At 35.8% G+C, this 72,089-nt stretch overlaps 2 protein-coding genes across 4 annotated transcripts; one reads left to right on the forward strand and one right to left on the reverse strand.

Moving 5' to 3' along the window:
• The first annotated feature begins 32,897 nt into the window (after positions 1-32,897).
• On the forward strand, positions 32,898-34,815 carry LOC120091365 (cytochrome c oxidase copper chaperone 1-like). Of its 3 annotated transcripts, none has more exons than XM_039049363.2 (2): positions 32,898-33,032; positions 34,291-34,815. In XM_039049363.2, the coding sequence occupies exon 2, from the start codon at positions 34,346-34,348 to the stop codon at positions 34,586-34,588; it is 243 nt and encodes an 80-aa protein (XP_038905291.1). In that variant the 5' UTR covers positions 32,898-33,032; positions 34,291-34,345; the 3' UTR covers positions 34,589-34,815. The 3 variants fall into 3 exon arrangements, with proteins under 3 accessions (XP_038905291.1, XP_038905292.1, XP_038905293.1); XM_039049364.2 differs by lacking the exon at positions 32,898-33,032 and adding an exon at positions 33,642-33,782; XM_039049365.2 differs by lacking the exon at positions 32,898-33,032 and adding an exon at positions 34,038-34,177.
• A 3,050-nt stretch (positions 34,816-37,865) lies between these two features.
• Positions 37,866-38,972, reverse strand: MT3 (metallothionein 3). The gene is made up of 3 exons (XM_090307113.1): positions 38,852-38,972; positions 38,309-38,356; positions 37,866-38,174 (listed from the first exon to the last, which is right to left on the reverse strand). The coding sequence occupies exons 1-3, from the start codon at positions 38,896-38,898 to the stop codon at positions 38,075-38,077; spliced, it is 195 nt and encodes a 64-aa protein (XP_090163239.1). The 5' UTR covers positions 38,899-38,972; the 3' UTR covers positions 37,866-38,074.
• Positions 38,973-72,089: the final 33,117 nt, after the last annotated feature.

Here is a 72,089-nt window from a genome sequence, read left to right on the forward strand (position 1 = left end):
CAGCTATTGTTGTAGGCAGGCTTAAGTTATTTTTGGACAAGAAACGTTATCTGTTACTAGATAATGTTTATGTAGTTCCTCATATCAAGAGGAAATTAATTTTAGTTTCTTGTTTGATTGAACAAGGTTATTTCATCTCTTTTTCTGAGAATAAAGTGTTTATTTTTAAGAATGGTATGGAGATTGGTTTTGGTTCAATGGAAAATAACTTGTATGTACTAAGGTTGTTAGTCATAAAAGCCTTACTTAATACTGAATTGTTCAAAACAGCAATAACGACAAAAAGACTAAGGGTTTCTCCTAAGGAAAACGGCCATCTTTGGCATCTAAGGTTGGGTCACATCAATCTCAATGGGATTGAGAAGTTGGTGAAATGTGGACTTCTAAATGATTTAGAAGAAAACTCTTTGCCAGTATCTGAATCTTGCCTTGAAAGCAAGATGACCAAATGACCTTTTACTAGAAAAGGTTATAGAGCCAAGGAAACCTTGGAGCTTATACATTCATACCTTTGTGGTCTGATGAGTGTTAGAGCACGAGGTGGGTATGAATATTTCATCTCTTTCATAGATGATTATTCAAGATACTCGTATCTATACCTAGTGCAACATAAGTCTGATGCTCTTGAAAAGTTCAAGGAGTATATAAGACTGAAGTTAAAAACTTGTTAGGTAAAAAGATAAAAACACTACGATCTGATCGTGGTGGAGAGTATATGGACTTAGAATTCCAGAATTATATGATAGAACATGAATCACGTCCCAACTCTCAGTCCCAAGTACACCTTAGCAGAATGGTGTATCAAAAAGGAGAAACAGAACCCTGTTGAACAATGTTCATGATGAGTTATGCTCATCTTCCAGAGTCATTTTGAGGATTTGCAGTGGAGACTGCAGTCTATATTTTGAACAGTGTTCCCCCAAAATGTGTTTCTGAAACACCTTTTGAGTTATGAAGAGGCCGTAAAGGTAGTTTACGCCACTTCAGGATTTGGGGATGTTCGGGCCACGTGCTTGTGCTAACCCTAAAAAGTTGGAACCTTGTTCAAAACTTTGCCTATTTGTAGGTTATCCCAAAGAAACGAGGGGTGGATAATTATGTGATCCAAGTGAGAACAAAGTGTTTGTGTCGAAAAATACTATCTTATTGGAAGAAGACCATATAAGGGATCATAAACCACGAAGTACGCTTGTTTTAATTGAGATTTCTAATGAGACTACTGAGAGTTCAATAAAAGTTGTTGAACAGGCTGATAGATCAACAAGAGTTGTTGATGTCGGTTCATCTAGTCAACCACCTCAAAAGTTGAGGCTGCCTCGATGTAGTGGGAGGGTTGTGAACCCACCGGAATGCTACATGGGTTTGATTGAAGCCCAAAACATCATATTTGATGATGGAGTTGAGGATCCATTGTCTTATAAGCAAGAAATAGAGGATGTTGACAAAAATGAGTGGATTAAAGCCACGAATCAAGAAATGGAGTCTATGTACTTCAATTCCATCCGAGAACTTGTGGATCAGCCTGATAGGATAAAACCTATAGGGTGTAAGTGGATCTACATGAGGAAAAGAGATATGGATGGAAAGGTGCAGACCTTTAAGGCTAGACTTATAGCAAAGGGTTATACCTAGGTCGAGGTAGTGAACTATGAAGAAACTTTCTCACCTGTTGTCATGTTAAAGTCTATCAGGATTCTCCTATCCATAGCCACATTTTATGATTGTAAGATATGGAAAATGGACGTCAAGACTGTCTTTTTTAATGGTAATCTTGAGTAGACCATCTACATGGCTCAACTAGAGGGGTTCATTGATCCAAATCAGGAGCAAAAGGTTTGCAAGCTTAATAGGTCCATTTATGGGTTGAAACAAGCATCTAGATCTTGGAACATTCGATTTGATAGTGCGATCAAATAATTTGGCTTTGATCAGAATGTTGATGAACCTTGGGTTTACAAGAAAATCATCAACAACTGAGTAGCTTTCCTTGTTATGTATGTGGATGATATCCTACGCATTGGAAATGAGGTAGGTTTTCTAACTGACATTAAGAAGTGGCTAGCCGTCCAATTCCAAATGAAAGATTTGGGAGAGCCGTAGTTTATTCTAGGGATCCAAATCATAAGGGATCGTAAGAACAAAAGGTTAGTTTTGTCTCAGGCATCGTACATTGACAAGCTGTTGATCGGGTACTCGATGCAGAATTCCAAGAAAGGTTTATTACATTTCAGGCATGGAATTATTTTGTCTAAGGAATGGTGTCCTAAGACATCTCAAGAGGTTGAGGAAATGAGACAGATTCCCTATGCATCGGTTGTTGGTAGCCTTATATATGCAATGTTATTTACTAGACCTAAAATTTGCTATGTAATAGGGATTGTCGGTCGTTATCAATCAATCTAGGATTAGATCACTGGATGATGGTCAAAATGATCCTCAAGTATCTTCGAAGAACAAGGGATTATATGCTCGTGTATGGAGATAAGAATTTGATCCTTACAGGATACACAGACTCTGACTTTTAGACTGATAGAGATTCTCGAAAATCGACATCAGGGTCAGTGTTCACTCTGAATGGAGGGCTTGTAGTTTGGCGAAGCATTAAGCAGGGATGCATCACGGAATCCACTATGGAAGCCGAATACGTAACCACTTGTGAAGTTGCTAAAGAGTCTGTTTGGCTTAGGAAGTTCCTTACCGATTTGGAAATTGTTCCAAATATGACTTTGTCAATCACACTTTATTGTGATAACAGCAGGGCTGTGGAAAATTCTAAGGAACCTCAGAGTCACCGAAGAGGAAAGCATATTGAACAGAAGTATCATTTGATCAGGGAGATTGTGTATCGCGGTGATGTGATAGTTACAAAGATTGCGTCGGGGCACAACGTTGCTGGTCCATTTACAAAGGTCATCTGGAGAGTCTAGGTCTATGGGACATGCAGCACCTTATCTAAGGCAAGTGGAAGATGATACTAGGGTATAGAGTATGCCCTAGTTTATTGTATATTGTACTGTTTTATGTATTATACATTAGTCTCCCAAGGCTTTAGGACAAGTGGGAGATTGTTGGGATTGGTGTCATAATTCTTCTGGGAGTCACATATTGTTATTAATAAAATAAGTGTCCTTTTATAGGCATTTACTCAATCTAATAAACTAAGATTCATGGTTATTTTATGTAACTTAAGCATGTATGTGGAGATATATAAGTGGATCATACCTTAAGTAATAACCTAAATGGTCTGTAGTATAAGGATTAAGGAGAGCGTGAAGCCACTCCTAGTAACAGTCGACGAAAGTACCCATGATCCGAGGAGAGCGTGCATGGATCCTGCAATCTTTTATTCATGAGGAAACCCCTAACCTAGATTGAGTGCTAACTCTTGGACGTCGCATAATTGAGGGTCAGGTCCGCTGGAGCATTGTGATAAAAGTCCCTGGAGAATTCGGCTTCGTCGACTGTTACTAGGAGTGGCTTGAGGTTGTAGTAGGTCGAAATGAACGATTCCTTCGTGACATTAATTTGCTTGACACAGTGATGGTCTTCTTGTACATATATGATCGCAATGGTGACATAGTTCGAGCTTTCTATGAAGCCTGGTGCCCTTTAACCAACACTCTTCATACTACGACGGGCGAAGCGTCAATTTCCTTATGGGACCTCTGGTTGTTCGGGGGCCTTCTGATCAAAGGAAACTTTTACGAAGAAGTGATTCCCTCCCTCAAAGAGCTAACTGGTCACCGTGTTCAAAGAGAAGTACTTGTCGAAAACGTGCGAACACCTTTTTTGGGAATATTTTTTTATAGTGTGCTCGTAGAGAGAAAATCGCATGACTCCCATAAAACATGATTCCTTAGTGTTTATGAGCTCATGGATCTCTTTTTGGTTCCTGGGGGCTTGCAAATATGACAAGCCCGTTAGAAGCAAAAAAAAGCCTCTCAGTCCCGGTCCACGCAAAATCCTGATGGTACGCAGATCGTGTTTCGAGATTGGTTGAGCAGAGAGAACATGCTATTCGTGGAGCTAGAGGTAGGAGACAAGTTGAAGGACAAGACCTATCTGGTCGTCTTTCTATCCTACTGGTTATGTCTTTTTGTATTTCCCCAGAAGGGAGGTTATCTTTGCCCTGAGGTCTTTAGAATGGCTTGCTTGATGGCTCATGGAACTGTTTATAGTCTCGTTGTTCCAGTCTTGGCCAACATCTATCATGGCCTTGGGTTGATAGCAGAGGCTTTGAACCCCATCAGGCATATGGACTTTCACTTCCCCATGCATTATGTCCATGGTTGGCTAGCCCATTTCTTCGAAACACATTACCTCATTCATGCAGATGTTCAAGGTTCCAAGATGGCCCACTTTTCTTGCGAAGGTGGCTCGATTTACTTCGACGAGTACGAGGCACGGGAATTGATCCATAGCAGCGCAAGTATTTAGTGGCATGCAAGCATTCACAACAGGAGCAGGCATGAACGTCTAACTAATAGTAGAGACCAACCTCTCCCAAAGTCCAGTTATTTTCCAGAATGCGGTCAGGTTACTTATCCTCCCAGTGTGGGGATGTCCGAATTATAGATTCGTATAGTCCCTTTCGCTTTGGTCAACAATTTGGCTTCCATCAAGACATTCTGAATGATATAGGGGGAATACCTCCCGCCCTTACGCCAAAAAATGTTTTATATTACTGGAGAGTGTGTATGAGACACAAGCCCTCGTCTCAGGTATTCCTGTCGGCCCGTACATTGAATTCCCACACCCATGTTACCCCGCGATTCAAGGATTGGTGGTTAACGAAGCATGAGAACTACTTCGAAGAGAATCGTCATCGACTACCCAAAGGTAAAGGAACCAACCATGAAGGGAAGCAGCTTCGCCTGACTGAAGGGGCAGTAGCAATCGCACAAAAAGACGCTTCCAAACTGATTGAGAAGGACAGTCGAAGTAGTACCGACGACCACTATTGGAAGCGATGCTACAAAAAACACATGCCAATATTTTTGAGCGAGCTCAGAATGATCTGATGGCTTCTAACACTCTCAACTCACTGGTATGTCGTTTTATTATTATTATTATTATATTTTTTTGTACGGTTTACATTCAGTCTCCCCCTTTTTTTTGTAATCGTCTCTGAACCTCTCTTTACAAGGACTTGAAGCATCACGAAGCGAAGAATCTTTAATGGGCCCTTTTGTCGTTGACTCAGTCATTGAGGGAGTTGGTACCTCTGAAGCGCTGCCAGTGGATCTTGTGCCTAAGTCCTGTCAAGCGTGTGCTATCCCCAGAGACGTCCCTCGTGCCAATGAGGCGGTGGTTATCGTGAACATTGAAATGTCAGATTTAGTAGCCAAGGAAACTAGTTGCCTCTTAGCACCTATGGCAGGAAGGGTTCTCCAACCCGGAGAAGTGTCGAGGGTCTTGGCAAGTCCAAGCGATAGTGAGCTCCCAAGGCGAGCAAATAGGACACCACCTCCGACCGTTCCCAAGATTTCCAAATTCTGTGCTGCCACCATGGTTTCTGACGTCCGACGCCACACAACCTTGGCCATGTGGGAGACTATGCACAAGAAGATCATGCGTACTCCTTTTGAGAAGGTTATTAATTTGGAGAAAGAAACGCATGAGATATTCTGAGCCATTTTCAAAACGTGGAGAATCAGTTCCAATTATCCTATTCCTCTCAGTTGACTCAGACAAGTAAAGAGCAACGTTTGGAGGAGGCCAAGTCTGATCTTGAGAAGATACTGTACGATGAGAGTAGTGCTTTTGCTAAATGAAAGGCACTCCTTGAACGCGACTCTCGAGCCTTACAAGAATAAGAGAAACTTTTAGCCAAGTTGGAGGCCATCAGGGCTGAACGGCACAAATATCGCGGCTGATTTTCGAGAGCGAAGGCCTTTTGACTCGGCATAAGCTTAAGGCCTCAGAGATGCAAGGGGTGATAAACAAGCTCGAGACCACCCCAATCCTTTCTGACAAGGATGTCAAAGCTTTGGATGCCCTATGTCATGTGTTAAAAGCCATGCAGTAGGAGCTAGGGAGCTACAACTGGGTACCCTGACTTGACGTTGTTTTTCCTATTAGACTAGGCATTCCTCAGTAAGCAGTGGCCTTGGAGTTTTTTTTTTTTTTTTTAAACTACTGGAGTCGACTATTGTAGCACCAAGTCTCTTATATGAAAGTTTTTGTTTTTGTTATTTCCGCCTTTAAATTTCTGCTTCTCCTATTTGCTTATCTCTCATTGGACTCATGTACATGCACATATATATATATATTTTTTATCATGTGACTGAACTTAAATTTCTTTAAGCTGCCTACGTACCCTTTATAATGGCAGGGATCAAGTCATAACGTAGTTCAAACAAAGGTTTTTCCTTTTTTTTATGCGCGACTGAACTTAAATTTCTTTAAGTTGCCTACGTACCCTTTATAATGACAAGGATCAAGTCGTAACATAGTTCGTAAAATTATTATTATTATTATTATTATTATTTACATTTGTTAAGTATAAAACTTCTTGAGAAACTTGCTGTTGATTGAAAAACTTCTTTTGCGCTAATGCAGCTCCCATCGTATACTCTCTTGCATTGCACATGAGTTCGAATGGGAGTGTCCAATCCGGCGCAATCAAGACGGGTGAGGTAATCAGTGCATCTTTTAAAATTTTAAATTCTTTGAGGCAATTGTTGTCAAATTCAAACTTTTTGTCTGCCTCTAACAACGCACTTAGTGGTCTTGCTATTTTAGAAAAGTCCTTAATGAATCGTCTATAGAATCCGACATGCCCCAAGAAGCTTCGCACAGCCTTCATGTTGGTTGGAGGTGGAAGCTTTTCAATTACGTCAATCTTTGCTTTTTCCACCTCCAACCCTTCTCGGGAGACCTTGTGTCCCAACACTAATCCCTCATTCACCATGAAGTGACATTTTTCCAATTGAGCACTAGGTTCGTCTTTTCACATCTTTTAAGAATTTTCTCCAAATTGGCCAGGCAGACTTCATAAGTGTTCCCATAAACGGAGAAGTCATCCATAAATATTTCTACTGAGTCCTCGAGATAATCTGAAAAGATCGCCATCATGCACCTCTGGAAATACTTGGCGCATTGCAGAGGCCAAACGACATGCGGCGAAAAGCAAATGTCTATATGGGCAGGTGAATGTGGTCTTGTCTTGGTCTTCAAGAGCCATCATGATTTGATTATACCCGACATATCCATCCAAGAATCAATAAAAATCTTTCCTTGCTAATCTGTCCAGCATTTGATCGATGAATGGCAAAGTGAAGTGATCTTTCTTTGTGGCCGCATTCAATTTGCGGTAGTCCATGCAGATGCGCCATTCAGTGATGGTCTTTTGTGGTATTAATTCATTGTTCTCATTTCGGACTACCGTCATTCCTCCCTTCTTCGACACACATTGCACGGGGCTGACCCATGTGCTATCTGCAATGAGATAGATAATGCCCACATCCAGCCACTTGATAATCTTCTTTTTGACGACCTCCTTCATCGCAGGGTTACATCTGCGTTGATTTTCAATGGTTGCTTTGTGGTCATCCTCAAGACGAATGTGGTGCATGCAGTACGACGGGCTAATTTCTCTGATATCAGCGAGCGTCCAGCCAATTGCTCGCACATGCTTCTTGAGAATGCTCATCAACGCATTCTCTTGATCTGCATTAAGTGTGGAGGAAATGTGTTGGTAGGGTTTTCAATTCAAGTGTTGGTAGTTCCATGAGAGAAGGTTGCATTATTTTTCTTTCTTCTTTCAGCTCTTCTTCTTGCGGTGCAATCAATCCTTCTTCTTTGTTTGTTTTTGCTACGATCGCATTGCAGGTAGCTACGAATGCGTTGGCATCCTCTTCTTCACACTCTTCATTAGACTTTTATTCTTCAATCAAATTCAGGTTATCTTCAGAATCGACAAGTCTTCCTCATCAGGAAATTTCATGGTACAAATTATGTTAAATTTAAGCTTCTGTCTGTTTATGCTCAAAGTGATTTCTCTCTTGTGCACATCAATTTGCACATGGCCCGTTGATAGGAAAGGTCGCCCCAAAATGATGGGCACATCTTTATCGGCCTCATAATCCAGGATGATGAAGTCAGTTGATAAAATAAATTTATCAATCGTGATCAGCACGTCCTTCACCTTAGCTTCTAGATGAACCAGAGATCTGTCGACCAATTGGAGAGTCACGGATGTGGGCACAAGTTGTCCCATATTTAATTGTCGAAAGATTGACAGCGACATCAAATTTATGCTGACCCCCAAATCACACAGGGCTTGCCCAATATAGAGTCCTCCTATGGAGCAAGGAATAGTGAATCTCCCAAGATCGCTCATCTTCGGTGGGATAATAGATTTGGAACTTTGCGTTAGTGCCACCGTGGCAAATTTTCCAGTGCCTCTCTTCTTAGTTACCATGTCCTTCAGAAACTTGGCATAGGCAGGCATTTCCTCAATCGTTTCACTGAAAGGAATATTAACGTGTAATTGTTTTAGCATAGACAGGAAGCGTTGGTACTGTACCTCTTCGTTTTTCTTCTTCCTTAGCCTCTAAAGGAAAAGTGGTAACTGAACTTTCACGGTTCCCGTTTCATTTGACTTTGAGGTTGACGCAACCTCAGGTTCTACTGCTTCATTTTCCTTTTCTTCTTTTTGCGTTTATGCAATCTCGGGCTTAGCTGCAATGGAAGTTCTTCTACTCTAGTCCTTTCTTTCTCCCTCGACGGTCTTTCCACTGCGCAATGTCACAACCTGACATTGCTCCTTACTTGATCCCCCTGCATTATGTGGAAGCTTGATTGAACTTGGCAACGACCCTTGTGGTCTACTTTTGAGCTCATTCGCAGTTTAGCCCATTTGCAATTCAAGGTTGTGGATGAACGTAGCCTGATTTTGAAGCACTGTCTCGGTTTTCTCTATGTATTGCTTCAATAGGCTTTCTAGAGAAGAAGATTGCGGTGGTTGTTGTGAGTTACTTACTTGGTTGCTCTGTTGATCGTTACTGCGTTGAAAGAATCCTTGTGGCCATTCTTTTTGCACCACAGATTGAAAATTTTGTGGTTGATTCTTCTAAGCAAAATTGGCCAAGCAAAATTTGCAATTCAAAATTTTTCTTACATGAATCAAACACAAAATTGGGGTGGTTTTTCCACCCGGGGTTGTAGGTGTTTGAAAAGAGGTTATTCTTTACAAAATATACAGACTGTGGATTTTGCGGGTAATCTTCCATTGCATGCCCATCACTGCAATTCGCACACCTTGCGGTGTTTTGACTTATTGCGTTAATCTGCCCACCTCGCAGTGTTGGGCTGTTGATCGTCATTCCTTGAATCAAATTCATCATTGTGATAATTTGGTTTTGCAATGAGACAATAGCACCGTTATTTGCATCAGAATTCTTGAGTCTTAATCTCTGGTCACTCTTCCTCTAGTCTTCATGATTCTTGGAGATGCAGTCTAGGATATTCTTCGCCTCATCATAAGTCTTGTCAAGCAGATCACCAGCTATTGTCGCATTGGCAGCGGTCTGAGAAGTAGGATTCAAATCGTGGTTGAAAATTTCCATTTGCAGGCAATCTGGTATCCAATTATGCGAACAATCTCGGACCAACCTTTTAAACCTTGCCCAAGCATCGTTGAGCGATTCGTCCATATCTTGTTCAAAATTAGTAATAAGCTTTCTTCGTCTCGCGTTTTCAGTAGGTGGGAAATATTTCTTCATAAACTTTTCTACCACCTGCTCCCAAGAAGTGATCTCTCCTGGTTTAAGCGAATAAGCCCATTTCCTAGCCTGATCACAGAGAGAAAATGGGAATAACGTTAGTCGAACTTCTTCAGCAGAGATGTTCGGGAACACAAAATTATTTCAAATTTCAATAAAACTTCGGAGATGGGCATGCAGATCCTCGCCACACCTTCCTCCGAATTGACCTGCAGCCTGGATCATCTGCAGCATCACCAGTTTCATTTCAAATCTACTTCCGTCTAAGGCAGGCCTCATGATTCTCGGAGAGAAATCATAGAGGTTTGGCGATGCATAGTCCCTAATGGGCCTAGTGCGATCGTTTGCCAACAGAATCGAATTTGCCATGACATTGTTGTTGTTTGGTGCTTCATTCCTAGGCTGCTCCGCCATCTCTTCTTTATCGGATTGTGGTTGCTGTTGTTGGTCTCTTAGTCTCCTTTGAAATGTTCTCTCAATATCTGGGTTGTAGTTCACCAGAGATTGAGAGTTCTGCAAAGAAATCACAAAAATTACCGTTAACAACTATTTTGCCGAAGTCCCCGGTAACGGCGCCAAAAACTTGATGCTTGAATTTTATGAAGTGGAAATTATGGATGATATGTGTTGGTGGATTGCATTGTGCACTCAAGTTTCCCCAGAGGAATCCATGTGTAAATTCCTCTAAGTTTCCTGGTAAGTCCAGGGTCGAACACAGGGACTTGTGAAAATAGTTGAGTTGAAGATTTTTATAAAAACTAGCGGTAACTACTTGAATAAATAAGTGTTGGGTTGTTTTTGCGTTAATCAAAATAATAACGAATGCGGAAGAGTTTGAAAAGAGTTGGTAAATGGGAAATACAATGAATATGCGGTGAATGGGTTGAGAAGGGTTTTGGCTAACACTCCCTAGGATACGTTCATGCCTTGCGATCATGCAACATGCATACAATAGTAAACCACCTCTCGGTGTTAATGCCATAGCCTGTAAGGCTAGAACGCATGCGATAAATATGCGATAAGTCTACAGGGTTTACACATAAACCTCAATCTCTATTTATGCGATAACAACATGACATTTACACAAATATGCGACCACATAATATCATTCCTATTCCTAGGATGCATGCGATGCAAGTTGACAAACAGAGCTTATCTCTAAGTCCCTATATCTTGTTTATGCAAGCCTAATCTTGAACTTTCGAGTCCAGATTCTAACTTAGCTCTCTCGAGACATTAGGTTCTTTCTTTAGATTCTCTCTCGAGTAACTCTGAAGGGGTGTTTTGCACAACATAAAACAAGACAATCGCAAGCAATGAACTTCCTAGATCATGTTAGCTTAGTTCCTCTAAACCCATTCAACTAGTTTAGCTACTCATGCGTATTAAGAGAGTGGGTAGATGTAGAAATAGAACTTCCATTGAATAGATATAAGATGAAGTACAGAATAACAATGCAAGTATAGTAAAGAGCCTGGAGAAATTTCTTACTGCCAGGCGTTACACTATTTCTACTTGTGCTCTAAAGATATTCTCGCTTTCACGAGAGAGCACGCTCTCTGCTCTTACGCCCCAAGTGTAAACCTCGAACTTAGGTTCCCTAGATAAGCATGTTTAGCCAAAGGGATGTTATATTACATATTTATTAAGTAGAAATTCATGTTGTTTACAGGGATTATGAAGGAAGGGAAGGAAAATATATTAAATGAAGAAACTCAATCATTAGTCTAGCTAGAGGCACTAAGTGTGGGGTGATGTGGCAATCTACTCTTTGAACTCAGGAAGCGATAGAAAGATTAAAAGGGAAGTGAAAATTCAAAAGCATGGTTTCAGCAATTGAAAAGAGCAAATTTAGCGAATTCGGTGCCATTTGAAAGCTGGAAGAATCTAGTTTTCAAGGTTGTTCTACTGGAGAAAGATTGCGAGAGGAGAAGAACAAAAGTGGAGAATTTGCAGAAGAAACAGAACCTCGGATTAATCAGGGCCTGAGGTGAAGTTTGGAAAGTCCAAATCCAACTATAAGGAATTCTAGGCTGAAATTTTAAGGTAGGGAAGTTAACTCAAATCTAAACAAGTTTGTAGAAGGAAGTTTCTTGAAAAGAGCTTTAGATTTTGAGTTATAAATTTTTGAAGTTATAACAGGGAATTGGTACATAAGCAGATAGCTGCTTGTGAAGAACAAGCAAGCAGTTCATCCTGGAGGATTATAGCGAGATTTGGGCATGAGAATCTCGCTTATAAAGGAAATCTCGCTGATTTTGTAAGGAGGATCTCGCTTTAAGGGGAAATCTCGCTAGGAATTGAAGTGAGTATCGCTAAGATGAAAATTTGACAGGAAAAGCTTGATCTCGCTAGCATCGCTCTAGAGGATCTCGCTAGCATCGTTAAGGGGGATCTTGCTGACCTCGCTAGGGGGATCTCGCTAGTAAAGCTGTTTGTGTTGATGGAAGTTCCTTTAATAAATGAATTATTTAAGGTATTTTACTAGGAATTCTAAGTTGTTTAATCGGGAATTATATCTTTTCAGGCCAAGAAGAGCTAAGGGAAGTATAAACCAATAAGAGTCTGACGAACGGTGAGTGACTAAGTAAACTTAAGGTTTCCAATACTCATGCATATATGATCAAGTAAAGCATAGTGACATAAATGATGAATTTATACTTCCTCAAGCAACAAATGGTTGGAGAATAACTTAATGCATGTTTTCCGGCTTGAATGCGTGTAACCCAGGCCAAGGTATGTCATATAACCATTAGAAAAGCTATGTTTCTGATTTTGATATATGCTTCCTAGAGGAAGGCTATGAGAGAATGAGTTCTTGGGTAAATACTAGGCAATGGAACTTAATTTGATGTTACAAAATACACATTTGATACCGAAGGACGTTGAGAAGGTATCTAACCAATTTGGTACCGAAGGACATTTGAGAAGGTACCTGACCAATTTGATACCGAAGGACATATGAGAATGTATCATAGTAGCTCGATACTGAAGGACAAATTTGAGAATGTATCTGAGCAGAAGTACTTAAAATATGATGGTACTTAGTGTGGCCACGTGCACGTAGGCAGTTATGAATGAGAGACCGAATTATGAGTATCTTGGTTGGTAATAAACGTTTGGAAGCTAGAGCGTTTAGGCTCGTTCTCAACTAGGGAATAATAATGTTTAATGATGTCTGAGAATGGTTTAAAGCTACATTTAGAGACATTTGCTTGAGTTTACTCATTGGTATATTTACATGTTTATAGTGATGCTACGCTTGCCGCTTTACGATTCTATAGTCATTCACTGAGCTTTTAGCTCACAAAATTTATGTGTTTTCCCTTCAGGTAGCGGTCAGTTTCCTCAAGGTTGATTGCCACTGCTTGCCATCGAAAGACTCGGCTTATTAAAAGACTTAGGTTGATGATCTGTTTATGTACACATGTCTTGAGAGGGACTAGGGCTTTTGTAGGAATGTTTGGGCCACCTGTGAATATTTTTCTATAAAAGTAATGTCTTAGTTGTATGTATATATTTATGTAATCTTTGTAGAATTTTAAGGGAGGTTAGATGTTTGCGTATATTACTAATGAGATGAATACGTTGGTATTTTAATTATAAGGTTTGGGTGGTGAGTGCTGGTAGTAAGGCTAGTAACTACCACGGTCATATCCTCTTCCAGAATAAAAGGGTAATTTATGAGGGGGTGTGACACCAAGGTTCTCTCTCGAGCTGCCTTGGACAATCTCCGGCGTCACCACTATTCTCTTGCTCCGCCGTAAAATGGAAAAGAAAACTATGAACAGAGGTATGAACTTGTAATGGTGATGAGGTAATCGACTACTTAAGCCCTTCTCTGAAGAATGCACTTGGTATTTATAGGGATCAAAGGTAAAAGGCGGCTTCTTTCTCCCGGCTGTACTGATGGGACAGCTTTAATTCCTGACTGATGCGCCAGATAATTGTCACCGATAAAGCTGGATGTACTTTGTGACCGTTATCGACTGTCAACTTAATTTGGATCCGACTGCCTTCAGCTTTCTGTCCCATCGATCAATGTATTCCATTGTGTTAACACATTATTCTGCATAAAAATATAAAGATCAACTGCTCTAATGCATTAGATGCATGCGACTGCAATATTATAGAATTTATGCTTAATGGACGTAATTTAACATATTTCATTAACACAATCCAACATTGTTTAAGGATTTAACACTATGATAACGCGTATTTTTGCCCTTTATCAGAACCCCAAATTTAAACAATGTTTGTCCTCAAGCATAAGCTAAAGATTTCTTTAGCAAGTTAGCCGCAAAGTTTAGGTACATAAGGTTCAACTAAAGGTAAAGAAGACGTACTTACTTCGGGAGTCAATGGTGATGCCTCAGATTTTGCTTCATTTTTCTCATTTTGTTTGACTTTCTCTTTGGACTTACCAGCTGGTGAAGGAATGGCAACCAGTAGGGTCAAGGCATCTAAGGAGGGTGTCAGAAATGGAAGCTCCTTCCCACTCCTAAGTGTGATGAAACTCATATTAGCATGGTTTGATTAAGCAGGTAGCTTTCCCGAACTCTTACCTTCTAAACAACCCACTACTGTGGCTAATTGAGTAACTTGAGTTCCCAATTTTGCTAACCCCAACCTGATCTCATGTTATAATGCCTTGATGTCTTGCGATAACTAGATGGAGTCCTTTTGCAATTGATGAATGTTCTGTTGAAATTTTAAAGAATGGTCAGCCAAAGATTTAACAATGTCCTCTAATGACATACTTGAAGAAGATGGTGATGGTTGATTAGAATGGTTTGAACTATGATGTCCTTGCCTTTGACCTCCCCATTTGAGGTTGGGGTGATCTCGCCATCCTGGGTTGTATACAGGAGCATGAGGGTCATACTTTCTCTAGTAACCCTCAATTGAATTTACTTGGGCTTGAGGATATGATTCAGAAGAGTGTCCTGGTGCTTCACAAGCTCCACAACTCTTCACTTGGACTACTCCTCCTTGTGCCATTTGCATAACAAGAGCAGTCAAGTTGGAAAGTTGTGATCTCAATTATTTTACCTAAGAAGATGAAGGTGGATCAAACTCAATAACCCTAGTCTCAAAATTTTGATCATTCTCAGCCATTCGCTAGATTAATTCGTGGGCCTCCTTAAGAGTCTTATCAGCAGGTGCTCCACCAGCCACAGAACCAATGGAACTAGATGAGAAGAATTAGCACACAAATGTTTATACCTCTCCCAGTATTCAGAAAATGTTTCTCCAATATTCTATTTAATTCCATAAATTTCCTTTCTAATTGAATTGGCTCTAGAAGCTGAAATTTTATTTTCAAGAAATTTCTTTTTCAATTCATTCCAAGTAGTTGACTCGGGGCTAAGTAGTACAACCAATCTTTAGCACCATCCTGTTACGAGAAAGGAAAGGTTCTAAGGTTTAATTGTTCTTCTGTAACCCCATGGGGTCGTATACTTACGCACACCATGTGGAAGTCTTTGAGATGTTTGTGAGGGTTCTCTCCTGAAATTCCCCTGAAGATTGGCAGTAGATTAATCAAACCAGGCTTGAGCTCGAACAACACAGTGGTTGGAGGAAAGACGATGCACAAGAGTTGTTGATCCATGTCTGGTTCAGCTAGCTTCTATAGAGTTTTCTCTCGAACCTCTTTTACCATGATTTCTATTGGATAGTCAACAACTTCATGATCTTCTTCTTCCAGTGTCTCTCTTCTCTATTCCCTTTAGATTCACCTTTCCTCTTGAGCAATATCTGCAAAAAAGGTAAGCTCTACACTCATAGAGGAGCGAGTCATAAACCAAAGGAAAATAATAACATAATTTCTCTTTTCTTTTCTTTTTTCTTATTAAGAACTCTAAAATTTCCCCAGGCTAGTTACCAAGTCTCCTTGACAACAACGCCAATTTGTTCATCGTCAGATTTAATAGAAACATTGTCCCATACAATCACTTACTCAAACAAAAGAAATATGTTCACTGATCCTAAGACCTATACCAAAAACGTAGAAAAAGTAGTAAGAACAGGGTCGAATCCAAAGGGAAACTATTGACTAGCTAGATTGATTAAAGAATTCCATGTGACAAGAGGATTTTGCTTCGTTTTTGTGAAAGAAACGGAATAAAAAGTACACATGCAAAGAAAAGAAGTTTGAATGAGAATGAGCACACAATTGACTTGGAGTAAATCAATAAAAGGGGTCTTGGGAATAGTTTATATGTCTGATTTCAATCATTAGATGTAATTAATTACACTGAATCCATGAACTCTGCAACCTATTAGAGATACTAATAGCCCAATTAGCCAAATTGAATATTAAATCAAATTGGCCCTAAATTAATTTTAAACACGTCTTTCTCAGTAAAATCCAAGTAAAAACTAAATTGCATTACGAAAGGGTTCATGCGTTGTGACATACTACAAGTTGGAAAGCCTAATCTTATAGCATGATCAATTGGACAAGATTAAACTAGGGCAAAAATGCGTGAGATCAGAAATAGTCTTAGCCTACTCATGCAATCTTAATTCGTGCAATATAATCAACAATTATGCATAGCACCATGAAAATTTTACAAACAAGAATTTAGTAAAATCAATTTGTTAGACCTTTCAATCAAATTCCATTAAAAATAATCCAAATCATACCCAAGAGTTCAAAGAATTCAATACAATTAATTAAAAATCTTCAAGAAATTAAACATTCAACTAAATTAAAGAAAGAAATTACCTAGCCTTGCATCTTCCTCAAATCAACAACATAAATTGGGAAGTTGAAAGGCATATGGAAAATATCAATGAATGAAGATGAAAGAATGATGAATTTGGTGGAAAATCATCCAAAAATGGTCTCAACCACAGCCCAAAATTGTTCTCCCTTTTGTAATTTTCTTCACCCCCTCAGTTCGAACCAAAACCTTCTATTGAAGAGTAATTGCAACATTGCAATGCTACTGCCGAATCAGACCTCAAGCGTCGAAGGATAGGCGCACCGCTGCTATGACGATGCGTTGCACACGCGCGGAAGCCACTCGTTCGTTGGATTTCAAAACGTTGCAATGCCCTGTTGAGCATTGCAACGTTGCCTTATTCGCTCACTTCTATCCAATAGCGTTGAGCTAGAGCGTTGGCCTAGCATTACGATGCTAATTGCTTGTCTCAAAATTGATGCTTACTGCTTCTCAGCGTCATGCGAGGGTCAAAGGAGGGTTGCAACGCTGCACTCAAGGGTAATTTGGTAATTTTGATGTCTTCACTCAATATGGTGCATCTAACTCCCGTTTTTTCTTCTTTTTGGCTCGGTTTTCATACCAACAATAACTTTCTTTTCAGGATCGATTTACCTACAAATAAGACAAATTACGCATAAGAATTATTCAATAATAGTAGGATTAAGGACATAAAACTAGCTCTTTTTGACAGCTAACAATTATCATTTAAGATTACATGAGAAAATATATTTTTTTTTTTTTAAGAAAATAATTTGAATCCTAGTTTCAAGACTTAGGCATATTGTTTATACAAGATCCTATGATTAATCTAAATATTACTTAATAATGTTTGTAATGAAATCAACACCCTAGAACATTTTTACTCTGAAAAATTTACCCTTTGTTTGTCTACTTTGTATTACAATCGTTCAAAATTATGTTGCTATTCCTTAGTTAAAGTCAATTTGGTTAAGATGTCTTCTGTCTAGGCTGGGATATTTAAGTTGATGGGAATGTAACACCCCAACCTAGGAACTTACCTAAAAATGTGAATTAGATAGATTTGTTACAAGCATGCAATGTTTGATTAAAGTTTATTAAAATTTTAGTAAACATTAATCAAAGTTGTTTGACTATCCAAAGTAAGTGTTACTTTTGGGCAAACTTAAACAAATACTTAGGTAAAATCAGCAGTCAGATTTTCCTATATTAATTAACCCTAGGTAAAACACTCAGTGGGGGGAAAATTGGTATATGATACTTCATTTTTCCTCTTCATGTTTCTTCTTAAATGTTCACACTGTGAGATCTATACTCGGCCTCAAGGCACCTTGAGTGTCCCCCTATGAATGATGTTTGAATAGATAATATCAAGGTGAATGGAGTGAGTATTTATAGTAACTGGGGGCGGGACAAGTGTCAATTGATCCCAATTCGCTTGTGAACCAGTTTGCTCAGCTGAATTATGTAAATAGATTGTTTTCTCATTTCGGTATTATTTTGGTTCATCCTGGTCCATTAATCCATGGTTTTATACATGTGATGTATATTTTTTTCTCATATGGTATGACATATAGATAAATCCCACCTTAGGTCATGCATAATCTATTTATTATAAATGTTATGATTTAGTGAAGCATGATTTAATTTACATAAGTGCATGCTCAAGCATTATATAATATAAGGGTTATATTTATGTATGTTTTATTTATTTAACGTAATATTTATAAGCATTATAAATACTTCGTTATGTGGCATGAGTTTTTTAGTTAATGGTTATAAAATGAAATTAGAACTAAATAATTAGTAAAAGATTAATATGTAGCAAATCTATCTATAATAGACCTTTTGTCTAAGGCGGGTTCTGTCTAGGCTGGGGTATTTAAGGTGACGACAACGGAACACCCATATCTAGAAAGGTGATTTAAATAGATTTGATGCATGCATGCAAGTCAAGGCCAGTCCATTAAAAAGTTTAATGTGACTATTTGGATTTTTTTTTTTTTTTTTTTAACTTCAAAGACAAAAGTTGTTTTTGACAAATTTAAAAAATGACTTAGATCATTATCAGTAGCTGGATAGTCTAGGTCAATAAACCCTTAGGTAGAACATTAAGATGGAGGTACTTGGGGCATTTAATGCTTCATTTTCACCTCTCGCGTTTCTCCCTCATAGTCCACACCGTGAGATCTACCTTAAGCCTCGAGGCACCTTTGGCGTGTCCCCCTAACGGATGGTGTTTGTGTAGGTCAATATCAAGGTGGATGGAGAGTGTGTTCATAGTAAGTGGGAGCAGGAAGTGTAACAACATATCCCTCAGTCTTTTTCGTTGGATTGAATAAAGTTACTGCGCATCGCCTCGTGGCACCCTTAGTGTGTCCCCCTATAGGACGGCTGTTTTGCGCGTTTCTTTATTTGATCTCCTGTAAGAGGATAAGGTTACTTAATTTCTTGTCCTAATCTACTTTTTCCCTATGGTGGGTGCATTAGGGCGGGACTCTAGGGCCGAAAATGAGGGGTTACACTTATGTGGGATTGTTAAGGGTTAACTATTCTAGACCGAACAAATGGTGGCTATTAAGTTTTGTTCCAAGAGTTGGTTTTGTCTAATGGTTGAGAATGTCTCATCCCAGTGAAGGGACATCTGATCACCCTACCGGTGACGTTTGTCCTACCTCGCTAGGGCATCATTGCAAAATAGAAGTCTTTTCACTTAGGTTACCTGGAATCTGTTTTGCTAAAACTAATTGGTTAAAAAAATGTGGTTTTTGCAAAGTCTTATAAAAGGTTATTCATTTTTTCAGCAACGATTTTTAATGGCTAAAACCCCTATTAGTTTACTTAGTGCTGAAAAACTGAATGGCCAAAACTATTCAAGTTGGAAACATATGCTCATGACGATACTCATCATTGAGGATTTAAAGTTTGTCCTTACGGAGGAATGTCCTTCTATTCCACTTCAAAATGCTACTTGAAATTTTTGGGCGGCGTATGAGCGTTGGACACGGGCAAACGAGAAAGCCCATGCCTATATCCTGGCCAGTTTTAGTGACGTGTTGGCCAAGAAACACGAGTCCATGGTCTCAGCTCGTGAGATCATGGAGTCCCTGCAGGGAATGTTCTAACAGCCATCTGGACAACTCAAGTATGAGGCTCTAAAACACATCTTTAACTCCAAAATGGAGGAAGGCACCTCTGTTCGTGAATACGTGTTGAATATGATGGTCCACTTTAACGTGACAGAGATGAATGGGTCTAAAATCGATGAGGGCAGTCAGGTTAGCATTATCCTACATTCATTGCTGGAGAATTTTATCCACTTTGTTAGCAATACGTTTCTTAACAAAGTGGACTACACCCTTACCACTCTCTCAACGAGTTGCAGACTTACCAATTCTTGCTGAAAAGTAAGGAGAAAAAGGGAGGTGAGGCAAATGTTGTCTCGTCCTCTAAAAGGTTCTATCGAGGTTCGACCTCAGGAACAAAGTTTGCACCTTCAACTTCTAACTTTGGAAAGGAGAAGAAGAAAAAGAAGGGTGGTAAAAGAAAAGGGAATATGCCTGCTAACCCGCCACTTGTCGCCTAGAAGAAGCATCCACCGCCGATTGAAAAAGGAAAATGTTTCCACTGTAACCAGGACGGACACTGGAAGAGGAATTGTCCTCGTTATCTGATGGAAAAGAAGGCAGCCAAGGCTAAGGCCAAGGTAGACAAAGGTAAATATGATTTACTTGTATTAGAAACTTGTTTAGTGGATAATGATGATTCTGCTTGGATAGTAGATTTGGGTGCCACTAATCATGTACGTTCTTCTTTTCAGGGGATTAGATCTTGACGACAGTTGAAGGTTGGTGAGATGATGTTGCAAGTAGGCACCGGACACGTCATCTCAACTGTGGCAGTGAGAGGCATCTAGTTAACTTTACAGAATAGGTTTCTTATATTAGAAGATGTCTTTGTAGTTCTTGAACTAAAAAGAAACCTTATTTCTGTAAAGTGTCTGTTACAATACAATTACTCTTTTTTTAAAAAAATTGAATAAAGCATTTATTCATAAGGATGGTGTTGAAATTTGTATAGCTAAACTGGAAAATAACTTGTATGTGCTAAGACCATTAGCCTGAAGTTCCCTCTATAACATAGAGATGTTTAAATCTATCGTAATTCAATCTAAACGTTAATGAGTTTCTCCAAAAGAAAATGCCCAACTTTGGCACCTTCGATTAGGGCATATCAATCTCAATAGGATTGAGAGATTGGTGAAGAATGACCTTCTAAGTGAGTTAGAGGAAAATTCTTTACTAGTGTGTAAATCTTGCCTTAAAGGTAAGATGACTAAAAGACCTTTTACTGGAAAAGGTTATTAAGTCAAAGAGCCTCTTGAATTAGTACATTCTGACCTTTGTGGTCCTATGAATGTGTGAGCTTGAGGAAGCTATGAGTACTTTATCAGTTTTACTGATGATTACTCAAGATATGGCCATATCTATCTGACGCAACGAAAGTCTGAATCTTTTGAAAAGTTCAAATTATTTAAAGCCGAAGTTGAGAATGCTTTGGATAAACGAATAAAAACACTTCGATCAAATTGAGGTAGAGAGTTTTTGGATTCTGAGTTCCAGGACTACTTATTAGAACATGGAATCGTTTCCCAACTCTCGGCATTGGGTACACCTCAACAAAATGGTGTAACAGAGAGGAGAAACAGAACCTTGTTGAATATGGTTCGTTCGATGATGAGTTATGCTTCCTTATCGAACTCATTTTGGGGTTTCGTGGTGGAGACTGTGGTATACATTCTCAACTGTGTTCCTTCTAAGAGTGTTGCAAGAACACCTCTGAAGTTGTGGAACAGGCGTAAAGCTAGTTTACATCACTTCCGTATATGGGGTTGCCCAGCACATGTGCTTGAGGCAAATCCCAAGAAGTTGGAATCACGATCGAGGTTGTGCCTCTTTGTAGGCTACCTCAAAGGTACACAAGGAGATTACTTTTATGATCCATCCGAAAACAAGATGTTTGTTTCCACGAACACTACTTTCCTAGAGGAGAATCATATCAGGGAGCACAGTCCACGTAGTAAAGTCATGTTAAGTGAGCTTTCCAAAGAAACTACTGAAACTTCAACAAGAGTTGTTGAAGAACCTGCTTTATCAACCAGAGTTGTTGATGATAGTTCATCTTGTAGGTCGGTTCCACCTCAAGAGTTGATGGAACCTTGACACAGTGGGAGGGTTATGAAACCGCTTGATCGCTATCTTGGTTTCACGAAAATCCTAGCTATAGTGACATATGGCGATGTTGAGGATCCGTTATCCTATAAAAAGGCAATGGAGGATGTTGATCGAGATGAATGGGTCAAAGCAATGAATCTCGAGATGAAGTAGATGTACTTCAACTCGGTATAGGATCTTGTAGATCAGCCTGATGGGGTAAGACCTATAGGTTGTAAATGGATCTATAAGTGCAAATGGTGTGCTGATGAGAAGCTGCAAACCTTCAAGGCTCGACTTGTTGCAAAGGGTTATACCCAGGTGGAGGGAGATGACTATGAGGAGACTTTCTCACCTGTTGCCATGTTAAAGTCGATCCACATCCTTCTGTCCATTGCAGCTTATTATAATTATGAGATTTGGAAAATGGACGTCAAGATGGCTTTTCTGAATGGAAATTTTGAGGAGACCATTTACATGGTACAATTCGAAGGATTCATTGTCCAAGGTCAAGAGCAAAAAGTTTGCAAACTAAATCGACCAATTTATGGGCTGAAGTAGGAATCTCGATCTTGGAATATTCAGTTTGATGTTGTGATCAAATCGTATGGCTTTAACCAAAATGTTGATGAACCTTGTGTTTACAAGAAAATAGTCAATGGTTCAGTCGCTTTCATATCTTAAGTGACAACCAAAATAGTCTATAGTATATGGATATAGGAGGGAAACCTTATCTTGGTAACACTACGGACGCGACCCGCTTTGTGAAATTGTTACAAATGTTGTGACTTGTCACAGATGGTCTAATCCTGATCATTCGTGTAGTGGACATGTGAGCGGGGGCGTCTTATACAAAGAGTTTATATAAGACCTGACCTCGAAGTGTTAATGTTTTGTCATATAACTCCATTCATGACTGAGACTTCACTTCACTAGGATGACCATAGGTAACATGACCTCAATTCTGAGTGAGTTAGGAACTCCTGCATTGAGGGAAATCCTTTGATTTGGATGGGTGCAAGTTGCCAGAGCGCCGACTCAAACCTACCATTTTGGGGATTCGCCTGATTTGGGAGCTGGGAACTCCGCTTCACAAGATGAAGTTCACTCATTCCCCAAAGTAGGGGTAAGTAGATAGATTGCTATCTTAAGGGCTGATCCCGGGGCTTGAACAATGTGGCGCCTGATAACAGGCAGAAATGCACGTTATCATAGTACTAAGTTCTTAAACAATGATGGATTGCATTGATAGAATATGTTAAATTGCGTCCATTAAGCATAAATTCTATAATATTGCGGTCGTATGCGTCCAATGCATTAGAGCAGTTGATCTTTATATTTTTGTGTAGAATAATGTGTTAACACAATGCAAAGAATGCGATCATAGGAATACATTGGTCGAGTGCAACTTCACCGCAAGACTTTGCATTGATCGTGCTCGCAAACATTTACCCAAGAAGAATCACCGCAACATGGTGGGCACATCCGGATGAAAGGACAATTAAGATCGATGAGACAGAAAGCTAACGGCAGTCGGATCCAAATTAAGTTGACAACCGATAACGTTCACAAAGTACATCCAGCTTTATCGGTGACAATTATCCAGTGCATCAGTCAGGAATTAAAGTTGTCCCATTTGTACAACCAGGAGAGAGAAGCCGCATTTCACATTTGATGCCCTATAAATACCAAGTGCATTCTTCAAAAAAAAGGATTAAGCAGTCGATTACTTCACATCACTTTACAAGTTCACACCTCTGTTCAGAGTTTTCTTTTCCATGTTACGGCGGAACTAGAGAAGAGTGGTGACACCGGAGATTGTCCAAGGCATCTCGAGAGAGAACCTTGGGGCGTAAGGACAGAGAGTGGGTTGACTCTCGCGAAAGTGAGAATATCTTTACAGCACGAGTAGAACAGTGTAACGCCTGGTGGCAAGAAATTGCTCCAGGCTCTTTACTATACTTGCATTGTTATTCTATACTTCATCTTATATCTATTCAATGGAAGTTCTATTTCTACATCTGCTCACTCTCTTAATACACATAAGTAGCTAAACTAGTTGAATGGGTTGAGAGGAACTAAGCTAACATGATCTAGGAAGTTCATTGCTTTCGATTGTCTTGTTTTATGTTGTGCAAATTACCCCTTTAGAGTTACTCGAGAGAGAATCTAAAGAAAGAACCTAATGTCTCGAGAGAGCTGGGTTAGAATCTGGTCTCGAAAGAGTAAGATTAGACTTGCATAAACAAGAGATAGGGACTTAGAGATAAGCTTTGTTTGTCGATTTGCATCGCATGCATCCTAGGAATAGGAATGATATTATGTGGTCGCATATTTGTGTGAATGTCATGTTGTCATCGCATAAATAGAGATAGAGGTTTATGTGTAAACCCTGTAGACTTATCATGTATTTATCGCATATGTTCTAGCCTTAGAAGCCGTGGCATTCACGCCGAGAGGTGGTTTACTATTGTATGCATGTTGCACGATTGCAAAGCATGAACACATCCTAGGGAGTGTTAGCCGAAACCCTTCTCAACCCGTTCACCGTATATTCATCGTATTTCTCGTTTACCAACTCTTTTCAAACTCTGTCGCATTTATTATTATTTTCATTAATGCAACAACCACCCAACACTTGTTTATTTTACTGGTTACCGCAAGTTTTCATAAAAATCTCCAATGCAACTATTTTCACAAGTCCCTGTGTTCGACCCTAGACTTACTAGGAAACTCAGAGAAATTTACACTTGAATTCCGCTGGGGAAACTTGAGTGCACAACGCAATCCATTAATACATATCACCCATATTTTCCACACCTCATAAATCTAAGCATCAGCGCCACCCTTCTCATGGCCGGATAGGTGTTCATACATAGTAGAACTATGTTGTATTGTTCATTAGAGGGATCAATGGTACTTAAGGAGAAAGATGTAATTACAGGGGCAAAATGGTAAATTAGCCTGCTGTAATTACGAGCATCTGTGAAGGGTCATCGTATTGATGATTGGTTATATCCAATGGACATAGAAATATATATATGACAAGAAGAGTTCAACTATTGGTCTTTAGTGGAATGCCTAGCAGTTAACGGATGGTGGATATCGTGACTAAAGAATTTAGTCAGCGATTCACGTACCGTTGGAGCTTCAGCCTCAGGTCCATAAGGTCCCCTTGGTAGCTTGGATACAAGTTGAGAGTCAAGTTTTTGGTCAGTTTGAAATGTTCAAATTGACAAGAGGAAGTTTGATTATATATGATATAATTGAACTAGTTAATTATATATTATATAATTAATTTTGTGTATGAGATACATTAATTTGGAGGAAATTGGATATAAATATGATTTATATCTAGTGGAGGAAAAATATTATAATTAAAATATGATATTAATTAATATGTTATGAATATGATGAGATCACATTCATTGGACGGTTAAAAGGGAAATGGGACGACATCTCTTCTGTTCTAATAATGGGTGAGTGTGTTGAAAAATCACTTTGAGATGCATAAATAGCTCACGGTGTGTTAAGCATGAGATGCGCGGACATTGTGTTAAAGATTGTGTCATCGCTTAAAATCAGTGCCTGCATGATGGCTTACCTATACGATATTGCTAAGCGATCGCTTACCGATTACGCCTTCGCGCATTATTTACTAAACGATCATTTACCTTTTCCTAAGCTATCGTTTAGCTCTCGATATTTACTAAACGATCGTATAGACAATCGCTTAGTTTTTCCTACACAATCGTTTAGACAATCGCTTACTTTTTCCTACACGATTGTATACTTCACCTAAACGAGCAAGCATCTTGTCTATGCGATAGACAATCTCATCTCCCACTTACTTAATCGTTGTGCATGGTCTCTCTTCCTCCTCCCCTCTACCAAATCCGAACAAAGCCCACACTTTGGATTCTCACTCCAAGAATACTAAGGGCTCTGAGTAGTGCCAACCTTAACTAAGACATCTTGAACTATACCTCTAGGATAGGCTAAGGATCTATTAGCCAACTGCAGTGATATTGTAGTGGGTTGTACTTCTCTAATATTTAGCTTCTTGTAAACAGATAAAAGCAATAAGTGAACGGAAAGCACCAAAATCACATAATGCTTTCTTAACATTCAAATAGCATATAGTGTAAGGAATATTAATACTCACTGGATCTTTTAATTTCTAAGGTAACTTTTCTGTAACAAAGCACTACGTTCGTCTGTTAAGCTAACCAATCACATACTGCCGAAACGTCTTTTTCTTAGACATGATGTTTTTCATAAACTTTATATAGTGTGGCATCTACTCTAATACCTCTACAAAAGAGATGTTAATATGTAGCATTTTCAATATTTCTAAAAATTTAGTAAACTCTGCATCCACTTTCTTTTTTTTGGAATCTTTGAGGATAAGGAAGAATATTAGAATGGAAGATATAGAGTTAGAATTACTCTTTGATATTGGCTCTGGCTCTTCTGCCTTTTTCTCTGATTCCACTTTCTCTTCCTCAACAATTCTTTTTCTAACTCAGGTTCTATGACAGGTTCACTTTCTACTTGTATATGCTCATCCTTCTCAATAACTATGGGTTTTAATAACTTGTTACCACTTTTGAGGGTCACAACTTTGCATTCTTCCTTAGGATTCTTCTCAAGGCCACTAGGGAATTTGCCCTTTTGCATGGTGTGTAAGGAGATAGTTATCTGACTGATTCGTACCTTTATACTTTGAATAATCTTGCCCTGACATTGTACAATGTTTGCCATGGTTTGTACAGTGTTTTCCAGTGCAGTTGTTCTTCCTTTGGACTCTTTGATGAAGTCAAACATCAACTCTTCCATAGATGGTTTCTTTTCAGAATGTGAAATACCTACAGAAAACCTGGAGATGCCTGCAAGACATTTCTATTATTAACATATGAAAAGGTCTCATGGTTAGAAACCTGGGTGGTAATGAGTTGGAAGTTACTATTGATGGCCTTGATAGTGTGCTTGATTTCTATCCACATAATTAGTTGTTTCAACTTCATATTGATCTCATGTTTGCTGGCTTGTAGTCTCAACTATCATAGTTGCTTAGGAAGTTGTGGAAGGTGGATTTACTGGTGCTTAAGCACCTGCAGTTAATGGACTCAGAATATTAGTACTTGCAATCAGTTGAAGTTTTATAAGTCTTCTTGCTCTAGTGGTGGATGATCCTTCACTATGTCAATTAGAGCTCGTAGCAAGCCATGTTTTGTAATGGATCATGAACTTCTTGGACTGTCTTTGCAAATATGGATCCTTCTACAGTAGCATGCAAGATAGGTTTCATAGTACTAGTCAATCTATTGTAAAACAACTGGATTGCAACCAGTCAGGAAATTCATGTTGTGGACATCTCCTGTGGAGATCCTTATACCTTTCCTAAACCCAGTTGCTCATTAGTTTGTTGACAAAATGTGCCAATCTCCAACCTCAATCTAGTTGTTTTAGCTGGCGGAAAATATTTGTTTAACAAAACCTGTGCTAACTTCTCCCATTTGTTGATACTATTGGAAGGGATAGTATCCAACCAATCTTTAGCATGGTCCTATAGAGAAAAAGGAAACAATCTCAATTTAAAGGCATCATTAGAAACTCCATTGATTTTTACCATTCCATATATTTCAATGAAGGATCTAAAATCTTTGTAAGGATCATCAGTAGAGCGTCCTCTAAAGGTATTGTGCCTCGCCATTTGGATCAATCTTGGCTTCAACTCAAAGTTATTTGCATTTATAGAAGTATGCATAATTCTCGATTGAGCCGTAGGAAGGGATGGTTTGAAATATTCCTTTATTGCCTTTTGTGTTTCCTTTGTCATCTCACCAATTGAACCATTTCTACTCCTTTGATTTATCTGAAAGTCTGATCAATCTCAAGATCAAAATACAAAATATTAGAATGTTTAACACGGGGCATGCACTAGAATATAATCAACCAATTTTCAAACAAAAAGAAAAAAAGTAAAATACACCTTAAATATAAATTAATTTAATTCTTTAAACATAAAATAATTGTTATTTTGATTCCAGCAACGAAAACCAAAAACTTGATGTAGTGCTAGCGCATACATCAAGCAATAATTTAAGGGACTTGAGAAATCGGGTATCATCTTTAAGGATCAAACTTTATAGATTTGTTGTGCTATTATAAAATTATGTCAATTTTATCCAAGGGACGAAAACTAGATGAATGATTTGATTTTTAAATTAAAAGAAAACTTAGAAGACAAAGATTGAACTTTTGGAGGAAAAACGTCCTAGGGTATTAATTTCATTATTAACTTCATTTAATCATGCAAATGTTCTATGGAATCTTGTGTTATTGAGATGTGTAAGTTTAGAAACTAAACTCTGGATTATTATCTTTCAACAATAACTTTTTCTCATGCAAACTTAAGTGATTACTAATCTCTTGAAATCAAGTTATGAAGCATGACATTAAACAAAATCATAAACAACTTTCATTATTAGCCTAACAAATATCAAGCCTAGTGCAAAACATAGTATACATTAAGCTGCCAACAGTTGAGACGTAGGGAATGTGTCTCATATCCTCAACTTCTTGAGGTGCCTGTAAGATAATAAACCCTTCTTGGAATTTAGCATCGAATATCGAATCAACATTTTGTTTATATACGTTGCCTGAGACAACGTTAACATTTGGTTCTTACGATTCCTAATGATCTGGTTCCCAAGGACATACTATGCCTCTCCCAAATCTTTCATTTGGAATTGGGTCACTAGATAGTTCTTTATATCTGTAAGTATCCTACATTATTCCCGATAAGTAGGATATTATCCAGATAAAGTACTAGAAAAACTACTTTATTCTTGTTGATTTTCTTGTATACACAAAGCTTATCAACATTTTTGTCAAAACCAAAAATTTTGACTGTGGTATCAAATCTAATATTCCAAGATCTAGAAGCCTGTTACAACCCATAAAAGGACCAATTTAGTTTGCAAAATTTTTGCTCCTGGCCTTAGGCTATGAACCCTTGGGGCTGAGACATAAAGATATTCTCTTCAAGGTTACCATTCAAAAAGCTGTCTTGACTTCCATTTGCCATATCTCACAGTATAATATGTGGCTATGGACAAGAGAATTCTTATAGACTTTAATATAGTAACGAGAGAAAAGGTTTCCTCATAGTCAACCCCTTCTCTCTAGGTGTAACCCTTTACTACGAGTCTAGCTTTGAAGGTTTATACCGTCCTAGTTGCATCTCTCTTTCTCTTATAAATCTATTTTCGCCCTATGGATTTTACCCCTTCAGGTAGATCTACAAGTTCCTAAACTAAGTTGAAGTGCATTGACTCTATTTCAAGGTCCATGGCTTTGACCCATTGGTCCTTGTCTACATCATTCATTTCCTGTCTATATGACAATGGATCCTCAATGCCATCATCAGGTATGACTACCTAACTTTTAGTTAAACCCAAGTAGCAATCAGGTTGTGATATAACCCTTCTACTGCGTCGAGGCACTCTCAATGATTGAGATGGATGAGACGGACTTGAAGAACTAGCTCATTCATCAATTCTTGTTGAAGGAACAACGTCATCAACAACTTTTGCTGACTCTTTAGTAGCTTCTTCTAATACTAACTTACTACGTAGTTTGTGATCGTTCATGTGATATTCCTCTAAGAAAATAGCATTTTTCGATACAAATACTTAATTTTCTTGTGTGTCATAGAAAATACTACCTCTTGTTTCTTTTGGGTAACCAACAAATTGACACAGTCTTGAACGAGGTTCTAGTTTATTAGGATTTTTCATAAGCACGTGTATTGGATAACCCCAGATCCTAAAGTAGCACAAACTAGGTTTTGCCCCCTCAATAACTCAAAAGGTGTTTTAGAAACACTCTTTGTGGGAATATTGTTCAGAATGTGAGCTGCAGTCTCTACTACATACCCCCAAAACGAGCTAGGCAACTAAGCATAGCTCATTATCGAATGAACTATGTCTAACAAGGTTCTATTTCTTCTTTCTAATACACCATTTTGTTGAGGTATACCAGAAGTTGAGAGTTGGGATTGAATTCCATGTTTTATCATATAATCCTGAAATTTTTTATCCATATACTCTCCACCTCGATCAGATTGACGTGTTTTAATAGTTTTACCTAATAGATTATCAACCTCAGCCTTAAACTCCTTAAAGCTTCAGACTTATACCCCATTAGGTATAAGTGATCATACCTTGAATAATCATCTATAAAATAGATTAAATATTCGTATCCTCCTCGAGATTTTACATTCATTGGGCCATAGAGATCCGAATGTATTAATTCTAAGGGTTCTTTGGCCCTATAGCCTTTTCAACTAAAAGGTCTTTTGGTCATTTTTCCCTCAAGACATTATTTACATGGTAGTAATGAATCATCTTCTAACTCATTTAGAAGTCGATTCTTTACCAAATGCCTGATCCTATTGAGGTTTATGTGATCTAGCCTTAAGTGCCAAAGATAGGTGTTGTTACTTTTAGGAGAAATGCGTTGCCTTTTACTTTGAGTTTCAACAATTTTAAACATCTCATGATTTAGAAATGCTTTTGCTTCAGTTGCTTTTAATACATATAAGTTATATTATAATCTAGTTGAACATATAAAAAAGAGTAAACATGATTAGTTGCTCCTGAATCAAGTATCCAGGCAGACTCATCATGCTCAACAAGACATGTTTCTAAAACAAGTATATCAAATTTACCTTCTCTCTCCTTCTTTTTCTTAAGGAGGTGCTTAGGCTAGTTCTTCTTTCAGTGTTCATCAACATTGCAGTGGAAACACATGTCCTTGTCAGCCCAACTTTGGTCTTTCTCTTGCCTCGAACAACAGCGGTGAGAGTCTTCTCCTTATCTCCTCTCTTCTTCTGAATCTTCTTCGAAGTAGAATAATGAGGAATAGATTTAGTTCCAGAGGATGAACCCTTATGGAACTACCTTTTGGAATGGGCAATATTTGCCTCTCCTTCAATCGGTCCCTTATTTTTCATAAGAGATTGGTAAGTCTGTAGCTCATTAAGGAGACTGGTCAGGTAATATTGGATTTTGTTCATCATCGTATTGCTGCAAAATTGTAGGAAACTCTTCGAAAGAGATTCCATGATGAGTGCAACTTGACTGCACTCGTCTATGATTGCTCCATTTGCCTCTACCACGTTAAATTGGACCATCCTCATAATTGGTTAAATACTCTTATCGTTAGTTTTAGATGGCAATCGTTAGTGTTTTGTTTAAAAAACACTCTTGACTTTTCATAAGTTTTAAAAATATCCTTAAACTTAAAGAAAAATTCAAAAAATCATTTACTATTGTTAATATATAAACAAAAATTGTTAAAACCTTATGTAAAAATATCTCTAAAGTTTGAAAATTTGTATTAGTACTCTTATCTTAAAAAAAGGTTAAAAATTCTCTTACCATTTATCTCCACACCATAGCCTCCCTCTTTAACTTAACAATTATTTATTTTCTCTATTTTTTTTTCTTTTTTCTTACTCTCGTTCTTGTTAATTGTTTGACTTTTGTTTATCTCATATATATATAAAAAAATTACCCCCGTCAGTTTAGGTACATAGATTATAACAAAGAAAGAGAATAATAGAAGCACCAAGGGGATCTTAGGACCCCAATGTTTAACAAGACTATACGTTAGTAGTTGAGTGTGTGTTAATAGCCAAGTACGTTTTTTTTTTAATAGACTATTTATCGTTTTGGTAAGTTCTAAGGGAAGATTTTGATTTTGGAGTTTTGTGAAATTTTGTGGGATTTTATTCAAAACTTGAAGTTTTGTTTATATTTTGTCGTAAGAATTTGACAAATGAGAGAATGAAAGTATCTATATGAAAAAAAAAGAATATATGTAATTTGTTTTAAAATTAGTTTTTTTTTTCCAAACTCAAGAAAGCTTCAAATTAATTCACCATTGTACTAATCGTATGTGCATTTTTAATTTTTTCGAAAGCCTCAGAGTATTAATGCTACTTTTGAAAGTTCAATAATATTTTTGAAATGAGTATTAATGGTTTGTGTTCAAATACTAATAGTAAGGTATTATTAAAGTTTAAAGCTAATGGTATGAACATTTTTAACTTTTTTGAAAGCCTCAAAATATTAATGTAATATTTGAAAGTTCAATAATATTTTTGAAATGAGTATTAATGGTATGTGATCAAACACTAATAGTAAGATATTCTTAAAGATTAAAAATATTTTTGAAACTTTTGGAAATTACTTTTGAGTTAAAATACTAACCTTAAGAGTTTTTTTTTTTTTTTTTTTTAATTTCTTAGCGTCCCACATTGTCAGATCTAGAAAATTTTCGTTTGACTGTATCTTGGTTAAGTAATTCTGAATTAATTTAGATTAAATCAATTTGTTAATTCAAGTTAATTATGGGATGTGATTAAGTTATTTGAATAGTTGAAATCTAATTTGAATCAATTAGATTAAAAATGGATTATTGTAGATATTAAAGCTTCATTTGATAACCATTTTGTTTTTTTATTCATGCTGATGAAAATTAAACTATAGACGTTACTTTCTCTTTCAAATTTATTTTTTAGTTATCTACTTTTTACTAGTAGTTTAAAAAACTAGTCAAAATTTGAAAACTAAACTCCTGTTTGGTAACCATTTTATTTTTATTTTTGTTTTTAAAAATTAAGTATATGACACTATTAAAAAACCAAGTCAAAATTTGAGAATTACAAAAAGTAGTTTTTTGTTTTTGGAATTTGACTAAGAATTCAACTCTTTTATCTAATAAAGATGTAAATTATGCTAAAAATGATGAGAAAATAGACTTAATTTAAAAAAACAAAATGATTATAAAAAGAAACCCAAAATTTTTTATTTTGTAGATTATAAATTTAAAATTAAGTCTTAAATTCATAATTTTGAAAATTTAGAATATTTTTTGGATGGTTGGGATGTGTGGAAAAGACCAAAATTTATATTCTATATTTTTTAAAAGTAAATTATTTTAAATGTTAAATTAATATCACAGTCTATCTGTAACAAATTATGATAGACAATGATAAATTATTATCTGTGTCTATAATGGACAGATAGATAGACTGTGATATTATATCATTATTGATAAATATTTTGGTTAATTTTCATATATTATATATTCGAAAATAGTTCTTTTCTAAATTGGATTTTTATATTTGTGATTTTTGAATTAAAGATTTACTTGCTCTATTTATGAGAAAAAGAGAAAAGAAAAAGAAGAAACCCCCTCCCCCCCTTACAGCCGTCGACCACTCCTCCTCAGTCTTCTTCTCCGTCGACTTTGCGGCGACCATCGACCGTAGACTCCGACAAATCAACCAGCAAGGATCGGAGGTAAGAGTCGGTAATTGTTATTGGTTTAATTTCTTTTTCGAATTGGATTTAAGTGTTTGAATATCATTCTGAACTCTTAGAACTCGTTTGTTGTTATGTTTGGGTAGATTTCTAAGTATTCGATTACGGTTCAACAAGGTTAAACACATTTCGGACTGGGCAATTCTCTCTGATCTCTGTTGAAAATTGCCTTATTTCTGCGACCCTGATTTTTCCTTCGTCTCACTTATTTCTTTATTTTGTTTATCAGAGAATCAGTCCAAGTGATCTAAGGCAATTCTATTTTAATTCCTAGCTTATAGGAGTTATTTTTATTGATGGAACAACTTCAATCATATTTATATTTGTAGATTTAATTGGGGACAAGGCAATGACTTTGTTTGTTTGTTTGTTTTCCCCCAAATTGTTCCCTCCCTTAGATTAACCAATACCATAACTTATGATATGTTGAATTTCCTGAAAATAGCAGTCTATATGCTTTGTATTTCTAGATAATGTTGAGGGTAATACATGGTTTAAAACGTGGATGACTTAGAACCTAAAGATTCTCACTTTTAGCTACTTTTATATATATATAGTATAGATATAAAATTCTTTTGAATTGCTTTGCTTAGATGCTGTCTAAAGCTCTATTCTTCCGTCTTTCTTCGACGCTGGGGTTTTAGAGGTTCTTTCGCCTGTGGGTTCGAGAAGCCTCCACTTTTTCTCTGCTTGCTTTTTTCCATTTTGCTACGAGAATTTTCGCCTTCTGTAAGAATTTGTCCTTTTTAGCAAACAAGATTGTTACTCTGTTATCTTGTTCTTACTTTTGTTTTGTTTTGTTTTTTGTTTTTGTTTTTTTTATAAGAAGCAAACTTACTTTTGGTTCTATGGAATTTTATCTTTCCAATTTATCGGTTGTTTGATGGGAAGTCGAGTAGGTTTAAGATCAGATGATTTCTTTCTGGTATAGTTGAGTTAGGGGTGTTTTGAATGTGTTTCATTGAAGGTCTTATCTTCTGTTTTCTTATTTGATGGCTCTCTTCAACTGCAAGTAAAGAACGAAATTTTCCATCCTAAACATAGCTCAGCTGGTTTAGGCGCCCTTGATTGAGAGGCCAGAGATTCGAATTTCCCAATCCTATTTGTTGTTATTGAGATAAAAAGTAAAGATTGAACTTCAATTTGTGTAGACTTTTATTATTCAGTAGCCCATTAAATAAGATTTTATTATAATCTAACATGATGTTCTTTCATGCTCATGTTTTTCTGCTTGCAGTTTTCAGGATTTCCTTTCCCTTTTCTTCAGACTGCATTCCTTGAGAAATTGCGACATGGGTGGTTTACCTGTTGTAAACTCTTCATCAGCCATAGCTTTGCCGGAGTCGAAACATGACCAAGGGGCAGCAGTGGTGAAGTCTACCCCAGATGGAAAACCAAAAAAGAAGATCTGTTGTGCCTGTCCTGATACTAAGAAGCTAAGAGATGAGTGCATTGTGGAGCATGGTGAAGAAGCGTGCGGAAAATGGATTGAAGCTCATCGTAAGTGTCTTCGTGCAGAGGGATTCAATGTCTGAACTTGATAACCTAATAAAATGAAAGATTTTCTTTTCTGCTAGTCTACAATTTAACTATCTGAGGGATACAGTCATACAGATACCAGAGAATTGAGAAATAAAGTGAGAGAGAGGAGGTAAAGGTATAGCCAAAGCTGCAGGGCAGTAAGTACAATTTGGCTGTGTATTTTTGTAGGCTCGGACCTTTTTTATTGACTTACTGTATTAATTTCCTCATGTTATTCCAACTTTCTTCTTTATTTTGATGCCCATTAGATCATCAATATCATGTCATATGTTCTAAATATGTGATTCTCGAATCGGTGGATTTGAAGTTTCGAACCAGACCTTGTAGTGGTAAACTTAGACAGTGATAAGACTAATGAATTGATTAAAGCCTTGAATCCTATCCTACCCAGTGTTTGGCTTGATAATCACAATGGGTTTGTCCTTGTCCGATTGAAAAAGAGCAACTCTAAATGTACATGCTAAGAAGCATGAACACGACATGGCGATATACCAATTTCAAAAAAGTCTAGGACACAGTCATAGACATGTTTGGGATGCACTCTTTTTTATTATTTTTATAGGATACATATAAATTTAACATAAAATACTAAATGCACTCCACTAACAAAAGCATAAAATGTCAAGTTAATTAATAGTTGCAGGAGATGAAACGTTTATGTTTCTAAGTTTTAGTTTTTTATGTTTCTGTTTTTTTCTTTTATTTATTTTTATCTTTGGTTAAAAACATGGGTTTTTCTTTTGTTTTTTTTAATCTTACTTTAACATATAATTGATTTGGGTCCATTATAAAAGGTTGGACCATTTTCTCTTAAAAAAATTTCCCAAACGTGTCCAGTAAGTGTCCCTTGTCGGACGTGTGTTTAGAGTGTGTCCAAACGTGTTCGTGTTTGACACGTGTAAGACATGGACACTTCCCCAAAAATAGTGTTTGTACTATTTCATAGTGTACCTGCCTTTTGATTAAAGCTTCAAGGTTTGAACACTCCAAGTTAATCACACTTGCTGAGTTCTCAAGTATGCAACTCTAGATCAAGAATTGCAATATATAGAGCTAAGACTCAGTCATCAAACACAAGAAATTTCATTCCTAAAATCCAATAATTGAACGTTCAGAGTCCTATTCAAACCATTAAACCTAATTTGTTTAACTAGTTAGCTAAAAGACCAATCTGCTCCTAACTCATAAATACATAAGATAATAATACTAATTAGGTCATATCAAAGGTCCAAACATAAAAAACTAAAATAAAATATGCTTGGAAATTTTACCACGGTTAATTTTCTAGCATAAAGCTCCACCATTTTCATCTTGTAACCATAAACAAGTTAATCAAACTTGCTGAGTTCTCAAGTACGCAACTCTAGATCAAGAATTGCAAAATATGGAGCTAAGGCTCAGTCATCAAACAAAGGAAATTTCATTCCTAAAATCCAATAATTGAACTTTTATTCAAACCATTAAATCTAATTTGTTTAACTAGTCAGCTAAAAGACCAATCTACTCCTAACTCATAAATTCATAAGATAAGAATACTAATTAGGTCATAACAAAGGTCCAAACATAAAAAACTAAAATAAAATATGTTTGGAAATCTTACAATGGTTGATTTTCTAGCATAAATCTCCACCATTTTCATCTTGTAACCAAGTATTGAGTTTTTTATTCTATTCATGTTTGTTTCTTGAATCTCCTCCATTGTGTTCAGCTTTGTTTGTATTTGAGAATGGAAAGCTAATTGCAGCTTCTTGGTCCTTGAAACCGTAAAAGGTCTCAAGGGTAAAACGAGACCATCTTGGTTCACATCTTCTTGGTTACTTGAACTCATTATTGTTGAGCTATAATTATCTGTGAACATTAAGATTAACTCTTGTTGAGAAGATACTCTGTCCCAATTTCTACCCAAGAAAAGAGAAACAAAAAGTGACAAAGAAGATACTATAGTCTGTGAAGAACTATGCTTTCTAGGCTTGTGATTTGAAGCAAACGCTTACCAGGCTTTCTAAATAAACCAGTTGGCATTCAAATGTTTTGATGTTAATGTGGATGGATCCCATATTCCCATGTAACAAAACCACTTTAGTTGATCCTACATATTTTAGCTAAGCTGTAAAACTGATTAGAAGCAGCGAAGCATTAATAGTTTTGAAGAAACTGTTCTATTAGATTTGTAGAGTTCTCCAGTATTGTTGGATTTTATTATATTGTGAAAAGTGTTACAATCATGGATTGAAACATCAATTGTTGTAAATTCAAATTGGATTGAAACATCAAAATGGATGATGTTTCATTTACAAATTTAACTTTCATACGTTAAATTTGTAATTTCTTTCATTTGATGAATTATGTTTGGATTTGATCCAGTAACAACTCAATTGAGTTATGTTTGACAAATGTTTCAATTGTGTTTTGATTTGATTTTATATTTTGTAGAGTTATTAAGTTGTTAGCCTATGAATAGCAACTTGTTTCATCATTTAGAGTATCTCATTTCAATTTAAAGAGTTGTTCTCTCATTTCTTTTCTTTTTGATATTGAGTTACGTTGAGAGCAAATATCTAAGGAGGCGTTCGGGGTAAGAAGTTGGTTATTATAATCCTAGGTTATTATAGTTGAGTTATAATAGTTTGTGTTTGGGGTGTAGATTATTGTAGTTTGGGTTATTTGTATGTGTTTGGGGTGTAAACTATTTTAGTTTGAGAAGGAAATAGTCAACACTGTAGCAAAGAATAAAAAAATGATGAATGTAAAATAGTAAAAATTGTAACAAATAGTAAATACTGTAGCAAATAGGAGTTTTGAAATAGTGTTGACTGTAGCTAATTGGGAAGTACAAAATATTATTTATTATAGCAAGAGGTGGTTATTATTGTCTTAGGATAGTTCTTGCCCCAAACGCCCCCCTAAGAGTTCTGCCAGATGAGGGTAGTTCAAGGTTGCAGTATCCTGCTTAGACGATCATTATAATTTGCTTGCTACCCATGTAGAGTGAATAATCGTCTTTAGGACAAAGCTTTGTGAGTATGTCTCAACTATTTATTGAATCTTCACAAGTTCTTGAGGGTTTTTTTTTCCGGTTATTTCAATTTATAAGTTTTGTTATTCCATCTGACATACTTTTGAATCTGAACATTCTTATCGTAGACAACGTGTAATCTGTTTGTTAGTGTCATTCAATTCTTACTGTTTCCCCCAAGTATTGAAGCCATTCTAGATTGGTATAACTTCAAATTCAATTTGAATCAAGGATGGAAGGAGAGGAAGAGAGTGTACTAGTATAACTTATCCATTAACCCCATGGCCACAGAAGTGACCACCATTACATGACTATGGATGAAGAACAGAAGTAGACATTATTCATAACACACCTCTAACTAAGCACAGAGGTTTTGAACATAAAACAGACACTTTTTCAAACACAGCTACATTATTGCTCGCTTTCATATAGCTGTGCTAGTTGAAATAATAGTTGTATGTGTTCATTTGCCGCAGTCACAGTTCTTACAGCTGCAGGGGCTGCAGCTGCAGTTGTCGTTGTGCTCGGCTGCTGGGGCGTCCATAACTATGGTGTCAAACGAGCTGCAGAACCAAGAGATTTATTGTTAAATGCCAGGTGCTGTGTAATTTGTAAACACTTTTTGTCAATAATTTGTTGGGAATTTTTGTCTGTGTAATTTCAAGGTCTGTCCTATCCTATGATCTGAAACCATTACCTCATCTCTTTCTCCATGATGACAGCGCCATAGCTGCTTCCTTTTTTCCTGTCATTATAGAGCAAGCAAGCTTATTATTTAATTATGCAGACTTTTCCTTCACTTGATTAGATTGAAACATAATACCAATAGTAAGTTCTACAAGTTTTGGTTGATTTTGAGGGAAAACATTGATCACAGCTTTTATGATTATCTTCTCCACCATAACATAATTAAAATGAAAAATTTCGCTAGATTAACTTTCATGGAAATAAAAAAGACACTCATTCAGCCAACACAAGTGTAGCTCAACACTAGTGCATGACTCCCATCTCTTAAGATCAGAGATCCAAATCTTCACAACTATATTTGTTGAACTAAGAAAACGTTCAATATAGCTTAAACAAGCTTGTGATATTAAGACAACTTTGGACCTTGCAGGGTCCTGTAGAGAAAGGATATCATCAAGATAACCACACCAGAATCATTATTGTCTTGCGGCAAGTAAACTCTTAGTTAGCTTCTTTGTAAAAATTTGTGGGAAAAAAGGGAAAAACTACTTACACGCACTGGCTCTTGTCGGAGCAGTCGCAGTTGCCACAGCTTGACATGGTGAAGAAGCTAGAAAAGTTGCAGGAGATGGGAAAACAGATAGCTTGTTAATGTTCTTTTTCTACTTATGATCTCTAAGTCTTGAAGTATGGTTGTGTATTTATACTGCAGGGTTGTGGCCATTGGCAATGGGAGATGATGAGCTTTGGGAGAGAAGCACACGCCTCTTCCGAACCGTCCAAAAGAATCCGAATCATGTATTTCTGCCTTTCTATCCTTCTTTAATGTCAACTTCATTTATCTTTTGATTAAACAGACTATTTCTGAAAATTGATATTCAGTTGATGTTTTATACAAAGTCCCTGAAAGAAAAATAAAAAAAAACAGATGGTCGTTGAAGGTTACTCTCTTGCTTAAGGAGTTAACTTTTAGCAACTTTAGTTTGTTGTTGTGACATATAGTTTGATTTCAAGATTCAAATTTTACTTAGCATTTGAATAGTTAATTAGTTTTATGCTTTCTGTATTTTTGGGACTGCAAAATTCTGTCATAATGTTCTTTTCTCCACAAAAGTTTTGTGCAACCTACTGTTCTACTTTGTAATATTTAGCATTAAACTTCAAGACATTTGACTCAAGCTTGAAGTTCATTACTGCAAGTTTGTGTAAGGTTATACTTCTCTTTGGTCTCGGAACTTTCAAATGCGCCCAATCGGTTCTTGAACTTTTAATTTTACGTGTAATAGGTTACCTCACAAATTCAAAGTTTTTAAAAATTAATCGATCTATTAAATAGAAATTTGAATTTTATGTTTAGTAATGGAATTCTATACTTTCAATTTGTTCCAGTAGATGCATAAATTTTAACAATTTTAGAAATTCGTGGACTAAAGTTATAATTTTGAAATTTCAAAGACAAAATAGGCAAACTTAGTTAATTCAACCAAATAATTAATAGTAAAAACTTTAAAGTTTGAATAATTTTCTTTGGGCTATTTTTGTCTCAATTTTTTTGAGCAATGATTATTGCATCAAATCTCATGTTCTCTTTTCTTTTGCACTCAAAATAAATTTTTAAAAAAAATCAATTTTTTTAAAGAATTGTCACATGGTAAGTTTTGAATAAAACTATTTGGGCTATATAAAGATAAGTGCAATTCAAGCGGCACTTATTTTCTATTTTTTAATCTTCAAATCAATAGAATGGGAGGAATTCTATTCTAAAAAATTGTTGATCATATCTTCAAGAATAATTTCTCTAAAAAGACCTTCAGGTAAGGAAAGATAACTGTTTTGAAACCTAGAAAAAGACATTATCTCTTCCTTTTTCATTACTATCCAAACTCTTTTTGCTACTTTTCAAAAGAAATTGGATTCTAGATGATATGGAATAGAATAGAAAAAAAAGCTGTGACAATGGTTGTTGAGATCAAGCTTCTCCATATATATTTTATTATCAATAGTTTAACTAGTTAGTCGAATTGACTTATGATGGAATATGAGGCTTGAATTTATTTATTTTACTATTAATATGAGTATAACTCAATTGACATAAAGTTTATATTATTAATTTTGTTGTTAAAAATTTGATTATTCATTTCATCTATGCTAATGAATTTATTTACTTCACTTATACAATTCTTTCGGTAAAACAAAATTGGAAAAAATAAAAACATTGCAGATTCTTTGTATTTTGTATTTTTATTAGGAAATGAGGTGAAGATTGATACGACAAGTCAAATTTTTTATGAAAAATATTGATAACGTGGCAAAATGATGACCGTTGAAGTCGAATGAAATGATCAAACTTCATTATCTTTTGATGTTGATCATTGCTTGCCATTTTTGCTAGAATCTTATTTTTGACTTTCTTTTTCATGCATAGTATTCCCTGAAATCAAACGACATTATCAAAATTCATTCATCTTTCGATTTTGATCCTTGCTTTGCATTTTTTTTTTTTGGGGAGAATCTTGTTTTTTTACTTCGTTTTCATTTTCATGTGTAGTATTCATCGAATACGATCGAGACGATGATTGATATGTTTTAGGTCTTATTTAGATGAGTCCGAAAAGAAAAAGTTAATATGCTTTGATCAAATTTGATATTGATTTTATACAACTAGTCCTTCATAAAGACTAACTTATGTTGTTAGAGATTTGAATAAACTTAGTTAGAGATTCGAATTATTCACTCTAACTTTTTTAGCTTAAAAAAAAAAGCTGTCATGAATATTATGCATGATTCTAAACTTATTTTGTTTTTAAAATAAATTACGTTAATCCTGTTTAGTGATTATTTGATTTTTTTTTTTTTTTTCAAAAATTAAGTTATAAACATCTCTTTCATTTCTAAATTTTTACTTTTTTTTTTTTTTTTTTTTTTTTTTAACCGATGCGGTTAAAAACCAAACCAAATTTTAAAACAAAAAAAAAATATAGTTTTAAAAACTTGTCTTTGTTTTTAAAATATAGCTTAGAATTCAATTTTTTCCTCGAAAAATATGTAAACCATGGTAAGAAATTGAGATAAAATAGATCTAATTTTTTAAAGATAAAAAACTAGATAGTTACCGAATAGGATCATAACTATTTCTTTTTTGTTTGGATTTCAGTAAAATAACGAAGGAAGAAAGTACTAATATTATATATATATATATATATATGACTTATAAATCAGGACGTTAGGGCTATATTATATATATATATATATATATGACAAGGTAAATTAGTATACTAATGACTTTTCAACATAAGTTTCGTATATTAAACCTAGGCTGAATGTATGTTATATGATTTTTAACGTAAGATTTTGGAAAAAAATATGAGTAGAGTGGCAATTTCATATAAAAAGATTCATGAAGGTTGAGTTCCAAGTACTAAAAAGGCCTATAACTTCATTTTTGAATTGTCTCAATTAGAAACACTTTAAACTTTGGTTCCCTGACTACTTGAATTTCTAATTGAATTGTCTCAATTAGAAACACTCTAAAAAGGCCTGTAACAAATGGAGTGGTATAAAAGTTTTGGTAGATTGTTATTGTAATTAAGATTAGAGAGAGAATTATGTATGATTATAATAATTTTTCACATAGTGGATTTTTATTTTGGTGGACTGTAATAGAGTTTTTGTAGGTGGGCCGTGGTTTTTCTTTAATTTTGAAAATTTTCATATAAATTTTTCTGGTTCTTTTTTTTTTTTTTTTTTTTTTTTTTTGGTTTTTCTTTATTGTATTCTCAAAATCTTATGTCACTTAGTGAGTGTCAGGTAACATAAGTTCATCCTAAACCAATTTTAATATTTATTTACGAGAAGGGCACCTTGGTTTACCGTGTATGAGGACTACAACACATTTACCGTTCTTGAATCTATAATATTAAAATCCGTAAGAGAAAAGAAGAAAAAGCTCATGATCTTTCTTTTCACTTTTTGCACTAATGTGAGAATTTTTCACTTTGTCAATCAAATGAATTATTTATAATAATAAATGGTAAGGAATTACCTGAGGTTGACATCTGCTAAATAAAAATGAAAGAGAGAATCTTAGGGGCATTTGCCTCCTATTTATAGTTGAGTGAGTGGGCTAAATAGTTGGAGCCCATATCTTACTTAAGCGCTCGATTATTTTGGTCTGTTTTCTTACTCTCCCTCATTTTCCTTACTCCGATTAGCGCTCGATTATTTTGCACTGTTTCCTTCCATGAGTTTTTTTGTACTTCATAAGCATGTGATTTTACCAATTTGCCCCTGAGATGCACCCCTCGCACCTGTAATACGAATTTATTCGATCCTCGATGGCTCGTCACGTTCTTCGATGCACGGTCACTCAATACTCAGCTTCATGGTCACTTGATACCCAACTTCATGGTCAGTCTCTACGGCTGCTATCGACACGTGTATACTTGAACACATCAACGCCATACTCGATGCTCGATTACTTTATACTCAATTATTTTGAATTATCCATGTCACTCGATACATAGTGAATTTCAAATCGATATACATGGTGAATTTCAAATTGATTTCTCGAAATGTGAAGTAATTTTATACTAGATAACATTGACTATATAGATGGTTGATTTACATGTACTATATACTTGGTGCATGTTACACGATACTCGACAATACTCAATAAACATTGACTATATAGATGGTTGATTTACATGTACTATATACTCGGTGTAATGTAGAGACGTTCTAATAAATACTCGATACACAATCACTCGATACTCGATACTCGATACTCATGAAGATATACTCGTTACACGATACTCGATAATACTCGATGAACATTGACTATATAGATGGTTGATTACTATATACTCGGTGCATGTTACACGATACTCGACAATACTAAAAAAATTGGTGACTATATAGATTTACAAATAGTGTCAAAATTCACATGGAAAACCCTAATAAAAATTGCAGGGATTAAAGCCCCGCACAGCGGAAGAAATCAGATCTAACTATAATTTAGTATCAAACAAAATAGCATTGGAAAATAAACCAAGGCTAAACATACATTTTCAACAAAATAAAGAAAGAGGAAAGCATGGTTGGTTGAAAAATCTCTGTTGGGTATCAACGACACTCCCAAAAAAGTCTTGACCGGTATCCTCTATTGGGTTTTCTAAGGCGGGATAGTGGGATCATGTTTCTTCGTTTGGGAGAAAAAATCAGATTCAGAGAGAACTCTGTACTCTGTACTGATTGATATATATATATATATATATATATTTGTTAAAACCATCGCTTTTGCATGAGAGTCAGAAGGAGAGAGAGAAAATCAGGAAGAAGACTCCCTCTCCCCATAAAAAACGTAACTTCCCAACGTGGGGAGTTACCTTATTTTTATTTAACTTTATTTATTATTATAATTATTAATTAAAATAAACAAATCTAATTTTAATTTATTGTAATTAATTAAATAATAATAAATATATTTAATTTAATTTAATTTATTAAAAAATTAAAATAAATATTATTAATTAATCAAATTAATTAATAATAATTAAATATCTCCTATATTTAATTAAATGTGTATTAGAATCATATTCTAATACACCCCTTCTCACATAACCTATAGTTTCAATTCAATTTATTTAAACAAACCATATTTAATTAAATATAATTAAATTAAAAATAATTAATTCTCCAATTAATTAATCATTAAATTAAATATCACATATTTAATTTAATCTTATAATTGAATCACATTCAATCATCTTTCTCTCATATAATCTATCGTTTTAATGTGCATCTTATATATATTATTTTTAACCTATAGTTTTAATACGAAATTAATTCATATTACATTTGATATTTGAAATCTTTCAAATATATAATTCTCCCATAAATTAATTTTTAAATCAAATTCAAAAATAAATTTATATCATAAAGTTTAATTAAATTATAAACTTTATATTATAATGTATCAACATACATTATATTATTTTCCCTTAGTTAATTTGAACAATTTAAATTACTTTAATTTTCTCAATACCTTTTTTTGAGCTACCAGTGGAACCTAATGGACCTATGGATCAGAAGCTCCAACGATATGAGGTTAATTGGTTAAACTCATTAACCGAGTTAATCAATATTCGTTAACTGTGGGTACACTCCACTATAGACTCACAGTTTCACTATTCTCACTGTAGATATATTACTTTGTCCACGAATATAAATCAATAATAGCAAGTTAGTCCTTCACGAGTGTTCGTAACACCAGCTGGGTTAAATTATCGTTTTACCTCCGGGTTACTTCTACATCCTTAAGTACCAATCTTCCTCTAATGAGCAACCTGTTTGTGGTCCAACCAACAAACAGATATCTCTTTCAGGCCAATGAGAGGGCAGTGCCTTCTGTTCAAGATCCAGAAACACCACTTAAGGGAACACTCATTTACTTTCCTAATGCAGGAAATGAGTGAATTCCATCTTATAAAATTACGTTCCCAGCTATTCACTAGGTTTGTCCCTAAAATGGTAGGCCTATTGAGTCAGCGAGCCAGTCACTCTCACTTATACGAATCAAAGGACAATCTCTCGTGAATAGGAGTTCATAACTCACTGAAGATTGAGACTAAGTTGCCTAGGTCATCATAGTAAAATAGAAATCTAACTAGTCAACGGTGTTATAGTTAGGGGTTACTATTTTGTGGTCTGGTCTCATGCAAACTCATTGCATGGGATACCCCCACTCACATGTCTCCTACACGAACACGTTGAATCATTGTGTTTGTATCAAATACAAAGTAGACCGTATCCATAGTGTTACAGGACAAGGTACCCAATCTTATCCCTATACTGTAGACCCTTTAGGTTGTATCTTGAACAATGATCCCCGTATGCCTCCACATACAACTCAAGACTCATAAAACAACCCAGAATGTTAGTTTATTGGATTAAAGCTATTTAGGCATGATTAGCATAATATAAACAATAACGTTGTATTGAAAAAACATCAATAATAATTTATTAATGAACAGTCAAAAGTTACATTTACTATCTACGAGTTTTAGGGCATAAAACCTGACAAAAATAATGTCAGATTTACAAATAATATCAAAATTCACATAAATGGTATAAAAAATCACATAAACAATGTCAAAATAATGTGAACATTTATATAGAAAAATTGACATACCCTAATAAAAAAATTAAATACACAATGAGTTTGTTCAATAATGTTTACAAACTATAGAACCCTACGAGATTTAGGGCATCAATCCCAACAATCTCTCACTTGATCTAAAGCTAGTGGAGTGTACAATATAGTCAAAATACAAAGTTCACAAATAATAAACTAGGATATAAACACGCGCCCAATACAAAATCTCCCACTTGCCCTTGTCTAGACATGGTCTGTCCCATAGACCCATACTCTACAGGTGACCATCAAACACCTTAGTCATGAGGTCCTTTGTAAACGGATCAGCAACGTTGTGCTCCGAAGCTATCTGGGTGACGATCACGTTTCCCCGATGCACAATTTCTCGGATGAAATGATACTTCACTCTATATGCTTCCCGCACTTGTGACTCCTAGGCTCTCGAGAATTAGCCACGGTACCACCATTATCACAATAAAGTGTGATGCGGTTCGACATGTCTGGAACGACTTCTAGATCAGTCAAGAACTTCCTAAGCCATACAACTTCCTTAGTAGCTTCACAAGCCGCTACATACTCAGCCTCTATAGTAGAGTTAGTGATGCACCCTTGCTTGGTGCTTCTCCAGACTACGGTTCCTCCGTTAAGAGTGAACACTGATCCTGATATGAATTTCCTAGAATTTTTATCAGTCTGAAAAATCAGAGTACGTATATCCTGTAAGGATCAAATCCTTTGAACCATACACGAGCATGTAGTCCCTCGTTCTCTGTAGATACTTGAGGATATTCTTAACAGCGGTCCAGTGATATAATCCTCGATTAGATTAATATATACTGATTATCCCCACTGCCTAACCGATGCATAGGGGATCCGTCTCATTTCCTCAATCTCTTGAGATGTCTTAGGACACTGTTCCTTAGACAATGTAACTCCGTGCCTGAAAGGTAATAAGCCCCTCTTGGAGTTCTGCATCGAATATTTGACAAGCATCTTGTTAATATACGATGCTTGAGACAGAGCTAACACTTTGTTCTTTTGATCCTTAAAGATCTGAATATCTAGAACAAACTGAGTTTCTCCCAAATCTTTCATTTGGAATTGGGTTGCTAACCAATTCTTAACCTTAGTTAGTAAACCTACATCATTCTCAATGAGTAGGATATCATCTACATATTGAAGGAATCTCGACGTGAAGAGATCCTTGAGTGGAAGCGAATCGTCCAAATTCCATTAATTATTGAATACAAAATTTACAGTAAACATACAAATAGATATGCATTCAAGATTAAATTACAACATGCTTTTATAAAGAAAACAGGTTTCAAGAAACCTCACTTTTGAAGAACCTTTCTTCACGAATCCCTCGAATGATCACGAACGGAACTCTTTCTTCGTGGATCTCCTTCTTCACGCATGGACATTACCAAGCGAGAACCCTCTGTATTCTCTTTCGTGATTAAAGGATTCAAGCAGGAGTTGTGAGCTTTGCTTGAATCCTTCGAAGAGGGAAGGAGAAGAAGATGATGAGATTTTTCTTAGAGAACTCTTCTCTTAGACTAAGAACACCAGAAGAAGATGATGTCTCTCTTCAATTTGAAAAAACACGTTAGTTATCTTGAGAGAATGTAGGAGGGAGTTATAACTCCTTCCCTTTTATTAATTTCAAATAAATTAATAAAATAGAATATATCATAACTACTTTATTATATATACATTATATGTTATATCAAATATAACATATAAACTATAGTTTTATATTACATCAAATACAACATAAACTATAGATTTTATTCTCTCTTAATTATATGTGACATTTAATATAAATCAAATTTATATTAAATCCATTTATATGAATCTCATCCATATAAATGATATTTGGATCGTATCCAAATATTTTATTCCTCTCAATGTAAATCATATTTATATTTAATTATATGAATCTCATTCATATAATTGGTATTTGAATCATATTCAAATTCCTCTCATAATGTATCAAATATATTATAATTAATTCCCCCAATTAATTTGAACACTTCAAATTGATCCAAAGATGAAATCCCTATTGAGCTATAGTGGGGACCTTATGGACCTGTAAATTAAAGCTCCAACGGTATTCGAATAAATAATGCAACTCTTTAATTAAATTACCCAACATCTGTTAATTGCCGGTCACTCCACTAAAGATTGACAGCTGCACTCTTCGCACTACAAATATATTTCTGTGTCCATTGGATATAACCAATCAATAGTGCGATGATCCTTCACAAATTGCTTGTAAGTACAACTAGGACAAGATACCATTTTGCCCCTGTAGTTACATCTAACTCCTTAAGTACCACTAATTTCTCTAATGAACAATAAGTCATAGTCCCACTATGACCAAGTCCTCTCGGGCCGAGAGAGGGTGTGACCACTATGTTCAAGACCTGGAATCAGCCTTTAAGGGAGTAATTTATCTACTTGCCCCTGCATCGTGGAAGGAGTGAATTCCATCGTGTGTAGCTGAATTCCCAGTTTCCCAGTCAGATGAATCCCTAAAATGTAGGCTTCTTGAGTTGGCAATCTGGCCGCTCTCACCCATACAAATCAAAGGACCGCCTTCATGAGCAGGAGTTCACAACTCACTTACGATTCAGGTCATATCATCTATGGTCATCCTAGTGAAATTAAGTCTCTATTATTAACGACTTTATATAAATAGACTAATCATTTCATGGTCCGATCTTATACAAACTCTTTGTATAGGATACCCCCGCTCGCATGTCTCCACATGAATGAGCAGGATCAGATCATTTGAAGCACTTTACAACACTTGTAATACCTACAAAGCGGGCTGTATCCGTAGTGTCACAAGAATAAGGTACCCACCCTTATCCATCTACTATAGACCATTTAGGTTATTATTTAAATAAGATCCACTTGTATGTCTCTACATACTTATTTAAATTACATGAAATAACCTCGGATCTTAGTTTATTGGATTGAGTAAATGCTTATAAAATAACACTTATTTTATTAACAACAATATGTTTATACAGAGTTTACAAACTATGAGATTACAAAGAGATTTAGGACACCATTCCCAATACATATAATACTAGAAAAAACTACTGAACTGTTGATGATTTTCTTGTAAACACAAGGCTCATCAACATTTTGATCAAAGGCATAAGATTTGATCGCTGTATCAAACCTTATGTTCCAAGATCGAGATGCTTGTTTTAGTCCATAAATGGACCGATTAAGCTTGCAAACCTTTTGCTCTTTACCTTGGGTTATGAATCCCTCGGGCTGCACCATGTAAATGGTCTCCTCAAGATTGCCATTCAGAAAGGCAGTTTTGACGTCCATTTGCCAAATCTCATAGTCATAATATGAGACAATGGACAGAAGTATCCGGATAGATTTGAGCATGGCAACAGATGAGAAAGTCTCCTCATAGTTGTGTCCCTCAACCTAAGTATAACCCTTTGCCACTAATCCAGCCTTGAAGGTTTGTACCTTCCCATCAGCACCCTGTTTCCTCATGTAGATCCATTCGTTACCTATAGTTTAACTCCATCAGGTTGATTTACAAGATCTTATACTGAATTGAAGTACATAGACTCCATTTCGAGATCCATCACTTTGATCCAATCATCTCCGTCAATGTCCTCCTTCAAGCTACAGGTCCATGAGGTCCCCTTGGTAGCTCAATAGGATTAATTGAGAATAATTTTTTGGAACAATTTGAATTGTTCAAATTAATAAAGGAATTTAATTATATATGATATAATTAAGTTGTTTAAATTATATGTCATACAATTGTCACATTATAGCTTAATGGGAGGAAATAAATATTTGAATTAGATTCAAATATATTTTCTATGAACTGGATTCATAGTTGTTAAATTTAATATAAATATGATTTATATTAAATGTCATATAATAGAGAAAAAAACTATAGCTTATATTGTATGTGATACAATATTAAAACTATAGGTTATATGTTATATTTGATATAACATATAATTTAATATATACATATATATATAATATGATAAGTTAGTTATCACATTTATATTTATATTATTATTATTTTAATAATAAGGGAGGGAGTTACAACTCCCTCCCCCTTCTTTTCTTTCCACCCACGTAAGTGGGCGATGGTTATTTTTGGCAAGTAGAAAAGAAAAAGTTTCTTCTTCTTCTTTTTGCTAAGGCTGTTGGTTAATCAATTGAGAAAGAGAGAAAGACAACATAAGAATTTTTTGTGTTTGAGTTTTTCAGAGAGTTCTCAATCTTTCCTCATAACCATTAAGTTTTCCCTCAAATCCAAAATAGCTAGAGCCCACCACTCCTGGATTCTCAACCTGAGAATACCGAGGAAACATTCGTGGTAGTGTTCATTCTTTTTCGAGGTTTATCTTGAAGAAAGTCCTCAAGGAGTTCGTGAACTGTTCGAGGGAAATTTGTGAAGAAAGGTCTTCAAAAGTGAGGTTTCTTGAAACCATTTCTTTAGCATGTTGTAATTTATAATTAAATGCATATCTTGTTTATTGTTTACTGTAAACTTTGTATTCAATGAAAATGGAATTTGATCGATCCGTTTCCACTCAAAGGTGCTCCTCTCCAAAGAGTTTCTTGAATTGGTATCAGAGCCAGGTTGTATATTTCTGATTCCAAATTTCATTCTTTTATTAAATCGTTTTTACAGTAATGGTGGGATTTATTTTTTGTATTCTGTTTCATGGGATGAATGTTTGTGAATGTGGCTTTGTTGATGGATGTTTTGGGATAGAATTCTCTATTTTAAGGCTTTCTTTATTTATAAATTTGGTTTTTAAAGGCCCTTGCGTTTTTGGGCATTAATCTTACAATAGAATCTGTAGTTTGTAAGTTTGAGTCACTCGTGTTGTTCCCGGGAAGCTTCAAAGAAAGGTTGTTGAGCACTGTTTCGATGGAGAAGACGAACCAGAGGTTCGAGATTGTGTAGCTTTAGCTACACGATCGTGTAGCTCTTGCTATGTGATCTTGTAGCATTTTCTAAACGATCGTGTAGCTAATGCTACAAGATCGTGTAGACTTTTCTACACGATCATGTAGCATTTGTTACAAGATCGCACAAATGCTTGCTACACAATTGTGCAGTCTTTCCTACAAAATCGCTCAGTTGCTTGCCACACGATAAGCTACAAGATGGTTCATTAAAGGGTAGTTTAGTTTGAGCGGTTCAATGCCCAGTTCACCTATTTCGAACCGGTTGACTCAAGCTTATGTAATAGAAAACCTTTTGTTTTCCTTTTAGGGGTCCTATCCCGGTCCATCAACTATTAGTGTTGAAGGAAATCTTATAAAAGAGTACTGATAACGGGTAGAAATGCACGTTATTATAGCTCAAATAAGTAAAACAATGAGAGAATGCGATGGTAAAAATAAGCAATATCATGTCCAAAAGCGCTAAACTGAAGAAATTGCGATTGAAGTTAATTTACTTATTTTTTGCAGGAAGAATGCGATGGCGCAAGTAAAATTTCGATCCAAAGGAATTAGGCGTCAGTGCACTTGAAGATTGCGATCGCAAAGTCATGCGATTGTATGCGATCGTGAGAAGTTGCTCAAAAAGGTGGCCGCATAGAGACTGCGCATCAAGGTGACAGCATAATAAATCATGATGGGACGGAAAGCTGATGAGGTCGAATCCGAATTTAGTTGATAAGCTGTTAAAGCCAAACTGTAGCAAGTACACTCAACTTTCGGTGACCATTAATCGGCGCATCAGAGCAGGAGATTTAATAACTGCCCATCATTGCAATCATTAGAGAGAAAGATTGTTTCACCTTGAGCTTTATAAATACCAAAGGCCACCATTGTAACAGGACATCACATATACAAGTTAGAGAGTCGTTAGTCTATTCACGTACATACTCATACTTATACTTAGAGGACGGAGACAAACAAGAAGATGAGGAAGCCGAGATATCATTCTCGGACAGATCGAGAGACTACCAGAAAGCGTTCAAAGGAGAGAGGGCCAACACTTGCGAGAGCAAGGTTATTCATCTAGAATAGAGTTGGAGTGAAAAAGAACAATGTAAAAGACCACGAGAAGCAAGACATTGCTTACCGGGCTTCTTAACTCTAAATTTCATTTATTATTTTGTATTCAGTACTTTATTTATAGAAAATGGAAATCTCACTTCAATCTATGTTCAATCTCTCCATACTTCGCATGAGTAGCTAAATTTCTGAATGGGTTGAGAAGTACTTAGCTAGCATGATTTAAGATTTACATTTTATGCGATCATCTTGTCTTATGTATACGTCATTCACCCTTTAGAGATACTTGAGAGAGTAGTCTAAAGATAGAATCTAGACTTGAGATAGTCAGATTAGAATCTAGGCTTGAGAGAGTCAGATTAGAACCACATAAGCAAGAAATAGAAACTTAGACATAAGTTCTATTGCTATTAACACATCGCATGCACCCTAGAAGTAGGATATGATGATATGCGGTCACCTTGTTTTATGTGTGCATCATTCATCATCGCATAGACAAGAATAGAGGCTTAGACATAAGTCCTATCGACTTTTTTGTATACATCGCATGCATCCTAGAAATAGGAATTATGGCATTTGCATTGAGAGATGACGTGCTGTTATTTGTGTGTAACATGATCGCATAACTTGTGCATAATCTTAGGAAGTGTTAGCTAAACCCCTTCTCAACCCCTTCATCGCATACTCATTGTAACTCTCGATTTCATTAACTCTTCGTTCAAACTCCGTCACATAGGAAATATTCTTAATCAAAACACCATCCAACTCATTTGTTTTCACCACCGCAAGAGAATCAAAGTAACTGTCGCATATTTACTCAGTAGTCCCTGTGTTCGACCCTGGACTTACCAGGAAACCTAGTGAGGCTTACACTTGGGTCTTATTAGGAAAACTTGCATGTTCACCGCATAACACATCACCACAAACTCACACCATAATCGTATCACAATTCACATGCATCAAGTACCTATGAGCGAAAGCGGATCCTTCCAATTCATTGTGATAGAATTTCCACATATACATTCAAACATATAGATATTCATTGATAACGCTAAATTACTGACATGCTTAAATGATAAAAACAAGGGACTGAGAGAACATATCAGTTGAAGACTTTCTTCATAAAACTCGCTCTTTCCATGAACGAACTCCTTTCGCTCTTGCTAGTTCAACAAGAAATCACCCAATAACACCTCGGTCGTCTACACGAATAGCTCCGCATGAACAATAGGCAATGGGGACGAAACCATCACTCAGAGCCCTCAGTACTCTCGGAGTGAGAATCTAAAGGGTGGGCTTTTGATGGAAATGGTAGAGGGAGGAGGAAAGGCTATCGTGTACTAAGATCAAGCAAGTGGGAGAATGGAAAGACTATCGTATAGTCAGGTGCTTGATCGGTTAGTGCGCGGTATACGATCGTGTAGTAAAAACTAAGCAATCGCCTATGAAAAGGTAAACGATCATTTAGATAAAGGGCGCGTGGGTGTGCGATCATTTAGTAAGCCGGTGCTATCGTATAGGCTCTCAAACACTAAGCGATAGAAGGCTTATCACACCGTGAGCGATAATGCGTGTCTCGTGCAAAATGAAAACAATTTTCATTTTATTCTTCAGTTACTAGAACTGAATTGAACTTCCCACTAACACACGAATTCAGAGAAAACGCCGGCTAATTATCTCATAACCGTCCAATTAATAAAATAATAAATATAATCATAATATATTCATAACCTATAGTTTGATATCATATATCAACTATAGTATTTTCTCCTCTACTTGATATAAATCATATTTATATCCAATTTCCTCCAAAATAATGTATCTCATACATTTAGTCAGTCATATCATATATAATTGAACTCCCTCATGTCAATTTGAACATTTCAAACTGACCCAAAAACTGATTCTCAACTTGCATCCAAGCTACCAAGGGGACCTTATGAACCTATGGCTCGAAGCTCCAACAGTACGTGAATAGCTGACTAAACTCTTTAGCCACGAGATCCACCATCCGTTAACTGCCAGGCATTCCACTAAAAACCGACAGCTGAACTTTTCTTACCACAAATATATTTCTATGTCCATCAGATATAACCAATCACGAGTACGATAACCTTTCACAGATGCTCGTAAGTATAGTTGGGCCAATTTACCGTTTTGCCCCTGTAGTTACATCTCACTTCTTAAGTATCACTGATCCATCTAATGAACAATACAACATAGTCCAACTATGTGTGAACACCTTTCGGGCCATGAGAAGGTGTGTGTGTCGGGAATGTCCTAGAACTCGCAGTTCGTGTTAAACATTCTATTTTATCAATAACAATGACTTGTTGATTTTACATTTTATTATGAAAATCCAATAAACGCATCCTTGGCTATAGTCTGAATGCTGTAACTTTATGTAGTGACATAAACAGGATCAAGGTGACAGTATATAGCCTAAATGGTCTAATAAGTATATAGATGAAATTTGATATCTCATCATGGTAATACTATTGGATGCAGCCCACTTTGTAGTTGTTATAAGAAGTTGTAAGGTGCCACAAACGATGTGATCCACAAATTGTTCATGTTGAGACATGAGAGTGGGGGCATCCTATGCAATGAGTTTGCATATAGACTGAACCACGAAAATAGTCACTTTTCTTTATACGATCGTTTACTGTTAAAACTGACTATTTCATTTATTATATAACCTAGGTTAACTCGATGTTAATCTTGAGCTATCTATGAACTCCTGTTTGTTTGGGATTATCCTTTGATCTGCAAACGGTGAGAGTAGTCCAATAGCACTGCTCAATAAGCTTACCATTTTGGGGATAAGACCGGATGAATAGCTGGGGACATAGCCTTGCAAGATGGAATTCACTCCTACCCTATTTAGGGTTAGCATATAGGTTGTTCTCCTAAGTACTAACTTCAGGTCTTGAACAATTGGGGCCCTACCTTTTCATGATAGAGAAAGGATTTGATTCATAGAGATTATGAATCAGAATTGTTCATTAGAGAATCAGTAGGAACTTAAGGAACAAGATGTAGTCACAGGGGTAAAACGGTATTTTTGACCTAGCTGTGATTACGAACAACCTGTGAAGGATCGACTTACTGATTATTGTTATTAAGTGGATATAATATATCTACAGTGAGGGGAGTTCAACTATGGGCTATAGTGGAGTGTCCCATTAGTTAGCGAATGGGGGTTAGATCAGACTAATGAGTTTAGCCGATTAATCTCGAATCGTTGGAGCCCATGATCCGTAGGTCCACGAGGTCCCCTTACTAGCTCATAAATGGATAAGCTTTAGGGTAGCTTGAGAGATTAATTTGAAACGTTAAAATTAAACAGAATAAGAGAATAAATATTTAAATATGATTTAAATATATAAAGATGATTATTGTGCAAAAATTAATTTAATATTTGATATTAAATTAATTAATTTTTAAATTAATTTAAGAAAATCAAATTTTGAATTAAAATGATTTAAGATCATTTTTTGTTTTAAAAAGAAAATGGAATTTCGTTTGCATGTTGCACAAAAATGGAAAATGGGTTTTTTCCATTACCATCATCTTTATGCTCACACAAAATGCATTATCTTCTTTACTTTGATTCTCCAAGCATGAGCTGAAAGCCATGCGCTCCATTTCTTTGCATGTTCATCTATCATATATAAAGAAGAGTGGAGTTGTTGGAGAAAAGGATAATACAGAATTTCGAGAGAAATTTTTTTCTGAAGAAGAAGTTGTCTTCTTCAGTCAAGCTACTGTGAGTTTCTCTGGTTTCTTCACATCTTCAAGCTGTTCTTGAGTCCCACAACTCTGCCTAAAGCTGCAAGAGCATAGTAGAGAAGGCTTTAAGGTGGTTTACATTGATAACAAGTGAAGACAACAGTTGAACAAGCGTTTTCTTGGAGAGTTCATCAAAAGAATGTTCAGAAAACCCATTTTTTTTAGAAGATCATGCTTTAGTTTTTGCTAAAATTAATGAATTAGAAAGCTTATGGATCTTTGATACTTCTGCTGCATATTGTTTTACTCTTTTAGTGTGGTGGCACATCATTCAAGCCCTGAAATCAGCCCTTAAGAGAGCTATCTATCTACTTAACCCTGCTTCGGGGAAGGAGTGAATTCCATCTTGTGTAGTTGAGTTCCTAGCTCCTAAATTAGACGAATCCCCAAAGTGGTAGGTTTGAGTCGGCGGATTGGCCACTCGCACCCATGCAAATAAAAGGACTGCCCTCAATGGTAGAAGTTTCCAACTCACTCAGGATTGAGGCCATGTTACCTATGGTCATCCTAATGAAATGAAGTCTTTGTCATGAATGGCGTTATATAACGAAAGGTTAACACTTTGTGGTCAGGTCTTATACAAACTCTTTGTATAAAACGCCCCCACTCGCATGTCCCTTACACGAATGACCCGGATCAGACCATCTGTGACAAGTCACAACACTTGTAACTATTCCACAAAGCGGGCCGCAACCGTAGCGTTACCAGGATAAGGTTTCCCACCTATATACATATATTACAGACCATTTTGGTTATCACTTAAAACATGATCCACTTGTATGCCACCACATACATGCTTAAATTACATAAAGACAACTAGGAATTTTAGTTTATTGGTTTGTGGTAAAGCAAATAAAACATCCAAATGAGTAAAATCAAAAAGTGAAGTAAATATTATATATTATACGTTAGTGTTCGCACAAACTGTTTACAAACTACAGGACACGAGACTTTAGGGAATCAACCCCAACACGTGTAAATATACATGTGATGTATGTTTTATATTATATGTCATAATGTATGTCATATAATTTTAAAACCCTCAATAGGTTATGCATTTATGTTCATGTATCATTTTATATTATAATTGTTATAATATATGAGTATGCATGATTTAAATTACACAAAGCATGCTCATGCATCATATAGTATAAATGTTATAGTATATGTATGTATATATTTTAGCATATCCATGCATCATTTATATTATAATTATTATAATATATGGTTAAATGAATGTATGGAAAGTATGCTATAGCATTATTGCTTACTTAGTTATATAATTGTTTTATATTAATGAATGAATATTGTAAGAAGCATGACATTACCTTAGGTTAATTTATAAATGTTATAATTAACTAAAAATCAATAATTAAGAGTTGCATGCAAACCTTAGGCTATAATCATTTTTTTAAATTATTTTAAAATATGATTAAGATAGACCTAAGATCACATTTCTAATGAGATTAGAAATCTAAGTTTAATCTTTTAATCGGTTTCATAGGATTAAATTGATTCTTAATAAAAGATTAAATATGTAACAAATGTATCTATAAAGGAACTTTTGGCTAAGGCGGGTTCTAGCTAGACTGGGGTACTTAAGTTGATGGAAACGTCACACCCCTACGTGGGAACCTGCCTAAAAAGGTGAATTAGATAGATTTGTTACATGCATCCAAGAGTTTAATGAGACTTCAATGAAAATTGTTTAATCATCAAAGACAAGAGTTTCTTTTTAGCAAATTAATAAAACACTTAGATAAAATTAGTAGCCGTATTTTTTCCTAAGTTAATTAACTCTAGGTAGAACACTTAGTGGGAGGAAAATGGGGGTATATAATACTTCATTTTATCCTCTACACGTTTCTCCCTAAAAGTTCACACCATGAGATCTACTCTCAACCTCGAGGCACCATGGGTGTCCTCTTACGGGTGGTATTTGGGTAGGTCAATAACAAGGTGAATGGAGAGAGTGTTTATAGTAAATGGGAGCGTGCCATGTGACAACACATCCCTCTGTCTCTCTCATTAGGTTAAATAAAGTTTCATGCATCGCCTCATGGCATTGTGGGTGTCCCCCTAAAGGATGGTTGTATTGATGACGCTTTATTCGATCTCCAGAAATGGATAGGGTTGCTTTAGTTTCATGTCCCAATCGGTTTTTCCCTACGTTGGTTCATTGGGGTAGAACTTTAGAACCTAAAATGAGGGTTACACTTACACAAAGTTGTTAATGATGTTAACAAATTCTGGACCGAACATTGGTGACTATTAGTTGCAGTGACAAGGTGTTGTTTCTTTCTAATGGTTGAGAATGTCTCATTTTAGTGAAGGGGCACTTGATCACCCTATGGTGACTTTTGTCCTATCACACTGAAACATCATTGCAAAATAGATGTAACTTAGGATACACTAGACTATTTTGCTAAAAACTTATTGCTTTTCTTAAGTGGTTTAATGGAAGTAGACTAAAATAGTTTGTTCTTTTTTAAAAAAATCATTAAAATGGCTACCAAAACTTTAAGTTTACTAGCCTTCGATAAGTTAACGAGAGAAAACTACGTAATAACGATTGGGTCAATATGCTATTTTACCCCCGATATTACGTCTTGTTCCTTAAGTTCCTACTGATCCTCTAATGAACAATTGGTTTATGATCCAATCACTAAACCGAATCCCTCCCAGGTCAGTCAGAGGGTGGGGCCCCTTGTTCAAGACCTGGATTCAGTATTTAAGAGAATAACCTTTTTCCTATCCCTAAATCGGGTAGGCATGAATTCCGTCTTGCACCCTATGTCCCCAACTATCTACTCGGTCTTACCCCTGAAATGGAAGGCTTATTGAGCCGTCACTGTTGAGCCAATCCTCACATATGCAAATCTAAGGATAATCTCAAATAAATAGAAGTTCATAGTTAGCTCAGGATTAAGATCGAGTTACCTAGGTCATTTAAGCGAAATAGTCAGTCTTAAATAGTAAACAGCGTTATAAAGTAAGAGTGACTTATTTCTTGGTCCGATCTTATGCAAACTCATTGCATAGAACACCTCCACTCCTCATGTCAATACATGAACGAATCAGGATCACTTAGTTTGTAGCACCTTTAAAACTACTTGTAACTGCTACAGAGTAGGCCGTATCCAATAGTGTTACCAGAATAAGGCACCCAACCTTATTCGTATACTATAGACCATTTTGGCTATTTACTCGAACTTGATCCATCTTTATGTCTCTACATAAAGTTCAAGATTCATGTAATAACCATTGATCTTAGGTTATTGGATTTAGACTTTACGAATGCAATTTAAAGTTTCAATAACAACTTTATTGAAGAAATATTGAGTAACATCTTTATTAGTAATAGAATGTGTTTAACTTAACAAACTAACACGTTCAAGATTGTGCCTATTTGTAGGCTACCCCAAAGGAACGAAAGGTGGTTACTTTTTTTATCCTAAAGAAAACAAAGTATTTGTATCGACAAATGCTACTTTTCTTGAAGAATACCACATAAGGGAGCATAGGCCCAGAAGTAAGATTGTGTTGATTGAGATTTCCAAAGAAACTACTGAATCTTCAACAAGAGTTGTTGAAGAACCTAGTACCTTATCAAGAGTTGTTAAAGTAGGATCATCTAGTAGGTCAAATCCACCTCAAGTGTTGAGGGAACCTCGACGTAGTGGGAGGGTTTCGAACCCACCTATTCGCTATATAGGTTTAACTAAAATCTTGGCTAGGGTAGCTGATGGTGAAGTTGAGGATCCATTGTCTTACAAGAAGGCAATGGAGGATATTGACAAAAATGAATGAATCAAAGCGATGGATCTCAAAATGGAGTCTGTGTACTTCAATTCTGTATGGGATCTTGTAGATCAACCTGATGGGGTTAAACTTATAGGTTATAAATGGATTTACAAGAGGAAACAGGGTGATGATGGGAAGGTGCAAACTTTCAAGGCTAGACTGGTGGCGAAGGGTTATACCTAAGTAGAGGGAGTTGATTATGAGGAGACTTTCTCACCTGTTGCCATGCTTAAGTCTATCTGGATCCTCATATCCATTGACTCATATTATGACTATGAGATTTGGCAAATGGATGTCCAGACTGCTTTTCTGAATGGAAATCTTGAGGAGACCATTAACATGGTGCAACCCAAGGGAATCATAACCCAAGGTCAACAGCAAAAGATTTGCAAGCTTAATTGGTCCATTTATGGACTGAAACAAGCTTCTCGATCTTGGAACATAAGGTTTGATACCATGATCAAATATTATGGCCTTAATCAAAACGTTGATGAGCCTTGTGTATATAAGAACATCAACAATTCAGTAGTTTTTCTACTGTTATATGTAGATGATATTCTACTCATTGGGAATGATGTAGGTTTACTGACTACAGTTAAGAACTGGCTAGGGACCCAATTCCAAATGAAAGATTTGGGAGAGGCTCAATTTATTATGGGTATTCAGATCTCTAGAGATCAAAAAAACAAAATGCTAGCTCTGTTTCAGGCATCGTATATTAACAAGATGCTTGTCAAATATTCGATGTAGAACTCCACGAGGGGCTTATTTCCTTTCAGGCACAAAGTTACATTGTCTAAGGAACAGTGTCCTAAGACACCTCAAGAGGTTGAGGAGATGAGACGAATCCTCTATGCATCTGCTGGGGGTAGCTTGATGTATGTGATGTTATGTACTAAACCTGACATTTGTCATGCAGTGGGAATAGTCAGTAGATATCAATCTAATCAAAGATTAAATCACTGAACAGCCGTTAATAACATCCTCAAGTATCTATGGAGAACGAGGGACTACATGCTTGTGTATGGTTCTAAGGATTTGATCCTTACAGGCTACACAGACTCTGGTTTTCAGAATGATAAGGATTCTAGGAAATCCACATCAGGATCCGTGTTCACTCTTAACAGAGAGGCACTAGTTGAAGGAAATCGAAATGATGATTTTCGTGAGCAGTGGAAGCAAGACTATTCTAAATTACAATCATGAATCAGCAATACATTTACAGTCGACTTCAATACAAGAAGTTATGCAAATATACAGAGAGATACAACATGAACAATAAATGTACAAAGAGACAAACTCTATACGAACATGGGTAGAAGCGTTTCCATGCTCTGATGTGCACTCTGATCAAATAACAGCAACCATGATCACTTAATCTACACGATCGTAACACCGCACAAACACAACACGAATAGTTCGCGCTCATCCTCAACGATCTCCTGAGTCACGAACTCCTCCACAATAGTGAATGGCCTCCGCAACACCACGAATGGCGTCCAGAAAGCCTCTATGGTGTCAAGTTGAGTCTGACACCACCAACAAGGCGACCTTGGTATTCTTGGTGTGAGAATCCAGAAGGTGGGCTCTGTTTGGACTTGGTGTGAGGCAGACGAGCGGAGGAAACAACGATCGCGTACACGACTGGGTAAATGGGAGAAGTCGGAGACCTATCGTATAGGTCGATGCCCAATCATTTAGATAAAACTATGCGATCGTCTAGCAAAAGCTATACGATCGTTTAGCTCGGTCGATTCTACACAATCGTTTACCTTGGACCAGCGATCGTTTAGCTAGCACCTGCACGATCGTTTACCTAGCCCAGCCGTCGTTTAGTAATTTGTATTTACTTGACGACTTTCGTGAGTTTCTTTTTGCCGGAGAGAAAACTAAAAATTTTTCAAACTTTTTGTGAAACACACTTTTTTTAAAAAAAAATAGGAAACCGATTTTCTTTTAAACTCACGGTTACCATGATCAATAACCACCCACTACATTTGGTTATTTAAAAGAAAAAGTATTAATTATCTAATAATTAATATTATTATAAATATAAATAATAACCAACTTATCATACTATATTTATAACCTACAGTTTTAATATTTCATCTCATGAAACATATAAACCATAGTTCTTTTTCTATTCCATGGTACCTAATGTAAATCTCATTTACATCAATCCTCCACTAGATGTATCTTATACATCATACTGATTATATCATATATAATCAAAATACCTCTTGTCAATTTGAACATTTCAAATCAACACCAAGAACTTGATCCTTCAACATGAATCCAAGCTACCAAGGGGACCTCATGGACCTGTAGATCCGAAGCTCCAACGGTATGTGAATAACTGACTAAACTCTTTAGTCACGGGATCTACCATCCATTAATTGCCAGGCACTCCACTAAAGATCGACAGCTGAACTCTCCTCACTACAGATATATTATGTGTTTATCTTAACCAATCAGTAGTGCGAAAACCCTTCACAGATCGCTCGTAAGTACAGCTGGGCCAATAACCGTTATGACTCTGTAGTTACATTTGTCTCCTTAAGTACCACTAATCCCTCTAATGAACATAAATCATAGTCCTACTATGATTGAGTCTTCTCTTCCAAAGAGAAGCTGTGGCTACTATGTTCAAGCCCTGGAATCAACCCTTAAGGGAGCAATCTCTCTACTTATCCCTGCTTCGGGAAAGGAGTGAATTTCATATTGTGGATTGAGTTCCCAGCTCCCAGATCAGACAAGTCCCCAAAAAGGTAGGCATGTTGAGTTGGCAATCTGGCCATTCTCACCCATACTAATCAAATGACCGCCCTCAAAGGTAGGAGTTCACAAAACACTCAGGATTGAGGTCGTGTCACCTATGGTCATTTAGGTGAGATGCAAGTCTCTAGTATCAACGACGTTATATACAAAGTCTAGTCATCTCGTGGTTTAGGTCTTATACAAACTCTTTGTATAGGACACCCCCGCTCCACGTCTCCACATGAATGGTCTAGATCAACCATCTATAGTAGTTTACAACACTTGCAAACCTCTACAAAGCGATCCGTATCCATAGTGTCACTAGGATCAGGTATCCCACCTTAATCCTTATACTACAAATCGATTTAGGTTATCACTTAAGGCATGATCCACTTGTATATCACATATACATGCTTAAGTTCACATAAGATAACCAGGGAGCTTTGTTCATTGAATATGAGTAAATGCCAGAATTAAATAACACTTATTTTATTCTGTTAACAATGTGCATCTTTACAAAACAACGAGACTTCGGGAGAATTAGGACACTAATCCCAACAGTAATATGGCGAAGAAACAAGAAAGGGTGCATCGCTGACTACACCATGGAGGTTGAGTATGTAGTGGCTTGTGAAGCTTCTAAGGAAGCCGTTTAGCTAAGGAAATTCTTGACTGATCTGGAAGTTGTTTCAGACATGTCAAAGCCCATCATATTTTATTGTGATAATAGTGGTGTTGTGGCTAATTCCCAAGAGCCTAAAAGTCACAAGCGCAACAAGTATATAGAGCAGATGTATCATCTCATCCGAGAGATTGTGCATCGAGGGGACGTGATTGTCACACAGATAACTTCGAACCATAACGTTGTTGATTCGTTTACAAAAACCCTTACGGCTACGGTGTTTGAGGGTCACCTGCAGAGTATGAGTCTATGGAACAGACCACGTCTCGACTAGGGCAAGTGGGAGATTTGTACTGAATGCGTGTTATGCCCTAATTTATTATTTGTTTACTTTGTATTTTGACTATATTGTACACTCCACTAGCTTTAGGTCAAGTGGAAGATTGTTGGGGTTGATGCCTTAAATCTCGTAGGGTTCTATAGTTTGTAAACATTATTGAACAAACTCATTGTGTATTTAATAAAATATATGATATTTTATTCGTTGTCTACAAAATATATGATATTTTAGTTGCATTAATCACAAACCAATAAACTAACATCCAAGATTATCTTTGTAACTTAAACATGTATGTAGAGATATACAGGTGGATCAGGTTTAAGTGATAACCTAAATTGTCTATAGTAGATGGATAAGGCTAGGTACCTTATCATGGTGACACTACAAGTATGACCCACTTTATAGGTGTTCCATTTGTTGTAAAGTGCTATAAATGATATGATTCTGATCATTCATGTATAGACATGTGAGTGGAGATATTCTATACAAAGGAGTTTGTATAAGACCGGACCATGAAAGGTTTAGTCTCATTATATAACACCGTTCATAATAGAGACTTACATTTCACCAGGATGACCATAGGTAACATGACCTGAATCCTGAGTGAGTTGTGAACTTCTGCCTATGAGGGCAGTCCTTTGATTTGTATGGGTGAGAGTGGCTAGCTCGCGGGCTCAACAAGCCTACCATTTTGGGAATTCGTTTGATTGAGGAGTTGGGAACATAGCTACACAAGATGGAATTCACTCCTTCCCCAAGGCAAGGGTAGATAGATAAATTGCTCCCTTAAGGGCTGATTCCGGATCTTGAACAATGTGGTACCACACCCTCTCCTAGCCCGAGAGGGGTTTAGTCATAGTTGAACTATGAGCTATTATTCATTAGAAGGATCAGTGGTACTTAAGGAGTTAGATGTAACTACAGAAGCAAAATGGTAATTTGGCCTAACTGTACTTACGAGCAATTTGTGAAGGTTCATCGTACTATTGATTGGTTATATCCAACGGAGACAGAAATATATCTGTAGTGCGAAGATTGCAACTGTCAGTCTTTAGTGGAGTGCCCGACAATTAATGGATGGTGAATAATGTAATTAAAGAGTTTAATTAATTATTCATGTACCATTTGAGCTACAAGCTACAGGTCCACGAGGTACCCTTGGTAGCTCAGTAGGATTAACTGAGAATCAATTTTTGGATTAATTTGAATTGTTCAAATTAATAGAGGGATTTAATTATATATGATATAATTAAGTTGTTTCAAGTATATGTGATATAATTGGCATAATTTATTTGATACATTATAGCTTAATGGAAGGAAATAAATATTTGAATAAGATTTAAATATATTTTTTATGAATTGGATTAATAGTTGTTAAATTTAATATAAATATGATTTATATTAAATGCCATATAATAGAGAAAAGAAACTATAGCTTATATTGTATGTGATACAATATTAAAACTATAGGTTATATGTTATATTTGATATAACATATAATTTAGTATATTAAAACTATAGTTAGTTATCATATTTATATTTATATTATTATTATTTTAATAATAAGGGAGGGAGTTACAACTCCCTTCCCCTTCTTTTCTCTCCACCAACGTAAGTGGGTGGTGGTTATTTTTGGCAAGTAGAAAAGAAAAAGTTTCTTCTTCTTGCTAAGGCTGTTGGTTAATTGATTGAGAAAGAGAAAAAAGACAACAGAAAAGTCTGTGTGTTTGAGTTTTTGAGAGAGTTCTCAATCTTTCCTCATAACCATTAAGTTTTCCATCAAATCCAAAATAGTCAGAGCCCACCACACTTGGGTTCTCACCTTGAGAATACCGAGGAAACATTCGTGGTAGTGTTTGTTCTTGTTCAAGGTTTATCTTGAAGAAAGTATTCAAGGAGTTCGTGAACTGTTCGAGGGAAATTTGTGAAGAAAGGTCTTCAAAGGTGAGGTTTCTTAAAACCATTTCTTTAGCATGTTGTAATTTATAATTAAATGCATATCTTGCTTATTGTTTACTGTAAACTTTGTATTCAATGAAAATGGAATTTGGTCGATCTGCTTCTACTCAAAGATTCTCCTCCCCAAAGAGTTCCTTCATTCTCAACCAATAGACATAACAACTCCTTGTTACTGTCACTATTAGTCACCATTGTTCAGTCCAGAATATGTTAAACTAACTTAACGATTCTTGTAAGTGTAACCCCTCTCTTTAGGTCCTAAATTTCCATCCCTATGAGCCAGCCGTAGGGAAAACCCGATTGGGACATGAAACTAAGCAACCCTATCCATTTCTGGAGGTTGAATAAAACGTCATGCAAAACTGCCATCCTTTAGGGGGGACACCCACGATGCCACGAGGCGATGCATGAAACTTTAGTTCAACCTAATGAGAGAGACCGAGGGATGTGCTCTCTCACTTACTATAAACACTCTCTCCATTCACCTTGATATTGACCTACCCAAATGCCACTCGTATGGGGACACCCATGGTGGCTCGAGGCTGAGTGTAGATCTCACGGTGTGAATTTTCAGGAATAAATGTGTAGAGGAAAAATGAAGTATCATATATCCCATTTTCCTCCCACTGAGTGTTTTACCTAGGGTTAATTAACTTAGGAAAAACCCGACTAATGATTTTAACTTAGTGAAATTTTTATTTGCTAAATAGCAATACTTGTCTTTGATGACTAAACAATTTTGATTGAAGTATTATTAAACTCTTTAATAAGCCTTAATCAAACTTGCATGCATGTATCAAATCTATCTAATTCACATTTCCAGGTAGGTTTCTAGGTAGGGGTGCGACGTTTCCGTCATCTTAAGTACCCCAATCTAGACAGAACTCACCTTAGACAAAAGATCACTTATAGATATATTTACTACATATTTAATCTTTTATTAAGAAATTAATTTAATCCTATTAAACCGATTGAAAGATTAAACTAAGATTTCTAATCTCATTAGAAATGTGATCTTAGGTCTATCTCAATCATATTTTAAAACATTTTTAAAATTGATTATAACTTAAGGTTTGCATGCAACTCTTTATTATTGATTTTAATTCTAATTTCATTTAATTATAATGATTATAAATAAATGATACAACTAAAATTCATTCATTACATGTTTGACGACATTAGTTAATCATAACAATTATAAATTAACCTAAGATAATGTCATGCTTCATGCAATCTCACTAATATATATATAACATTTACATATAATAAAGTAATGAAGGACATTAATAACATTCTTTAAAGAAAATATATATTCATACTTTATATTATAACACTTATAATATATATGATGCATGTATATGTTATTAATGCATGTATTTATATAATATAACAATTATACTATATGATGCATGAGCGTGCTATATAATTTAAATCATACAGATTCTAATATTATAACTCTTATAATATAAAAATGATGCATGATGATAAATGCATAACCTACGGTGGGATTTTTAAAACTATATGACATATATTGAAATAAAACATACATCACATGTATATTTAAAAACTAAAGATTGATGGAGCGAGATAGGACCCTAAAAAAAATAAAATGACTAACTATTACATTAATACAAGGTATCTAGTTTGATACAAGTGAATCGGGCCTTGAACTGCTCGATCCAAGTCACGAACCAGTCCAACTGCCAATTGAACTGCCTTCAAACCGGACGAACCATGAGTGAACGAGAGAAGTTTCTTTGCATCGCAGCGTCGCGACGCTATGGCGAAATTTCTCCATTCGCTACTCGAAGCGTCGCGATGCTAGGGCATAAGTCGCGACGCTGCGATGTAGTCTGCTAATGCACAACATCGTTCTCCTTCGACCCAACTTCCAAATCCAGCCCTGAAACGTCAGAAAACCTCCAAGAACAGCACGAACGACTCGATATACAAATGATACAGACTCAATAGCAATTACTTGCCCCAAAAACGTGGGCCCTTACAACCAAATTGTAAAGAAAAGAATGTTGTAAATCTATGCCTTATCCCGAAAACATCCATCAATCAAACCACATTCAACAATAGCCATTCATCACATGAATTTATATAGAATGCAGCAGATCAAAAACAGCCACCATCACTGTAAAATTAATTAAAAAAAATTGGAAATTTGGGATCAAGTCAAGGTTATGATACCAATTGAAGGAAACCCTATGAAGGGAATTGCAGCGGAAGTAGATCATCCCAATTCCTAATCGTTTTTTTAAAAATAATTTTACAGCACATGCATTTTGGAAAAAATAAATCATACGACATGTAAAAAAAAAAGGTTTAAACCAAAATGGTTTAGGAAAACTTATCCTTGAAGACGTTCTTCAAACGAATCCCTCGAACACTACCACGAAGAAGTCCTCAGTATTCTCTTGTGAGAATCTAGGAGGTGTGGGCTCTAGAGTGTTTTGGGGTTGAGAGAGAAGGAAGGTTTGAGAGATAAACCTTGAGAAGCAAAAAAACTCAAAAAAAAAAAAAAAAAAACTTACAGAGAGCAACTTTCTTTCTGTCTATCTTTTTTTTTTTTTTTTTTTGGTTGGTTTAAAAAGGAGAGACCTCCACCACTTCTTACATGAGTGGTGGAGAGAAAAAGATACTCCTTCCCCTTAATTAATGTATAATTAAATAATTAAATAATTATTTAATAATAAAATAATTAATAATAATTTTAATTCACAATTAAAATTATAACAAATATATATAATAATCAGTTTATTATATATTATGCAATGAGATGTTATATTATATATAACATATAATGCAGTTTAAAATTGTATCATATACAATATATAACCTTTAGTTTCTTTTCTCTCTCTTATAAAATTTAATATAAATCAGATTTACATTAAATTTTAATTATATGAATCTAATTCATATAATTAACATTTGAATTATATTCAAACAATTAATTCCTCTCATAAATTCTTTATATTATGATGTATCAAATATATTATAGTAATTATATCATGTACAACTACATAAACTTAATTATACTAAATATAATTAATTTCCTCAATTAATTTGAACAATTCAAATTAATCCAAAACTTGATTCTCATAAAATCCGATGAGCTATCGAGGGCACCTCATGGACCTGTAGCTTGAAGCTCCAATGGTTCGTGAATAATTAATTAAACTCTTTAATTAAATTATTCACCATTCGTTAACTGTCGGACACTCTACTAAAGACCAACAACTACACTCTTCGCATTATAGATATATTTCTATGTTCATTGGATATAATCAATCCACAGTACGATGACTCTTCACAAATTGCTCGTAAGTACAACTACGCCAAATTACCGTTTTGCCTCTATAGTTACATCTAACTCCTTAAGTACCACTGATTCCTCTAATGAATAATAAATCATAGTCCCACTATGACTAACCCCTCTTAGGCCAGGAGAGGGTTTGGCGCCACAATGTTCAAGCTCCAGAATCAATCCTTAAGGGAGCAATTTATCTACTTTCCCCAACATTAGGGAAGGAGTGAATTCCATCTTGTGTAGCTTTGTTCCCAGTTCCCTAATCAGACAAATCTCCAAAATAGTAGGCATGTTGAGTTGGCGATCTGGCCACTCTCACCCATACAAATCAAAGAACCGCCTTCATAGACAGAAGTTCACAACTCACTCAAGATTTAGGTCGTGTTACCTATGATCATCCTGATGAAATGGAAGTCTATATTAAGAATGGTGTTATATAATGACATTAGTCATTTCGTGGTCTGGTCCTACACAAATTTCTTTGTATATAATATCCCTACTTACAAGTCTCCATATGAATGATTAGGATCAAATCACTTGTAGTATTTTACAACTATTGTAACATCTACAAAGTGGGTCATACTCGTAGTGTTACTAGGATAAGGCATCCAGCCTTATCTATCTACTACAGACCATTTAAGTTATCACTTAAAACATGATCCACCTATATGTTTCTACATACATGTTTAAGTTACGAGATAACCATGGAACTTAGTTTATTGGTTTGTGATTAATGCAACAAAAAATGGAATAAAATATCATATATTTTTATTAAATAAACAATGAGTGTGTATAAAACATTTACAAACTATAGGACCCTACGAGATTCAGGGCATCAAACCCAAATAGTTGAGAAAACCTAATCTAATTCTCTAAAGTCAATGTTATCGAGTATTGTCGAGTATTGTGTAACGAGTATATCTTAACGAGTATCGAGTATCGGGTGACTGTTTATCGAGTATTTATCAAAACGTCTCTACATTACACCGAGTATATAGTACATGTAAATCAACCATCTATATGGTCAATGTTATCGAATATAAAATTATTTCACATTTCAAGAAATCAATTTGAAATTCACCATGTATATCGATTTGAAATTCGCCATGTATCGAGTGACATGGATAATTCAAAATAATCAAGTATAAAGTGACGAACATCAAGTATGAAATTGATATGATCGAGTATTCACGTGTTGATTGTAGCCGTATCGAATGACCATGAAGCTGGGTATCGAGTGACCTTCGACTGGGTTTTGAATTCAAAATAATTGAGCATCGAGTATGACGTTGATATGATCGAGTATACATGTATCGGTTGTAGCTGTATCGAGTGACAATGAAGTTGGGTATCGAGTGATCTTCAAGCAGGTTAAGAATTCAAAATAATCGAGTATAAAGTAATCGAGCATCGAGTATGACATTGATATGATCGAGTATACATGTGTCAATTGCAGCCATATCGAGTGACCATGAAGCTGGATATCGAGTGACCGTGCATCATCGAACGTGTGATGAGCCATCGAGAAACGAGTGATGAGCCATCGAGGGTCAAGTAAATTTGTATTGGCAGGTGCTAGGGGTGATTCTTAGGGGCGAATTGGTAAAATTACATGCTTATAATGTAAGCAAAAGGCCACTATCTATTACTTTCTCTATAGAAGGCCATTTTTCATTTGGGCCTACCAAATGAGGCCATCCATACAAAAAACCCTTCCTTCCATATCTTCTCCTTAGGGTTTCGCCATTGTTCCTGATGGGTGCCGTTCCTGGTGGGTTTTGGAACTTCCTCTTCTCCGTTACTACGGTATGTTTGATAGTCTAGATCTGTGTTTTTCTATCTCTACATACATTAATGTGTTGGAAAATGATTAATATCCTTTGAAGAGAATGGAACTGTATTTATTGCATATTCATGAAGTTTGATACGCCAAACAAGGTTAAAATTGGTGGAATGAGGACAATGCAACGTTCAACAAATTTTATACAAATTAGTGGAACAAAAAATTTTATTTAGGTTTGTGAATATATGATATTTCATTTAAATTTTTTCCTTTTATATACGGAAAAGTAGAATCAATTATGACCTATACTAAGATAACATACATTTAATTTACATATTGTTATAACCAGCTATTATAATAATCTGCACCCTAAATTATTGTAATCCAGACTATAATAACTTGCACAATAAATACAGACTATTATACCACAAACTATAATAACCTGCACACCAAACACATACTATAATAACCTGCACTCCAAACACAAACTATTATACCACAGACTAAAACAATCTGCCCCCTAAACACAGACTATTATAACCCATAGACTAAAATAAACACTGACTATTATAACCCACTCAGTGCCCCAAACACCCCCTTATAGAATAATAGAATTAAATTCTATAGTGGTCACCTATCGTAGGTTAAAATTCTTATTATGAATAACTTTACTGTGATGGGATCTTACTATAGCGTTAAATGTTACTGTTGGGTTATACTATCTTGTGTAGGCCCAATTAATCAAGATCAATCCTGAATTGGTGAAGAAATGATTGAGGAAAGCTCTATTTCTTTGGGTAAAGCTATCTCTATTTTTCTCTCTTAACCGATAAGCACTGTTAAATCTTCAATGTGTAAATACTCGTTACTCAATGAGTTTTTGCTCATTACTTGATGGATTTTTTCTTCTTTCCTCGATGAGTTTCTGTTCTTTCCTTAATGGAACTCGATGAGTATTAATCTTTACTTGAAGTAACTCGATGAGAGAAATTATTAACTTGATGCTACTAAATGAGAGAAATTCATGGCTCGATGCAACTCGATATCTAAAAACATTATGATTTGATTACATGGTTGTGTTTTTGTTGATTTGCAGAGAAATAGATGAAGACTGAAGAAGATAAAGAGAAGAAGAAAGAACATGCAGAGTTATGTGGTTCGGCTAATGAGCCAATGTCCACAGGAAGATTCTCTTTCTTTTTCACTTGATGATTGCTTACAGCAGTTGTTGTTTACAGAAAAATAGAAAGTACGATGATTCTCTATCTTTTTTTTTCTGATTAGTGGTATTTATAACACATACCATTTGACCGTTACAAGATAAAGTTTGTTATGTAAACTAAACTAGCTGAAATGGTATTTGAGTCAGTATTTTTACAAATTCTCCACCTTGACTCTAATGCCTGTAATCTTTTGATCTTTCTGATTCTTACTATTCTATTTACCTTGTGTCTAGAAGTTCGAAACCAACTTGTTCTAGACATTTCATTAATTTAAGTTTTAATATTGGTTTTGTCAACATGTCTACTACGTTATCTAATATGTGAACTTTTAAGATTTCTATTTCCTATGTCTCAACTTTGTCTCTGATGAAACGATATTTTATATCAATATTTTTTGTTCTAGTGTGGTATTGTGGATTTCGGGATGAATGTATAGCACTTTGGTTGTCATAGTAGAGTCTTACCACTGTTTGACTTAATCCAAAGTATTTCAACAATCTCTTAAGCCACAATGCCTCTTTAATTGCTTTAGTTAATGCTATATACTCAGCTTCTATTGTAGATAAAGCCACTATAGGTTGTAATGTGGCTTTTCTGGTGATTAGATTAGGACCATAAAGGAATAGATAGCCTGTTAGGGACCTCCTTTTGTCTAAATCACCAGCATAGTCAGCATCCACATATCCATATAACTCCAAGTTTAGTTCAGTTGATTTTTTGTAGACTAGTCTTGAGTTTTTAGACCAAACTAAGTATCTTAGGGTCTATTTAGTGGCCTCCCAGTGTCTCTTACCTGGGTTAGACATATACCTACTAACAAGACTAGCTGAGTATGAGAGATTAGGTCTGGTAGAAATCATTAAATACATTAGGCTTTCAACTGCCTGACTATAGGGTATAATAGACATATGTTTTTTATGTTCTAGGTCAGAATCTTTAGGAGAGTTGGCCGAGGATAACTTGAAGTGTTGAGCAATAGGCAAGCTTACAGGTTTAACAT

This window comes from Benincasa hispida, chromosome 11, assembly GCF_027475165.1.
Source record: "Benincasa hispida cultivar pf3 chromosome 11, pf3_genome.v1.1, whole genome shotgun sequence".
NCBI lineage: Eukaryota > Viridiplantae > Streptophyta > Magnoliopsida > Cucurbitales > Cucurbitaceae > Benincasa > Benincasa hispida.

Excerpts from the sequence above, each read along its gene's own strand:
- LOC120091365 (XM_039049363.2), top strand. The coding sequence starts at position 34,346 with ATGGGTGGTTTACCTGTTGTAAACTCTTCATCAGCCATAGCTTTGCCG.
- MT3 (XM_090307113.1), bottom strand. The coding sequence starts at position 38,898 with ATGTCAAGCTGTGGCAACTGCGACTGCTCCGACAAGAGCCAGTGCGT. Across the intron at positions 38,357-38,851 it reads TCCGACAAGAGCCAGTGCGT|GAAAAAAGGAAGCAGCTATG; the intron begins GTAAGTAGTTTT and ends CTATAATGACAG. Across the intron at positions 38,175-38,308 it reads ATCATGGAGAAAGAGATGAG|CTCGTTTGACACCATAGTTA; the intron begins GTAATGGTTTCA and ends TTGGTTCTGCAG.